Source organism: Pseudophryne corroboree, chromosome 5, assembly GCF_028390025.1.
Source record: "Pseudophryne corroboree isolate aPseCor3 chromosome 5, aPseCor3.hap2, whole genome shotgun sequence".
Lineage (NCBI taxonomy): Eukaryota > Metazoa > Chordata > Amphibia > Anura > Myobatrachidae > Pseudophryne > Pseudophryne corroboree.
Window position 1 is genome coordinate 756,053,076 of NC_086448.1, and position 72,089 is coordinate 756,125,164.

Sequence of the window (72,089 nt, forward strand, 5' to 3'; positions counted from 1 at the left end):
ATCCGCATGCTTCTGTCGGAAAGGGGACCAGTCCCAGCCAATCAGCTCCTAACTACCATGTCACAGGCTGTGTTTGAAAAATGACAGGAGCTGGTTGGCTGGTACTTTATCTCCAGCCACTTTATTTCCATTGAAGGCTTAGTAAATAAACCCCTTATTCTCAAACAAAGGTCCAAACCACTGGAACAAAATGCCACACAATGACTGTAAATCCGCCACCTCTGTCTGGCAACCCAAAAAGTGAGAATTATACAAAAATAATTTTGCATTTAATAAGGAGGCAGATAACATTGATAATTCTCTCATGGAAGTAATGTTATTTTAAGGGGTAAAATTAATGTTGAATGTTATTAAGAGAGCACCATTATTTATTAATAATTTATATTAAGCAATAAAATTTGTTCATTGAATATTTTTATGAATGGGGTAACATTTATCATTTTTTGGCTATATAAGTGATGCCGCGTCATAAAAATATATTTTTAACACAAATTAACAATAATTTAATGTTGCCCCTTTAATATGATTCATTATTATTAATATTGCTCTTTTAATACAACACAAACATTTTACCCCTAATATGTTACTACAATAATATTGCCCCAGAAAACAATTATTAATGTTATCTGCCTCCATATTGAATACATAATGATTGCTCTCTTTATGTGTATTGGCCCTCATTCCGAGTTGTTCGCTCGCTAGCAGATTTTAGCAGCATTGCACACGCTAGGCCGCCACCCTCTGGGAGTGTATCTTAGCATAGCAGAATTGCGAACGAAAGATTAGCAGAATTGTGAATAGAAAATTCTTAGCAGTTTCTGAGTAGCTCAAGACTTACTCCTACACTGCGATCAGCTCAGCCCATTTTGTCCCTGGTTTGACGTCACAAACACGCCCTGCGTTCGGCCAGCTACTCCCCCGTTTCTCCAGACACTCCTGCGTTTTATCCTGGCACGCCTGCGTTTTTCCGCACACTCCCAGAAAACGGTCAGTTTCCGCCCAGAAACACCCACTTTCTGTCAATCACACTCCGATCACTTCAACGATGAAAATTCTTCGTTCGGCCGTGAGTAAATCTACTAAGTTTTGTGCTAAAATACTTAGCGCATTCGCACTGCGTACCATGCGCATGCGCATTTTTGCCTTAATCGCTCTGTTGCGAAAATCGGCAACGAGCGAACAACTCGGAATGACCCCCATTGAGATTACTTGCCTTCTGATTAGCCAGATAGCTCAGATAGTGTATGCTGCTTGATAAATAAATGTGTTTTTATTCTTCACATGTAAAAAAATGGGTATGATGATGTGTTTAGCGATGTGGTATCACACCAGTTTTGCCTTAATAAATCTATGTTTTTCGAACAACCGGGGAAAAGCCACTAAAAGATGTAATTTTTGCAAAACCAAAGCTTAGTGCATTTAGCCCAAAGAAAAGCTGCAATTTTGTCCTAAGTGGGTTGTTTTAGATCTATAACTGATGCCCTAGATTGGATTGTTGTATGTGAAATCTAAATACAGGTATATACTGTATGTGCCACACAATTAAGTATTTCATGTCTGCTCCATTATACCAGTAAATGATAACAAAAAATTGTGGAAATGTTTTAACCACTAACATAGGAAAGTATAGTAAGTTAGTTTTTTTATTTTTGTTTGTGAAACCACCGCCTATGCCGCCAGTGGCGGAACTAGCGAGCGGTGGGCCCAGGTGCGACAAAATGCTTTGGGCCCCCCCTCATCCCGTCCAAGTCCACCCCCTCACCCCTGGAGAGGATCTGGTGAGGGGGACCTGCTCAGGGCCAGGGAACTGGATACCTAGCAACAGTGCCGTAACTAGACATTTTATCGATGTGTGCAAGAAACGGCATCGGAACCCCCCCTATGCAAAACAGGGGCAGTGCACGCCGTAGGCGCGTGCAAAATATATAGGGGCGTGGCTTCATTGGGAAGGGGTGTGTCCACAAAATAATACCAATTCATATAACGGTGCACAGTAGTCTCCATTATTCAAATTACGCTGCACAGTAGCACCACTACACCAGGTAGTGTTAGGTGCCGCGGTCCGCGGCGCCGCTCTGTCTGCTTACGAGCGACGCTCACGGCCGCCGCACCTCCCTCCCTGCCCGCCCGGCGTCTAGCAACGCCAGGACGCCGTGCGTACTGTAGCCGCCGGGTCCCTGGCAACGCTAGGACGCCGGGCGTCCTCAGCCGCTGGGTCCATAGCAACGGGGACGCCATTGGCGGACCGCGTTCCCCGTTGCCAGATAGGATTGATTAGTTGCTCGTGCAGCAGGGCAGTTGCACGGCAACTAGTAATTAGGGTCTGGGGGCTGGTCTTGCTGGCCCTCCTGTCATTGGCCAGCAGGGTCTTTTTATGGGAGCCAGCACACTGCAGCCTCGCCGGTGATAGCTTCCTGTATGCTGTTCCTGCCTTGCAACGTCTGTTCCTGGTCAGCTGTATCTGGTCGATCCTGCTCCCTGTGCTCCTGAGTTCTGAAGCCGGTCCTGGGAATCCTTCCTGTCCAAGTGAACCTGTTGGGGTCATCTGGGGGTTCTCGCTTGTTGGGGTTCTCTCCCGGTTTCGTGAGTAGCGGCTTCTGCCGCATGTTGCGGCCTAGGCGCTTAATCCTTGTTTTACTTTTGTATTGGTGGTTTTTGCGGAGGTTTCCGCTTTTCACTGTCCTCCCCGGAACTTGGCGGTGCCGTGTGGGGGAGTGGACAGTGGTGTCTTTTGTTGTTCTTTTCCTTTGGCGGCGTGCAGCACATATATTTAGTTTTAGGGTAGTTAGTAGCCCCTAGCTTCTATTTGCTTTAGTTAGAGGTCCCCTTGTTATTATCCTGTCTCGGTTCACGCCTTGTCTCACTCTAAGACCTGGGGGCATCGGAGTTGGGCAGACCTAATCCGTCCTTCAAACGCGGCTGCCGTGGGCCCAAGAAACCATAGTCACTCAGGTGTGAACTGACCACACGGGTAAAACAACGGAGGTAGGGTGCTAGGGGCTATTCCCGTACCATCCCTTATTTCAGCGTCACGTCCTGGTGCTCTGGACTCTCTACACAAACATCTCTCCAGTTCTGAGCATCAGGAACGTAACATTATCACCGGCCCAAAAACAAAACAAAAAAAAAAAAAGAATAATATTAAGAGTTATTTGTTTTTGGTGGGCCTTGAAATTCGGCCTCATGAATCCGGCAGTATTAGGACCGAATCCCAGCCAGCTTTTTGGCCAACCAGATTCAGGAACTAACTCAGATGGTTCAGGATCTTACTCTTCGGGTGAGATCGCAGGAAGATCTTTTGCGAGCCTCCCCGAGTATGATTCCAGAACCAAAGATGCACCTTCCTGACCGTTTTTCAGGTAACCGAAAGGATTTTTTTAATTTCAAGGAAGCTTGTAAGCTTTATTTTCGTTTAAGGCCCCGATCCTCTGGTACTGAGTCTCAACGGGTCGGGATTGTGATGTCTTTACTACAAGGCGATCCGCAAACCTGGGCTTTTGGGCTAAAAGCCGATGATGTTGCCTTGCTATCTGTAGATGCCTTTTTTAAGTCTCTAGGCCTTTTGTACGATGACCCTGATAGAGAAGCGTCGGCTGAGAGCCACTTGCGTGCACTTAAGCAAGGGAAAAATCCAGCAGAGGCGTATTGTACCGAGTTTCACCGTTGGTCGAACGACTGTGGCTGGAATGACCCGGCCCTGCGCAGTCAGTTTCGCCTCGGTTTGTCTGAAGTTATTAAAGACAGTCTCCTGCAGTACCCCGCTCCAGAGACTTTAGACAAACTCATGGAGCTTGCTATTAAAATTGATCGTCGTCTCTGGGAGCGGAGGGCTGAAAGAGGAGCTAGTTTCAGGCCTAGTCCATGTGTGTATACTTTCCCTGAGGACGTCGAGGAGCCCATGCAAATGGGTCTCTCCCGGCTGTCCCCAGAGGAAAGAACCAGAAGGCTAAATTCTGGTCTTTGCTTGTATTGTGGTGGCAAGGGACATATCGCATGTAATTGCCCGAATAAGCAGGGAAACGCTCTGACCCAGTGAATTGTGAGGGGGTTCACTTGGGTCTGCAGTTGATCTCCTCTAATGATTCCTTATTAGTTCCTGTAAAAATTTCCTTTGGTAGCCTCAGTTCGTTGGTGTCGGCCTTCGTCGACAGTGGAGCTGCGGGAAATTTCATGGATCTTGGTTGGGCTCAGGCTTTGGGCGTTCCACAGATACCTTTGGATAAATGTATCACCATGCACGGCTTGGATGGTGGTCCGCTTTCTAATGGGGTAATCACATACCGCACACCTCCAGTACAACTGACAGTGGGGGCCCTACATTCGGAGAAAATCGAATTTTACCTTACCCATTGTCCGGCTGTCCCCGTAGTTTTGGGTCACCCCTGGCTTGCCTTTCATAATCCCACCATAGATTGGCGGTCTGGGGAGATTTCCCGATGGGGTCCCTTTTGTGTTAAGGAATGTATTTCCCGTCCAGTCCGGGTTGCGGCAGTCACCCCAGAACTTATTCCTTTGGAATATCAGGACTTTGCCGACGTTTTCTCCAAGGGTAATGCGGATATTCTGCCTCCTCATCGGTCCTATGACTGCGCTATCGACTTAGTTCCCGGTGCCTCTTTGCCTAAGGGGAGACTATATGCCCTGTCTGGGCCGGAAACTACGGCAATGAATGATTATGTACAGGAGAGCCTAAAAAAAGGCTTCATTAGGCCCTCGAAATCTCCTTTGAGTGCGGGGTTCTTTTTTGTTGAGAAAAAAGATGGGTCGCTCAGACCATGTATTGATTATCGGGCTCTGAATAAAATTTCTGTTAAAAACACCTACCCCTTGCCACTGATTTCAGTACTGTTTGATCAGCTCCGGACTGCCGTTATCTTTTCCAAGATCGATCTTAGAGGGGCTTACAATCTCATCCGAATAAAATCTGGGGATGAGTGGAAGACGGCTTTCAGCACACAGTCGGGACATTATGAATACCTGGTGATGCCGTTTGGGCTGTCTAATGCCCCTGCTGTATTTCAAGATCTCATTAACGACGTCCTTCGCGACTTTCTAGGAAAGTTCGTAGTCGTTTATTTAGACGACATTTTGATTTACTCTGAGTCTTTTGAACAACATATTACCCATGTGCGACTGGTCCTTCAGAAGTTACAGGAAAATCATTTATACGCCAAACTGGAGAAATGTGATTTCCACATCACAGAAGTGTCCTTCCTGGGGTATATTATTTCTCCTAAGGGGTTTTTCATGGAACCAAAAAAACTCCAGGCCATCCTAAATTGGGCACAACCCACGAACTTAAAAGCAATTCAGCGCTTTTTAGGGTTTGCAAATTACTATAGGTGTTTTATTCATACCTTCTCAGATTTGGTTGCTCCTATTGTGGCATTGACTAAAAAAGGAGCGGATACTTCCAATTGGTCGCCTGAAGCCAAGTCTGCCTTTCTGGCCTTAAAACAGGCCTTTGTCTCAGCTCCAGTACTCAGACACCCTAACCCGGATCTCCCCTTTATTGTCGAGGTAGATGCCTCAGAGGTTGGAGTGGGAGCTATCCTTTCTCAGGAAGACCCGGAGTCTCAGGAATTACACCCATGTGCCTTTATGTCCAGAAAATTCTCCTCCGCAGAATCCAACTATGATGTTGGTAATCGAGAATTGTTGGCAGTTAAATGGGCTTTTGAGGAGTGGAGGCACTGGCTGGAAGGAGCAAGGCATACCATTACGGTGTTTACTGACCACAAGAACCTGCAGTATATTGAGTCAGCTAAACGGCTTAATGCTCGACAGGCACGTTGGGCGCTGTTTTTTACTCGTTTCAGGTTTTTTATCACCTTCAGGCCCGGTTCCAAGAATACAAAAGCCGATGCCCTGTCACGTTGTTTTCTTCCGGTTCACAATAACCACCCGGCTACTACCCCCATAGTCCCATCGTCTGTCATCCGGGCTGGTCTCACACAGGATTTATTTACACAGCTAGTCCAGCTTCAGCAGCAGGCTCCCAAAGTCACTCCTGCAGATCGTCTCTTCGTCCCTGAATTTCTGAGAGGCACTGTTCTAGCTGAGTTTCATGATAATAAGGTTTCTGGTCATCCGGGTATCACTAAGACCTTGGAGTTAATCTCTCGCTCAGTGTGGTGGCCTAATCTTTCTAAAGATGTAAGGGAATTTGTCCGTTCCTGTCAGGTTTGTGCTCAGTACAAGGTATCTCGATCGTTGCCGGTCGGGCAACTCATGCCTTTAGCCGTTCCTCTCAGGCCATGGTCACATTTATCCATGGATTTCGTGGTGGACCTTCCTCTTTCAGCTGGATTTCGAGTCATTTGGGTGGTAGTAGACCGTTTTAGTAAGATGGCCCACTTCATTGCTCTCCCCCGATTACCCTCTGCTCAAGGGTTGGCAGTTTTATTTCTCCGCCATGTGTTCAGGCTCCATGGTTTACCCAGGGATATTGTCTCTGATCGGGGACCGCAATTCATTGCCCGTTTCTGGAAACGTTTTTGTGCCTCATTAAATATGAAACTCTCTTTAACATCTGGGTATCATCCACAGTCTAACGGACAAACTGAACGTGTTAATCAGTCGTTAAAACAGTATTTACAGCTATATTCGGCCAAACTTCAGAATGATTGTTCTGAATTTCTTCCTTTGGCCGAGTTTGCCTATAATAACTCTTGTCATTCTTCCACCAAGGAGTCTCCATTCTTTTCGGTCTTGGGCTTTCATCCTAGAGCCAATTCTTTTTACCCTCATTTTCCAGTCTCCTCGTTGACCTTAACTTCCCGTCTCAGAATGATTTGGAAAAAGGTGCACTTTGCCCTTAAGAAGGCTGCCTTCCGAGAAAAAAAAATTTCTGATAGGTTCCCACGCCCATGCACTTTTAAGGTGGGAGATAAGGTGTGGTTGTCAACCCGCAACATCAAGCTCCGACAACCCTCGGCTAGACTGGGACCCAAATTTATTGGACCGTTCCTTATCGTTAAGAAGGTCAACCCAGTTGCTTTTCGGCTACGCTTGCCTAAATCACTCAAAATTGGCAATACTTTTCACTGTTCCCTTCTGAAGCAGTATTTTTCTTCCAGGAGATTCCCTCGGAAGACTTCCCAGGGTAGACCTCCGGTGGATGTTCAGGGGCAACAAGAGTTCTTGGTGGAGAAGGTTTTAGATTCCAAAGTTTCTCGGGGCCGGCTTTATTTTTTGGTTCACTGGAAAGGCTATGGCCCGGAAGAAAGGTCTTGGGTCCTGGATAACGATTTACATGCCCCTAAACTTAAGAGATTATTCTTTCAGGAATTTCCTCAGAAACCCGGCTTTAGGGGTGCTTTAACCCCTCCTCCAGGGGGGGGGACTGTTAGGTGCCGCGGTCCGCGGCGCCGCTCGGTCTGCTTCCGAGCAACGCTCACGGCTGCCGCACCTCCCTCCCTGCCCGGCGCCTAGCAATGCCAGGACACCGTGCGTACTGTAGCCGCCGGGTCCCTGGCAACGCTAGGATGCCGGGCATCCTCAGCCGCTGGGTCCATAGCAACGGGGACACCATTGGCGGACCGCATTCCCCGTTGCCAGATAGGATTGATTAGTTGCTCGTGCAGCAGGGCAGTTGCACGGCAACTAGTAATTAGGGTCTGGGGGCTGGTCTTGCTGAACCTCCTGTCATTGGCTAGCAGGGTCTTTTTATGGGAGCCAGCACACTGCAGCCTCGCCGGTGATAGCTTCCTGTATGCTGTTCCTGCCTTGCAACGTCTGTTCCTGGTCAGCTGTATCTGGTCGATCCTGCTCCCTGTGCTCCTGAGTTCTGGAGTTCTGAAGCCGGTCCTGGGAATCCTTCCTGTCCAAGTGAACCTGTTGCGGTCATCTGGGGGTTCTCGCTTGTTGGGGTTCTCTCCCGGTTTCGTGAGTAGCGGCTTCTGCCGCATGTTGCGGCCTAGGCCGCTTAGTCCTTGTTTTACTTTTGTATTGGTGGTTTTTGCGGAGGTTTCCGCTTTTCACTGTCCTCCCTGGAACTCGGCGGTGCCGTGTGGGGGAGTGGACAGTGGTATCTTTTGTTGTTCTTTTCCTTTGGCGGCGTGCCGCACATATATTTAGTTTTAGGGTAGTTAGTAGCCCCTAGCTTCTGTTTGCTTTAGTTAGAGGTCCCCTTGTTATTATCCTGTCTCGGTTCACGCCTTGTCTCACTCTAAGACCTGGGGGCATCGGAGTTGGGCAGACCTAATCCGTCCTTCAAACGCGGCTGCCGTGGGCCCAAGAAACCATAGTCACTCAGGCGTGAACTGACCACATGGGTAAAACAACGGAGGTAGGGTGCTAGGGGCTATTCCCGTGCCATCCCTTATTTCAGCGTCACGTCCTGGTGCTCTGGACTCTCTACACAAACATCCCTTCAGTTCTGAGCATCAGGAACGTAACAGGTAGAGCCCCTTTTACACATTACGGCAGACAGATTCCCCTTTTTACACATTACAGCAGACAGCGTCCCCTTTTTTACACATTACGGCAGACAGCGTCCCCTTTGTACACTTTACAGCAGACAGCGTCCCCTTTTTTACACATAACTGCAGACAGCGTTCCCCCTTTTTACACATTACAGCAGACAGAGTCCCCTTTTTACACATTACGGCAGACAGAGCCCCTTTTTTACACATTACAGCAGACAGTCCACCTTTTTACACATTACAGCAGACAGCGTCCCCTTTTTACACATTACAGCAGACAGCGTCCCCTTTTTACACATTACGGCAGATAGTTCTCCTTTTTACACATTACGGCAGATAGTCCCCCTTTTTACACATTAAGGCAGACAGCGTCCCCTTTTTACATATTACGGCAGACAGCGTCCCCTTTTTACACATTAAGGCAGACAGTCAGAATATATCATGCGACACCACTCAGGACCCTGGCGCCGGTGGGGGCAGTGGGGAGGTAGAAATATTTACCCCCTCCGATGTCTGCATCTTCAGTGGAGGAATGCCGTGGTCAGTCATGTGATCACGACCGCTGGCATTTTGTATGTATCCCTTTGTCTGTATTAGTGTCTAGTGTCTAGTAGCCAGTTTACTTGCTCTTTTTTTTTTTAAATAGAGTAATTTTTATTCAACAGTGTTTTATATATACAGACATTTCAGTGTACACTGGGAAGCATATTGGGGTTACACGTTATTCAAAGCAATATTGTCTCCAAGGATAAACGTATATTTATACTGATACGAATAACAATTCCCATTTTTTCAGTTCCCGTGCAATCTTCCCACCATATACATATTTTCTGAGGTCTGTAACCAGGTCATTTTTCGCATACTTAACATTTTGTATTTCCTCCCTCCCCCCCTCCCAGGACCTGTGTTAAAGGTTACCCCGTCTATCAGGCCCTGAGTATCCCCCAACCCCTCTACCCCGAACAAACCCTTTAACTAACTTAAGCCTAGTTACCTAACATATGCGTGATGTGGTGTGGCGACCAGATATGTATACAGCTATAATGGAGGAAAGGTGAAGGTCCGACTCAGCGCCCCAGGGCCCTAATATCGCTCCACGGCGAAGGTCAGTGCCTCTAAGTCCTAAGGGCAAGGGATGAGTATGTGGAATTAATCCAAGGAGACCATATCTTCTCGTATTTGGTAAGGGCGTTAAATTTCATGTAGACATAACGTTCTTTTATTAGAGTATCGTTTACCAAACCTTTAAAAGCATGTATCGTGGGAGGTCGCGGGGCCATCCACGTCCGCGCGATGCACACCTTTGCAAGGGCGCACATGCTGCGGGCGTATAAGTCTTCCCAGCGGGACCCAGAATCGGGGTCTCCCACCCCCAGAATGCAGAATTTCGGAGTCAGCAAGCTTCTCTGTATCCCCGTATGTTCCAGAATCGACCCGACCCCAGCCCAGAGCACCTGCAGCAGCGGGCATTCCCATGTAAGGTGCCAGAATGTGCCTCCGGCATCCCCGCACTTGGGGCAAGCACCAGCGCTATCTGTCCTAAATCTGGCCAGCCTGCTCGGAGTCATGTATGATCTATGTAGAATAAAAAGCTGTATCTGTTGAAACCGCAGCGATTTGGTGACCTGACTCGGGTTACCCAGGGCGCCCTCCCAGTCCTCCCCGTCCATGGGACCTACGTCACTCTCCCATCTCTCCCTAAGGCTTGAGAGCGGGTCTGCATGTGTCGTTTGAAGGAGATACGAGTAGGTGAAGGAGATCACCTTAACTCGGCCCAGTGAATGTAGAAATGCTTTCATGGGGAAGGGGAAAAGCGTTGGGGAAGAATCTGCGAATTGCGCCTGCAGGGCATGCCTCAGTTGTAAGAATCTATAGAAGTGGGAATTCGGGAGACCAAACTCCTCTTTCAATTGCTGGAATGATTTTAACGTGCCATTGCTGTATAGCTGGGACACCGAAACTATCAAGTACGGAGCCCATACCTCCTCACCCCCCAGGGACCCCAGTTCACTAAGAGATCTGGAGTGCCACAGAGAGGTGTCCGGGTCCGTTCCCTCATACCCAAGTAGGACCTTCAATGCCAACCATATCTTCAGAGCCTGGAAGACAATTGGAGGTGAGAGTCTGGAAGGGTTACCCCCCGCCAAAACCTGTGCCGGGGAAAGACTTGGGTGGTAGCAGCTAAGGAACGCCCGGCCTATTTCATCTTCCTCCCCTCCTCGGAGCCACGTGCCAATGTGTGATAGCTGAGCAGCGTAATAATACAGTTGGAAGTGGGGTAATGCCAGGCCACCGTCCCTTTTTTGTCTGGTAAGGGTGGATAGTTTTATTCTGGATCTTCTATTGGCCCATATCAAGGACGTCAGGACACTATTTAATTTTCTGAAGAACGCTGGGAATATGTAAACGGGGGACTGCAATAGAACATACAAAAGCTTGGGCAACACTACCATTTTAATGAGGCCGACTCTACCCGTCATTGTCAGTGGCAGCTTGCACCAAGCTCTCGATTTGCGCACAACCATCTGTATCACAGGGTCAAGGTTTAAGGGCACGAAGTCCGATGGGTCGTTGGTGACCAGGATCCCAAGGTACTTAAACTGGGCTGTCCAACACAGCGGCAAGGATATTTTCGGAGTCTGGGGGGGGGGGCCTATAACGGGCATGATAAACGACTTGGTCCAGTTTATGCGGAGACCCGAGTACCTACCGAAGGTCTCTATGACCTGCAACACAATGGGCATATCCACCGCGTAGTCTCGAAGGAATAGCAACAGGTCATCCGCATAAAGGGCCAATTTATCAGTGCAGGGACCCGTACTGATTCCCTCAATGTCCGGGTGTGACCTAATCAAACAGGCCAGGGGTTCCATGGCTATGGCAAACAGGGCGGGAGAGAGGGGACATCCCTGTCTGGTGCCTCGCGTCAAAGGGAATGAGGAGGAAATGTATCCATTCACCAGGACCCTGGCGCGTGGATTTTGGTATAACAGTTTGACCCATTGTATAAAGTTAGGGCCAAAGCCCATGCTCCCCATAACTCCCCACAGGTATGGCCACTCAACACTATCAAAAGCCTTGGCCGCGTCCAATGAGACCACGACCTCGTCTGAAGGGAAATCATGAGGAGCCTGCAGAATAGTGTACAGCCTGCGCAAATTAATGGACGTGGATTTCCCTGGCATGAAGCCCGTTTGATCGGGGTGGATTATGGATTCAATTACTGTGTTTATACGGACCGCAAGAATTTTCGCTAGGATCTTAGCGTCTGTGGGAATAAGGGAGATCGGCCTGTATGACTCCAAGAGTTTAGGGTCCTTGCCAGGTTTTGGAAGCATTATTAGAATAGCCTCGGACATTGAGGGAGGGAGGCAGTCAGCGGCGTATATGTTGACATACATGTCTAGTAGTTGAGGTCCAAAAAACTTAATGTACTGTTTGTATAGTTCCGTGGGAATACCGTCACTACCCGGGGATTTGCCACTAGGAGCCGCCTCGATCGCCGACATCACCTCCTCCAGGGTCAGAGGCGCGTCCAGGGCGTCCCTAGCCTCAGGGGAAAGTTTAGAAAGGGGGATATTTGTCAAGTAGAGGTCTAGCTCCTCCCCGGAGCATGTCAGTTGACTGTTGTATACCTCCCTAAAGTAACAGAGGAGTAGCTGTGCAATGTCGGGGGTGTTATCTGTAATGGAGCCGTCAGCGCCGAGCAGCTGCGCTATCGTGGTCCCAGGCCTGTCGTAGTGCACCAGGTGGGCCAGCAGGCTACCTGGTCTGTCCGCCTGCATGTATATATTATTGGCCCTAAACAAGAGGGAGCGTGCATTTTTGTCTGAGAGGTGAGCCAGCCAGGCCCCCTGAGCCATCTGCCATCGGGCCTTCAACGTAGGGGTGCCCTCAGTTAGGTAGCGTGTCTCCAGGTCCCTGCACTCGGTCTCAAGCTGTCTTTCTGTCGCCCTGCGAGCCACCTTGCAGGCAGCAATTTTGCCAATTAAGGTACCTCGCATATATGCCTTGAATGCATCCCATATTACCGGGGCCGGGGCCGTGTCAGCGTTATCCGCGAAAAATCCCTCCCATGCGGGCGCTAATTCTGGACATTCGCCCAGCTGGGCAAGCCAGGATGGATGCAACCTCCAGTATGATTGTCCCTTCTCACAGTCCCCCACCAGTGACAGCACCAGGGGTGAATGATCAGATACCCCTCGTGCCTCGTAATGAGCATCCATCACGCCAGGCACAAGCTCAGGCGAGACCAGGGCCAGGTCGATTCTGGAAAAGGAGCCATGTGTACTCGAATAACAGGAGTATTGCCGAAGGGTAGGATTGCGAGCCCTCCAGACATCTACCCACTGCATACTGTCCAGAAATTCTGCAAATTTAGATTTCGGAGGAATCAAGTCGCCCCCCGCTCCCTGTCTCGAAGGAGTCCCCCATCTGTCCAAAGAGGCATCCAACACAGCGTTGAAGTCTCCCAGGCAGATGACAGGAGTATGGGGGGAGGAGGCAACGAATGAAGCAGCCTTTTGCAGGACATCGTAGGAGAATGGGGGAGGAACATACACAGACAATAGGAAAAAATTTCGTGAAAACAGTTTGCACTCTAAAAATACGTATCTACCATAAGGATCTGTGTTTACCCTGATCATCTCGAACTGTACAGTTCTCCTTATCATTACCGACACCCCTCGGGAATAAGAGGAGTGTGAGGAATGATACGCCCACCCCACCCAAGGCCTGCGGAGCGATAACAGCCTATTCCCCTCCAAGTGAGTTTCACTCAAGCAAATGATATCCGGGCCATATTTCTTGATCATTTTAAATACTAGGGAACGTTTAACTTTATTGTTGATGCCCCGGACATTCCACGCCAGAAATTTCAAGGGAGGCATGTCAGTCTAAGTATCAACAGGGACGCAGCTCTTTTAGCAACCACCCGACCAACCGGTGTTTCGCACCTATAATCATGTCGCCCGCAGGCCCCGAGCCCCAAGCCGGACCCCATAAAACAGTACAGGCCCACCACACCCTCCAGGTAACTAGCATATAGGTTTCTTAAATTCAAAACTAGCAACATAATAATTTCTAAGAGGCCAACGGCGGCCCCCAAACTTCCCCCCACCCCGTATACCTCCCCGAACTGTGGTATACCCATATCCCTAACTAAACTCTAACCTTGGAGTTCCCAAAGCCTACGGCAACACTGTACCAGGTGTACAGATCAATTCAACCCCGATACAAAAAAAGCCTTTTTTGTACGTTAATGTCACTTCTCAGCAAAGTCCAGAACCATTAAGCTAAAGGGAGCTCCCTGGACTTATACTTGCGGAGTGTTGGCCCATATAGGAGGGCGACCCGGTGTCAGTCTGGAGCCAGCTGGCGGTCCCCCGGAGCATACCTGTCCAGCCAGGACGCCGCCTCCCTCGGCGAGCCGAAGAACTTTGTCTCCCCGTCCGCCACCACGCGGAGCCTGGAGGGGAACAGCATCGAGTAGGGCAGATTCAAGTCTCGAAGACGTCTTTTGATGGGAAGGAACTGGGCCCGGTCTTTTTGAACGTCCGCTGCAAAGTCCGGAAATGCCGACACCCTGATTCCATTCCGGAGTAGAGGGCCCTTCACACGGCCCAGGCGCAGGACCGAGTCCCGATCCTTGTAGTGCAGGAACTTTGCAATAAAAGTTCGTGGCGGGGCGCCTGGGGGTAGAGGCCGGAAGGGCACCCGGTGAGCCCGCTCCACTGCGAACTGGGAGGTGAAGGATTCAGCGCCATATGCCTCTTTTAGCCAGGACTCCAGGAAATCTTCAGGATTTGCCCCCTCCTCCTTTTCGGGGAGGCCCACGAATCTCACATTATTTCTGCGGAGTCTGCCCTCCATGTCCAGGAGTTTAGTTTGCATTGTCGCGACTTGCTGTGTGACTGCAGACACCGATCTCTGTAGAGGGCCACTGAGGTCTTCCAAATTGGAGACCCTTGTTTCGGTTTCGCCCACTCTCTCCCGTATTCGCTGGACGTCCTGCCGCATCAATGATAGATCGCACTGTACCTTCTCCATTTTGTCCGACAGACGTTGTTCGCTGGCCGCTATAGCCTCCAGGACCTGCTGGATGGAGGGGGCGGGTGGCTGTGCATTCGCCCCCGAGTCGGCCCCAGCCGAGGGATCCATTCTGGCAGGGGGGGAGGTCTTTGGTGATGGCTGCGTCGACTGGGTTGCAGGCTGTCGTGCAAACTTCTCCAATTTAGCAGCGGCAGCGCTCTGGCCGCCCCTCACCATCGTATCAATGCCCAGCACAGCTCAAAGTCTCGCTATTCAGTGTCAAGAGGTATAGCAGTAGGGCGGTAGATGCAGTATCAGCAGCTGCCGGGCACTGGGAGAGCCAGCTGCCAGGCCAGTGGGAGAAGGGGGGAACCCGGTGGGTGCAGTGGTAGATAGATATAAATGTAAATCCAATATGTGGTGTGTGATGTTCCAAGGGTAAAGGCAGGAGAAGGGCAGCTGGGGTCATTCCAAACTCTTCCAGCCCAGCTCAATTTCACACTCGCTGCGCCCTGCTGTAAGGGGAGAGGGAGGAAGCTGCAATCAAGATGGCCGCCCAGCACCTTTATTATTTCATCCTCTCACCCTGCACCAGCCCTCAGGGAAGCTGACTTATTGCTGTGTGGAGCCCTGGGGGTGCAGGAGTGAGGTGTCTTTGTCCCCAGGAGCCGCCAGCCGCTGTGTCTGCCTCCGGCGCGGGATCGCGCGCACGCGCACACGCGCGCCCGGCGGAGCTCCAAACCTGAGGCCGGGGATTGAATTGCGGCCTAGGCCCGAAGTCTGGGCGGCCGCTGGCGCGGGCGGGAGTGTTCGTTTCGGGCAGCGACTGTGCCTGCTGCCTCCCCAGTGCTGATAGGCAAGAGTGGGGACCAGGGAAGACCGGAGTGTAGAGCCCCAGGATTGAATCAGGATCTTTTTTCCAGGGAGCTCCTCGGTCTTGCTGCCTAGTCCCTTGCTGCCGTGGCCACGCCCCCAGTTTACTTGCTCTTTAAATAACCTCATACAATGGATTTATTTAATTTCTTGGAGAACTTTGACATTTTCTTACTCTTTCTACAACAACATTGTAATGTCAATAAATATGTGTCAGACCCTTTGACACAGATATATAAAATGTGGAGATGTAATTCTCAGCAGGCCCTCATCTTACATATCTACCAAATAGATATCAAAACATTCTCAATTGGATGTGATATGTGAGCTGCTTGTAGACACGTCCAGTGTATTATCTCAGGGAGAACACCTGGCCTTCCACGTTGAGATAGAATCAGCACAAGAGGACGTGAGACAAGTGCTTGTGTCCTTGGAAACCCATGTGGATATTCAGAATGTTTGGCAATGACTACTTCTGTGATCACATCGAGAGTCATTTCCCCCACAGTGTTGTGTTATAACAGGTTTTCTTGTGTATGTCTCTATGGCTTCTACTTTTACTCTCTTGTAGGTAGGAACTTACACGAATAGGGACACTGCTTTAGTGCTTCAGTGTGTAGAACAAGAAAGATTGGAAGTCATGTGTGTCCACTGTGCATTCACTCAGCATGGTACAGCTGTGGGTATGCACCCAGCTCGACCAGTACTGTCCAATTCTCCAGAGTTTTCCCAGCAACCACTTTGCAACACCTCACACATCATGTCGGATTCAGTATGAATGACCGGTGGACGGGATGTCAGTGGTCAGTATACCGACAGCAGCATCCCATCCATCAGAATCCCGACAGCCCCCCATTAAACCCCCTAACCCTCACCTTTTCCCTTCCCTAAAACTCCCTTGTGGGTGCCAAACCCTCACCCTCCCCGGTGGTGCCTAACCCTCCCTTCCATGCTGCCTAACCCTAACTCCCCCCACTGGGTGCCTAACCCTAACCTCCCCGTCTATGTGCCTAACCCTAACCTTTCGTCCCTGGTCCATTGACCCTAACCCCCCTTCTGCTGCCTAAACCTAACTGCCCCCCCCCCCCCCCGCGTGGCAGGACGGCAGCGCGACCCGCTGTCCGAGCGATCGGGATGCCAGTTGTTGGTATTTTGATGCCTGCATTCTGTCTGGCGTCGCTATGTCGACGCCGGGTTTGTGTCCTTCCTTGGGATCCCCGTGTCGGTATATCGACCGCCGGGATCTATGACATGTGCTGTTGTAGTATCATGATAACATTGATACTTTGAGTAAATAAGTGCTTGATGCTTGGGAGCAGAAGATGTTGCTCCCACTGCTTCTTGTTTGCTGCAGTAAGAAGCTGTCTCTGACGGCTCCAGGTCCTTGTGCCTCGGCTGGTTCTGCTTGTGGAGTAGAGAAGGTAACTTATGTGGTTACTGGGGGTCATTCCGAGTTGATCGCTTGCTAGCTGTTTTTAGCAGCCGTGCGAACGCATAGTCACCGCCCACGGAGGAGTGTATTTTTGCTTTGCAAGTGTGCGATCGCATGTGCAGCCGAGCTGTGCAAAAACATTTTGTGCAGTTTCTGAGCAGCTCTCAACTTACTCAGCCGCTGCGATCACTTCAGCCTGTCCGGAGCCGGAACTGACGTCAGACACCCGCACTGCAAACGCTTGGACACTCCTGCATTTTTCCAAACACTCCCTGAATACAGTCAGTTGACACACACAAACACCTTCTTCCTGTCAATCTCCTTGCGATCGACTGTGCGAATGGATTCTTCGTATAATCCATCGCCCAGCAATGATCCGCTTTGTAGCCGTACGACACTCCTGCTCATTGCAGTGCATAGACATGCTCAGTTCTGACCTGATCGCAGCGCAGCAAAAAAAACCTAGCGTGTGATCAGGTCGTAATGACCCCCATAGTTTTTATGCACTTATGCATTTTCTACTTGAGATTACTGTAATTTATAGGGCCTCTAAGCCTGAAGTCACAAAGGGGGTATTTAATTAGTCAAAAAAACAGCACTTAACGCCCGTTTGTAGGTCGAATTCACATTTTACCTATTCAAAGTGCATTCCGATTTTTCGACTTGTTGAAAAATCTGCCTGGGCTTATTTTGATGAATTTGTGTTCATTTTCGACAGTTTTTTTGGTCTGTTTTTGCCCATGCCGATTCGACAAAAAAATAAAAAATAAAAAATGAAAAGGCATGGCGAAAACGGAGAAAAAAAACCTGTCGAAAACTCCCGCTATTGAATACCAAATTAGTGCCAGTTTTTCAACTGTTGGAAAACTCTGCACTAATTGAATATCCCCCATAGCGGCTGAGCATCTCTGTGGCCACACCGACCCTATCCATAGCTGTCATAATAATCACCATTTCAGGTGTAAAAGATCCATCTGAAATGGCTAATTTACATGTACACACAAGTCTGCATTGCACAAGTGGAGGTACAGTACAGCTGAATTGCACATGGCAGTTGGGAGACCCTCCCTCACTCTCTGCTGGGCTAAGCAGAGCAGCAGTGAATAGACGCTCTGTGCATGCGCACAGCTTCTGTTCACTGGGAGAGAGGAACGAGGACATGCCAGCAACTTACAGAGTGCTTGGCATGCCCCCCACAGCCGCGAAAACTGGAGTGTGACCCGCAATTGCGGCACTTCTGCAAGGCCATGCCCACTAACCGTGAGACCACACCTCCTATTTTGGTCACGCACCTTCGCTGCACATCTGTGTCCCTCCTCCCAATTTTCTAAAGTTAGGAGGTATGAGATACTTACATTTAGCTTTATGTCAGCCTCATAGGGGAGAATTGAATTGCAGTCGAATTGTTCACCCGGCCAAATTCCCATGACACCCAGGATCTCGCTCAAAACCATGGGGTGGCAAGCACTTTTAAGCAAACAGGATACAAATTGGGCTGGGTGTGAAGGGTGCAAATCAGGCTGCCGTTGCAGATTTAGAATATTATAGCAGGAAGTTACCACACAAAGTACCATTTTTATTCTACACAGAATTACGAATGGTCTATGCTTAGTGAATGGTCAAACATATACATTTCTAGGCCCCATTGAAATGCTTTCATGATGTTTGAATCCTTGAAACTACTCTATTCTGCTCTATAGTCAATCTTAAATTCACATAGACATGCTCTATAGTTAAAATAATACAACCTATATCATAATAATAATAATAATATATAAGGCTGCCTTTTATGTAAAGTTTCTGTCCCAGGGCAGTGATAAAATCTACTTTAGATGGTGGTAACATTTTTCTTTTTTCTTCTCGGCACCAGTGGCACAGAGTTTAGCCCTGCCTTCCGCCATGCCGATAAATTCCGCCTCCTTTCCCTGGCAGTCCCCAGTGCAGGGCATAGTTGCCTACCCTCCTGCATCCTGCGGGAGGCTGCCGTTTCAGTCATATATCTCCTGCTGAACCTGCTTTGTAGCTCACATCTCCCGGATTCTACAGATTCTGCCAGGGGTGACACTAAGGCATTTCTTTGCAAGAACAGTGATTTACAGTAGCTGCTCAGGAGTAACTGCTGACGACACTCATTGTCCACCTTTGTGTAACCCCTGTCAGGAGAGAGAGACAGCAGCACATGATCGCACTCGGGGAGGGGGGGGGGGGGGGCGCGGTATCCAATTAGAGGTGAAACGAAGGGCCTGATTCAAACCTGATCGCTGTTTTGCGTTTTATCACGGCGGGCGATTATCGATTGACCGCACATGCATATGGATCGTAATGCGCAAAGCCAAACTACGAAAGAATACAGCATCTTTTTTGATCGCTAGGCGTACGCAAGTTGAATGACAGGAAGCGGATGTTGGCCACTTTCTGAGAGCAAATTTGCAAAGGAACGATGAGGTCTGATTCGGGCCCAATATTGTGTGTGAAAAACTGCTGTTTTTCGAACTTTTTTCCAATCTTTCACTGATATTTTTTTAAAGGCTATCCAATTTGGTCACCTGTAAAAAATACATTCTCTTTCAAAAACAGACAGGTTCAGTGAAACCTGTGTGTTTTCGGTAGAAACAGCCCCGTTTTCGCATGAAAACGAGGCTGTTACCAGGGATTTGGTTTTGCCTGCCCAAGGCAGGTGAAACAAAATCCCTGATAAACCGCGTCTCGTGCTGGCTTATCAGGGCTAATTAGATAACCCCCTAGTGGAACAATTAGCAATGGTCAATTGGATTTCCCCCACAGTCTCTTAACTATTCTGGTGTGCACTCATCAATAGTGTGCTGCTGCTAAAGAGCTGTTAGGGAAAGAATATTTGTTAGTAATCTTTCTTTAGTTGAAGAATTCACACAAGGTCAAATTGCGTTTGGGGTTTATTGCATAGGCATCACATTTATCATGCATATTTTGCTAAGTAAGAAGAAAAGAAATATCACAGCAAATATATATTTGCAAACAAATCCCGTACTGCAGACAGCAATGTTAATATAAAATACTTGCAAAACTTCCCAAAATATATTGTTACTAATGGTATATAGAAATATCTTGCAACAAAAAGCATTTAAGCATAGACACGCCCATTTGTGGAACTAGACATGTCCTTTGGTCAGAGTATGACGCGCCCCCTCGGCAGCGCACTGCGTTTTGCGCAGTACAGCCTACTGTAATCTCCCTGACTCCAGTTTTCAAAAGTAGGCAAGTATGGTGCAGGGTCATCCATCGATGATTTCAAAACATCTATGGATCTCTATTGATGGCTTCATACAATCAATGTCACCTATACGGGGCACCATTGATGGTGCCATTGATGTTTAACTCACCGATGCTATCCCTGCATTCATCCACTCCTCTATAGATGTGGGCTGGAGGTAAGATAGAACTAGTCTTTGTGAATCATGTCATCATGTCACCATCCCTCCACCCTAATGCATAAGCATCTTTGCCCTTATATTGTGATGCACATCCAGGTGCATGTACGTGTGTGTGTGTGTGTGTGTGTGTGTGTGTGTGTGTGTGTGTGTGTGTGTGTGTGCGTGTGTGTGTGTGTGTGTGTGTGTGTGAACAAATTATTTAAAAAAAGAAATCTGTAACCTTGAACTTGAATATAAATAACTTACATCCTCCCTGCACCCTGTGTTTTTCTCTTGACAGATCATCTGTGATGTACACCTGTTGTTATGAATGGATAGGTAACCACTAGTAGTCTAGTAGTGGCCGGCTGTGGGCGTGAGCAGGGGACAGTGCTGGGGTGCAGGTAGCGCATGCAGGCAGAGGTGTAACAAGTGTTTTTGGTGCCCAGGGCAAGATGAAAAATGGTGACCCCCCAAAAAAAAAAACAACAACCCAAGAATCTATAAAAGCTTATATAGAAGAAATCTTACATAGGTGCATAAACTAGGACAGGGATAGAGGAGGGGGGCTGTGCTGGGCAATAGGAACAGGAAGCAGAAGCAGTCTCTGTGGTATACATATGAAGGATAGGGGAGGGAGGACTGTGAGGCAAAAGGGGTAAGAGGAAAGGATATTGCCTGTACTACTATAAATATAACACAAAGCATAGGACAGAAATAGCTGGGGGAGGGGGGGGGGGGTTGTGTGGGGCAATATGGGCAGGAAGTAGAGGCAGTCTCAGTCTGTAGACATATAGCTGAGGACAGGAGTGGGAGAACTGTGAAAAGCAATAGGGGCAGATGTAGTGCCTGTAAACATATAACAAAGGGAGGAGAGGAGGGGAGGGAGAAAGAGAGAGGGAGGGAAGAAGGAGGAGGAGAAGAGAGAAGAAGAAAGAGAGGGTGGAGGAGAAGAAGAAAGAGAGGAAAGGGGGAGAAGGAGAAGAGAGAGAGCGGGGAAGATGAGAAGAAGAGAGAGGGAGAGAGGGATGGCGGAGGAGGAGAAGAGGAGAGGAATAAAAAGAGAGAAGGAGGAGGAGGAGAATAAGTGAGTAGGAGAAAGGGAGGGAGGAAGTAGTGAGAAAGAGAAAGGGAAGGAGGAGGAGGAGAAGAAGAAGTGAGAAGGAGAAAGAGGGAGGAGGAGAAGAAGTGAGGAGAAAGGCAGAGGGTTGGAGGGAGGGAGGAGAATTGAGGAGAAAAAAAGGGTGGGAAGAAAGAAGAAGACGTTAGAAGGAGAAAGAGAGAGAAGGAGAGGAGGAGAAGAGAGAGAGAGAGAGAGAGAGGTGGGGATGAGAAGAAGAGAGGGTGGAGGAGAAGAAAAGAGAGAGAGAGAGAGGAGTGGAGGAGGAGAAGAAGACAGAAGGAGAAAGAGGGAGAGAGGATAAAAGAGAGAGAGGGAGAAAGGGGAAGAAGTAGAAAGCAGGAGAAAAGAGCAAGGAAGAAGAAGTGAGAAGGAGACAGAGAAAGAGAGAAGAGGAGAGGAAGAGAGAGGAGGAGAGTAAGAGAGGGTAGTAGAGGAGAGAGAGAGGGGGGAGAAGAAGAGAGGGATGGAGGAGGAAAGGAGAAAGAGGGAGGGAGGAGGAGAAGAAAGAGGGAAAGAGAGCAGGGGAGAAGGAGGAGGAAAAGAGAGAGGAGAGTAAGAGAGGGGATATGAGGAGAAGGAGAAAGAGGGAGGAGGAGGAGAAGAAGTAGAAAGAGGGAAGGAGGGAGGAGGAGAAGAAGGAGAAAGAGGGAAGGAGGAAGGAGGGGAAAAGAAGAAGATGAAAGGGAGGGAGGAGGAGCAGAGAGGGAGAAAAAAGAGGGAGGAAGGAGAAGGAGGGAGGAGGAGAAGACAGACAGGGAGGGAGTAGGAGGAGAAGAAGAGAGAGGAAGAGGGAGGGAGAGAGAGAAGAGAGAGGGAGGAGGAGAAGATGAAAGAGGGCAGGAGAGGTGGGATGAGAGAAGAGAGAAGAGTAGGAGAAGAAAGAAAGGAGGAGAAGGGGGAGAGAGGGGGATAAGAAGAGAGGGGAGAGGAAGAGAGAGGGGAGAAGAAGAGAGGAAGAGAGAGGGGAGAGAAGAAGAAAAAGAGAGGGAGACGGAGGGAGAAGAATGAGAGGGAGGGAGTACTAGGAGAAGAAGAAGAAGAAGAAGAAATAGGGAGAGGGAGGAGAAGAGAGGAATAGGAGAAGGAAGAGAGAGGAGATGAGGAGAAGAAGAGAAAAGAGAGAGGAGAAGAGGAAGAGAGAGGGAGGAGGAGAAGAGAGGAGAAGGAGAGAGATGCAGAAGAAGAGAAAGGAGGAAAAGAGACATACAAAATATATCACATTTATTAATAAATCACACAGTTAGATTAATCAATAAAAATATGAGTATATATACTCAATATAAATATATACAAAAACATATTAGCTGTGGGGTTACCATGGTTGGAGCGGCTGAGTGTATGGAAGCAGTGTCTCTCTCTGATAATAACCGGGAGGGTGCCAATGGAATGTGCACCTGTTGCAGAGATTCTCTGCAGGGTCAGCTGCGTGTGGCTCCCCGAAGCTAAAGGGTGCTATGAATTCCAACCAGCATCCACCAGCTCTGCAGCAGGGAGCTACAAGGGGACATACACAGGGTTAAGGTATGTACAGTGTGTCAGACACTGGGAGTGGAGTTGTACAAGGCTTCATACACACAGGGGTAGAGGTATCAGGTTGCCATACACTGGGGAGGGGGGGCACCAAGGGTAGTGCACACACACAGAAGGGTAGAGGGGTACAGGGTGTCATACACACACAGAGGTAGGGAGATACAGGGTATCACAAACACATGCAGGGATAGGGAGAACAGGGTGTCATGCACACACAGGGGTAGAGGGGTACAGGGTGTCACACAGAGGTACGGAGATACTGGGTGTCACACACAGGGGTAGGGGTACAGGGTATAACTCACACACAGGGGTAGAGGGATACAGGGTGTCACATACACACACGGGTAGGGTACAGGGTGTCACACACACATACAAGTAGGGGGTACAGGATGTCTCTTACACACACACACACACACACACACACACACACACACACACACACGGGTAGGGTGGTACAGGGTGTCACAAACACATGCAGGGATAGGGGGGACAAGGTGTCACGCAGAGGTACGGAGATACCAGGTGTCACACACACAGGGGTAGGGGTAAAGGCTATAACACACAGACACACACACAGGGGTAGGGGGGTACAGGGTGTCACGCACACAGACACACACACAGGGGTACAGGGTGTCACACATACATACAAGTGTAGGCGGTACACGGTGTCACACACACACAGGGGTATGGGGATACAGGGTGTCACAAACACACAGGGGTAGAGGGATACAGGGTGTCACAAACACACAGGGGTAGTGGGGTAAAGGGTGTCACACACACACACACACACACACACACACACGAGTAGGAGGGTACAGGGTGTCACGCACACATGCAAGGATAGTGGGGTACAGGGTGTCTCACACACACACACACACACACACACACACACACACACACACACACACACGTAGGAGGGTACAGGTACGGGGGGTAAAGGGTGTTACAAACACACAAAGTGGTAAGGGAGTACAGGGTGTGTCTCACACACACACACACACACACACACACACACACACACACACACACGGGTAGGGGTGTACAGGGTGTCACAACACACAGAAGTAGGGAGTACAGGGTGTCACAAACACACAAACACACAGGGGTAGTGGGGTACAGGGTGTCACACACACAGGGGTAGGGGGTACAGGGTGTCACGCACACATACATGGATAGGGGGGTACAGGGTGACACAAACACACAGGGGTAGGGGGGTACAGGGTGTCACAAACACACACACACACCCACACACACAGGGGTAGGGGGTACAGGGTTCCTCGGTCATCCACCGATCTATGCTCCAATCCACCTCAGGTGAAGTTCTTTCTGCCACTTCCATGCACAGCCAAAACTCTCCAGGATACGTTCTGTGAGCTTTACTGAGGAAGTTGCATTGCATTGTGATTGTCAAATCAGTTTTATACTTTTTGAATTATATTTTTATGGGTAAACACGCGAATCTGAAATAATTCTGATTATAAGATCTGGATATTCTTCATAGCAGTCCACCAAAATATGGATGTATAACTGCCAGTATCTTTAAAAAGAACTTCAATCAATAGTTTTTATAAGGAACTCCCTAAATAGAGTTCTTAATTATTTTTAAGGCAGCCTGTGGAAATTTCCATCTATAATAAGCCCCCTCCAGGAGCTAATATAGAAGATTTTACTATCCTTATATTTAAGGTTGTGATTTTCTACATTTAAAATCACTTATGACAAGTAAACCTGTCATCTATATTTGTTACCCCTGATGAAGTCGATAAGACGAAACGCGTTGAGTCAGAAGTTTCCTACTTAGTTTGTGAAGATACTACCTTGTGAGCTCAAACCTTAAAAAGGTGAGGGAGCATCTAGAGTTCAAATTAGTCAACAAACGCAGTGGTTGTCTTTTTTACTGACATTTATTTTTATTATCTGTATACTCATTACATGATGAACTATGTAAAAATTGCATTTGTTCAAATGAATGTTATTAAAATAATCTTTTATTAATTGGCCTTGGGCCTCTTGTTTGGGTGACCATTTGGTGAGGGGTGTCCGTTACAGGTTCCCGGTCACAAACTTTCTCCAATATCCAACTTACACCTATGGAAACAACATTGGAAGAATTACCGTAAAGACGTTCCTATATAGCGCACTTGGGAATTTTGTTTATATATTATTATTATTATTATTATTATTATTATATGGCCTAATCTGTCAGTCATTAAAGCAAGACAATATGCAGTGCCGTTTGGAGCATTGGACGAGCGCATGAGGCGCCTGCCATGGCACTTGATGGCTCCTATCCTACTCCCCCTCCTCCCTTCCATTTACTCCGCTAGGGGGGTGGAGTTTTGCGGAATGACGCGGTTGCATTGTGACGTCACAATGCAACCGGGTCATTTTTTGAAACTCAGCCCTTCGAGCTGAGTACTATGATCGGGAGGAGGGGGAGCAGGATAGCAGTGCTGGTGGGCTGGCACCAGCACTGCTACATACCCAGGAAAAACGAGCATTACCCCTGTTAACAAGCATTACCCCTAGCAACGAGCATTACCCACCCCTGGGAACGAGCATGACACACAGATCCAGAGCATGAAACCCCTGGCAACGAGCATTGCACACCCCTGGCAATGAGCATGACACCAAGAGCAAGAAACCCCTGGCAACAAGCATGACACCAAGAGCATGAAACCCCTGGCAACAAGCATGACACCCAGCTAATGAAACCCCTGGCAATGAGCATGACACCCAGTGCATGAAACCCCTGGCAACGAGCATGAAACCCCTGGCAATGAGCAAGTAATTTAAAAGTAATTAGAAGCTTTACTGGAGGGCATAATATGTCATGGGCATTGTGGTGTGTGACATAATATGGTGCAGGGGGGCATTACTATGTGGGACTTAATATGGTGGAATTTTTTTTTTCTTCCTGTGGTGGTAGAAGTCTGTTGGTGCAAAAACTGGGGTGTAAGGTAATCTTTTCCTGCGAGGCCATGCCCATTTCAGTGAGGCCACACCCATTTTAGCGAGGCCATGGCCCCTCACTGGGAGCACTAGGTTATTTTTTTTATGTCTATGGGGGGATGGCGCATTTTTGAATGTCTATGGGGAGCCCCCACATTTTTTACTGATTGCACTGGGAGCCAAATTGTCTAGAAACATCCCTGACAATATGAATGGTGTAATGGTTAGCATTACTGCCTCACAGCACTGGGGTCATGGGTTCGATTCCCTCCCAAAAAATGAACCCTAGTGTGTGTATGCATGTACATGTGTTCAGGGCAGACTAGATGAGACAGGTTGTTCTTATCTGCCATCAAATTCTATGTTTCTATAGTGATCGTTCTCATTTAGCTTCCACCCTGTATTTATCATAAGTATCTCCTTTAAAGTGATTACTGTACATGGCATTAAACATTATCCATGTATCTCCCCAATTATGCAATTGTGATGATGCCAACATAAAAAGTGATAGAAAAAGAAAATAAATCCATGTGCAGTTTCATTTTAAGACAGTTTAACTGTTATTCAGTGTCTAATAATGGAAATATACTACACCAAAAAGATGTCCAAAAATGTTCCTTTGGGTACTAGGTGTCTGACAGCCCTTAGCAAATGTCTTAATCTACTTAGACGTCTGGCAGGTAATATATAAGCTTGAGGACCCGTCTTCAATGAATAATAATGAAACTGTCACTCCAAAAGGTAGTTACTTACTCTAACTTCTTAAACTTAAATTCATGAGTCTCTGTGACAAACATGGTTTAGTTTTAAAGCTGCCCTAGTTTTACTAAGATACCTCTCCTTTAACCGGATTCATCTACTCTGAACTATGAACTGTAAGACCATCACAAGCTGCAGGACATACGTTGACATGGGGCCATGAGTGAAGCTTTACATTATATGATAAACATGCATTTTATAATATCTAGGGGCAGATATACTAAGCCTTGAAGAGTGATAAAGTGGAGAGAGATAAAGTACTAGCCAATTAGCTCCTTCCAACTGCCATGTTACAGGCTGTTTCTGAAAAGAATTATAGCTTAGAGCTGATGGGCTGGTACTTTATCTCTCTCTCCACTTTATCACTCTCCAAGGGTTAGTACATCTGCCCCAGGCGAACTCTGCATTAAACGCAGGACATTAGGGGCCCTACTGTACATGACAGAATATCAGCAAAGCTCTGCTGTGTAATAAACATCAGGGACAAGGATGTAGCTACCATAGGTGCAGGCAGTGCAGCTGCTATGGGGCCCAGAGCTGAAAGGGGCCCACCTTCCCTGCGTTCCCAAAGTTACATGTGTTATATACAGTTTTCGCTATTGGGTAGTACGTAGGGGTCCTTTCATACTTTTTCCTTGGGGCCTGCAATATATCTAGGTATGCCCCTGGACCTGCTTATTGTAGTGTGGTATAAAATGAACTGGAGGGCATTTCAATGTTATATAATATGAACCGGGGCATTGTAAAGAGGCACAATATGAACAGGCAGCACTATATATCATAATGTGAATTGGGGATACTGTGCAGCATAACAGTGGCAAATGCAGGATTTGCATGGGGGGGTTTCCAGAACTGGGTGGAGCCAAGCACGGGGGTGGGGACTGAGGTGACCCAGTATATGCCGGGTCCGTAAAACTAGTGTGTCTGTGTATATATATATATATATATATATATCTATCTACACATATATATATATATACCGTATATACACACACACACACACACACACACACATATATATATATATATATATATATATACATGCATACATATATACATATACACATAGCATATTAAACATGCATACATATATATATATATATATATACATACAGTACACGTATATACGCATGTATATATATCATATGTGTGTGTGTGTTTATATGTATGTATATACATGTGTGTATATATGTAAGCACATGGATATAAATGTACTATAATTAAAATAAAGTAAACTTTTATTAAGCACTTACAAGTGCCACCAGGAAGACAGCAGGCTGCAGAGGACGCTAGACAGCCATTAATAATACTCACGCAGCTAAAAAAAAAAAAAAAAATTTTGGTGGAGGGGGGTTTCTGGGTGCCCGGACCCCCCCCCCCCCCCCCCCCCCCCCCTGGGTGCGCCACTGCATAATGTGTACTGGCAGCTCTGAAATGTGACATAGGGTGAACTTAAGCACTACTGGGATTCATAAAAGAAACTAGGGCACTACTATAGGGCATGACATTAAATAAGGCTCTACTATGGTTCAGAATATGAACTAGGGCACTATTCTAGGACATAAAAGTAACAACTGCTGCAGAGAAGTGTCTACATAGAAGCATTGGGACGGGGGCCCTTCAGAATGTTGCTATGGGGCCCACAAAGTTCTGGCTACGCCCCTGATCAGGGAGGACTACTTGGAATACCTCTCCTCTAGTAGAATAACAATGCATACTGTAATTTAAGTGCATGGTCTGGAACCTTGGTCCTAGGGGAGGTCCCTTGTACACTTGTGGAGCTGATTAACCCTTACAGATCGGGAGAACACTCCTTAACAATTCCTCATGTCTGAAAGAGACAATCATTGGAGAATTGTAGGAAATCAGTATAAAGTACTTAGGGGCTCATTTATCAACGAGTGATAAAACTCGTTGTGTATGATAAATGGTGCTCCAGCCAATCAGTTCCCAACAGTAATTTTTCAAACACATGACAGTTAGGAACTAAACACATGGCAGTTGGGAACTGAAAACATGACAGTTAGGAACTGAACACATGACAGTTGGGAACTGAACACATGACAGCTAGGAACTGAAGGAACTGAACACATGACAGTTGGGAACAGATTGCTAGGAGCATCATTTGTCATATGCAACAAGTTTCATCATTCACAACGAGTTTTATCACTCATTGATAAATGAGCCCCTTGGTATTTAGTTTCCCATGTATGAAAAGATGGTAGGTCACATAACTACATCCCGAAAGATGTATACACTGTAGTTTTAAATTCTAGATCAAATTCTAGATCAAATGTTTCGAGTTCGTTTCAGCATTTCGCATTCCGTAGCACGATCCAATATCACAAGATATCTTTTCCTTCCCATAAATGTGTATACAAGTTTGTTGCAACTCCATGGATACCGCATAAGGCACATATATAGGCAACATTGGGGGTCATTCGCTAGCTTTTTTTGCAGCGCTGTGAACAGATAGTCGCCGCCTATAGGGGAGTGTATGTTTGCTTTGCAAGTGTGCGATCGCATGTGCAGCCGAGCACTACAAAAAAGTTTTGTGCAGTTTCTGAGTAGGGCTGAACTTACTCAGCCGCTGTGATCACTTCAGCCTGTTCTTGCCTGGAATTGATGTCAGACACCCGCCCTGCAAACGCTTCGACACGCCTGCGTTTTTCCAAACACTCCCAGAAAACGGTCAGTTGACACTCACAAACGCCCTCTTCCTGTCAATCTCCTTGCGATCAGCTGTGCGAATGGATTCTTCGTACAATCCATCGCTCAGCAACGATCCGCTTTGTACCCGTACAATGCGCCTGCGCATTGTGGTGCATGCGCATGCGCAGTTCTGACCTGATCGCAGCGCAGCGAAAAATCCTAGCGTGAGATCAGGCCGGAATGACCCCTATTGTGCCCACTCACTAAATGTATCGCCTAGACACAGAGCACTGCACTATATTTGAAACATTGCAGTAAGAAGGTCAAATACCTTAGCTCTACTGGCATTATTAACGCACAAAATGTAGGAGCTGATTGGCTGGTACTTTATCTCTCTGCACTTTATTACTCTCCAAGGCTTAGTACATTCAGCCGCTTTGTGTTGTTACTGGTTTCCAGTTGATACATAGGCTGCACCAATACTGGTGCATGTTTCTGCATTATGTGAAGACAATGAACAAACTTTCATGATTCATTTCAGCATCCATGAGTTTTCCTTTCCCTGAAAGACAATACCGAGATCTCATGAAATAATATTTTGTGGAAGAGTTTTGTGGTGGAAAAGTCTCTCCTGTTAGACAGAAAGTTTTGTGCTAAGCTATTAGTGTGCGCCAATAGCAGAACACGCTACAAATTGCTCAGTTTAACCTATAAAAGCTCTATTCAAATATGTTTTCCCTACTGTTATTCACATTGCATTTAACATCTCATAACCTTCTGTGAGCTAATAGGTTTCAGCAAGATCAATATCTGTTTGATTTCCCAAAAGAAAAAGTGTAGCATTTATGAATAAAAGAACAAACCTCAGAATGGATGGCTCTGCCGGCCTGATTGATTAGAACCACTTAGACACTGGAACAATTTAAAAGAAAAATATTCCCAGTGGATCGCATCAAATTTCTATTTGTGAAGACAGAATTTTTCTACTATTGCAGAAATACAGATAAACCTGACAACTAACAAAATAGTATTCCCCCAATTACCCAGTACAGGGTACCAAAGTATCTTATAAGGGCTAGATGGTAGGTGCATACCTCCAACGAGTCACTGTAATCATGGGCGTAAATTCATCCTAGTTGCCCCCGAGGCAAGTTTGAGTTTGGTTCCCCCTCCGGATTAAAGGCCTCAAGGGCCTGGGCTGAATATGTTTAAGGGCCGGGCTGTTTCTAGACAATTTTGCTTCCAGTGTGAGCAGTAAAAAAATGATCCCCCCCCCCCTTCTCTCCGCCCATAGCCATTAAAAAATACGCCCCCCCCCCCCCCCCCCGGACATAGAAAACACAGATTTTGCGCTCGCCTTTGGCACACATGCGCCCACATGGGTGTGTGGCCTCGCAAAGATGGGCGTGGCCTTGCAGGAAAAGACTAGCTTACACCCCAGTTTTTGCAACAACAGACCTCGGCCACTGCAGGAAAAAAAAATTCCACAATATTAAGCCCCACACAGTAATGCCCATTGCACCATATTATGCCACACACCACAATGCCCCTGATATATTATGTCCTACAGTAAAGCTTCTAATTACTTTTAAATTACCTGCTCGTTGGAGTTTCATGTGCTGGGTGTAATGCTCATTGCCAGGGGTTTCATGCTCTGGGTGTCATGCTCATTGCCAGGGGTTTCATGCCCTGGGTGTCATGCTCGTTGCCAGGGGTTTCATGCCTTGGGTGTCATGCTCGTTGCCAGGGGTTTCATGCCTTGGGTGTCATGCTCATTGCCAGGGGTTTCATGCCCTGGGTGTCATGCTTGTTGCCAGGGGTTTCATGAACTGGGTGCCATGCTCATTGCCAGGGGTTTCTTGCTCTTGGTGTCATGCTCATTGCCAGGGGTGTGTAATGCTCGTTGCCAGGGGTTTCATGCTCTGGCTCTGTGTGTCATGCTCATTCCCAGGGGTGGGTAATGATCATTGTTAGGGGTAATGCTTGTTGTCAAGAGTAAAGCTCGTTGCCGGGGGTGTAGAAGTGCTGGCCCCAGTCCACCAGCACTGCTATCCTGCCCCCCTCCTCCCACCCATATTACTCAGATTGGGGGGTGGAGTTTCATGAAATGATGTCACCACGCAACTGCATCATTCTGCGAAATTTCACCCCTCCTGAGTAGAGTACTATGGGAGGGAGGGGGTGTAGCAGGATAGGAGCCAGAAAGTGTCATGGCAGGCACCCCATACGATTGCACAGCTCACCCACCGGTAGAAACGGCACTTTTCAAGGGCCTGTTATGACGCCCATAGCAACCAATCAGATGCTGTCTATCATTTTCTAAAAGGCAATAGAGAAATGATAGACAGCAACTCATTGGTTGCTATGGGCAACATCACCAATTCTCTGTTTTAGACGCTTTAGTAACTTTACCCCATAGTCTCTGTACACTATTAGCCCCAATGTCTCCCTAAATATGTAAAAGTATAAAAATTGCATCATTTTGTGTGAAAATAGAAATACTATTTAATATATCTGATTTATGGCTGACCGTATGGCCGGCTGGTGTCTGGTCATCATCATACTATCATGAGGATGTGCCTATTTTTATGTGGACGTCATTTGCACCATTGTTAATCTGGCCCTGGCTGCAGTGCAGGTTGATAGAACCATCCTGTTCACTATTGCAGGTGTTAGCAGGGCTCCTGGGACCAGGCCCGGCGCTACCTTCTCAGCAAAGGGATGCAAAGCAGGTAGGCGCCAGGGTTGGAGAGGCGCTCTCCCTGCTTTGCATCCCTGTGCTGCGCCTGGGCCCCCTGCTGCCGGCTGCTGTGCCTGTCACACTGTTTGACAGACAGCGGCGCCAGCAGCATGAAGCTTCCCCCTGCGCCCCCCCTTCCCCCCTGACAGTAGTCCAGTGTCTGTGTGTGTCCAGCGACTGCCCGAAAAAGGAGCGGGGCTTACTGGCGCTGAGGGGCGGAGCTACACGGGACCATGGCCACACTGCAGAGGAAGACAGAAGGCAGAATACAGAGCCGGCCAGCCAGATGGTGAGTTGAGGGAGAGTGAGTGACAAAGTGTGAGTGTGTGTGTGTGTGTGTGTGTGTGTATCTACAGAATGTGTGTATTTGTACTGTATGTGTGTAATGTATGTACAGTATGTGTGTGTATGTAAATGTGTATGTGGTATATGTGTGACTGTGCAGCATAATGTGTGTAAGTGTCACTGGTAGAGGGGGCGTTGCGTGTAAGCGTCACTGGTACAGGGGGCGTTACGTGTGTAAGCGTCACTGGTAGAGGGGGCGTTGCGTGTGTAAGCGTCACTGGTACAGGGGGATGTTACGTGTGTAAGCGTCACTGGTACAGGGGGCTTTACGTATGTAAGCGTCACTGTTGCAGGGGGTGTTACGTGTGTAAGCGTCACTGCTGCAGGGTGAGTTACGTGTGTAAGTGCCACTACTACAGGGGGCGTTGTGTATAAGTGAAACTACCACAGGGTGAGTTACGTGTGTAAGCGGCACTACTACAGGGAGCATTATGTGTAAAAGCATTATGTGCGCTGTCCCTCTGTAAAGTATGGGAGGGCGCAAATTTATAGTTTGCTGGGGGGCGCCGAACACCCTAGCACCAGCCCTGCCTGGGACAGAGACAACTAATTCTGCAGGTTTTACCGCAGAGCTCTGTTGGAAAAGCAACGATCACACTTGGATCCTACTGTTAACCACACAGGTGCTACTGTACATGCAGGTGCCCTTTCAGGACTTGGAACCCGGAGGCCGGCGTCTCCATGAGATGCAGTTAATTTACCGGCTACCGGGATGCCGGCGGTCAATAGACTGTCGCTGGAATCCCGAAAACAGGCGAAATGCCGCTGCTCGGAATTCCGACTAGAGCCCCAATTTCCCACTCGGGTGGTGGTCCCCCGCGAAAGTCGGGACAGTTGGGAGGTATGGTACTGGCAGCTCTAAAATGTGATAGAGTGAACTTAAGCACTACTGCGATTCAAAAGAAACTAGGGCACTACTATGGGGCATAACATTAAATAAGGCTCTACTACAGTTCAGAAAATGAACTAAGGCACTATTATTATAGGGCATACAATTAACAGAGAAGTGTCTTTCTAGAAGCATTGGGATGGGGGCCCCTTCAGAATGTTGCTGTGGGGCCCACAAAGTTCTGGCTACGCCCCTGACTGCGGCTAATATGTACTGTATGTGCAGTAAGAGAACATTGACCGATGTGCATACAATAGCAGATCTGTCATCCACCTGAATGAGCCGCATTGGTAAGAAATGTCTTTCCTTATGCTTGAGTGACAGTTGCCATATCAATTGGAGCAAATTAATATTATCCATAGACACACACAGACATCAGTGGAAGAGTTTCTCATTTGTCCAAATGATCATGTTGCCAATGAATAACTTCTGAATGAAGAATCTATGTGACATTTACTCAGTCAGAAGATCAATATCAGCGTCCATAGCAGTTATTCAGTATAATTGCCTCTAATGTCCCATTATGAGGGCACACACACATAAGCAGGGTTACTGTGTATGTCATTAGAGACTTTCACTGCAGAACTTCACTGACTTTATCACTATACACGTGTACTGTTTCTCTGACAGCACTGGGCACATTTATGAAAACTGGTACAACAGCCAACGACGAAACATTAGCTCTACTGAATGGGACTGAGCCATCCCATAAATAGCAATATCCCAGATCCTGGGTGCAGGTAATAGAGCTGAATTCCATCTGACAGTTCTGTGTGTGAACATTTGCTGTGCAACTGAAATGGCCAGTTGCACAGTGGCTAGCATTGGTGCTCTGGATACCAAGCAGGGATGTACGTTTATTTGGATTCAGTACTGCTGCCCTGGTGGACCCGTAACCTTAAACACACAGTTAAGTAATTACCTGGTGACTTTATTTACTAAGCCTTGGACGGAGATAAAGTACCAGCCAATCAGCTCCTAACAGTCATTTACCTGTAGCATGGCAGTTAGGAGCTGATTGGCTAGTACTTTATCTCTGTCCACTTTATCTCCATCTAAGGCTTAGTAAATATGCCCCTATGATGGGAAAACCTCAGAATGAGAAGTAAAATGTACTGTAGGTTTCTAATTCAGTTAATGTTACAACGGGCTGAAGTTGAGAATCCGAAGGCTAGGCGTTCGTCGAAGGAGTGGCTGTAGAAACAGGGAGGAACTGAGGAGGCCGGATATAGTTACTTTTCATATAACTCAAGGTTCTAGGATGAGTAACTGGAGATCAGAACTCAAGGGTTAGGCTACAATACTCTGGAAGGAACTGAAAGAATGTTCACTGAAGAGACGTGGCCAAAGAACCTAGAATATCGCTGCTAAAGACTGAATGCTGATGAGGCTTGAATGAAGGACACTGAATATTACTATTGAAGAATGAATGCTGTGGTGGTGTGACTGAAGAACACTGGATTTAACTGTAGAAGAATGATTGTTGCAGAGGCGTGACTGAAGAACACTGGATAATAGGATTTTAATTACCTACTGGTAAATCCTTTTCTCGTAGTCCGTAGGGGATACTGGGAATCCATTTAGTACCATGTGGTATACACAGGTCCACTAGGAGCATTGGGCACTTTAAGAATTTGATAGTGTGTGCTGGCTCCTCCCTCTATGCCCCTCCTACCAGACTCAGTCTAGGAAACTGTGCCCAAGGAGACGGATATACTTTGAGAGAAGGATATAGAAAAAAAGAAAGTGGTGAGATTACCAACCAGCACACACAGAACAATGGGAAAGCCATGCTAACCAAACATGAAACCACGAACAGCAACCACTGAACCCAACAACATTACTGAACTAAGTCATAGTGCAGTAAAAACGAAGCACCGGGCAGGCGCCCAATATCCCCTGCGGACTACGAGAATTTTTTTACTGGTAGGTAATTAAAATCCTATTTTCTCTTACGTCCTAGGGGATACTGGAATCCATTTAGTACCATGGGGAAGTACCAAAGCTCCCACACCGGGTGGGGGAGTGCTGAGGTTCCTGCAGAACTGATTGACCAAACTGAAGGTCCTCAGAGGCCAAAGTATCAAACTTGTAAAACTTTGCAAACGTGTTCGAATCCCCACTGAGGTGCCAACCACCGGAACACCTCCGGGTGGAGGCCCCACTCCCCCGGGTGCAGGTTGCATCTGCTGAGGAAGTCTGCTTCCCAGTTATTTACTCCCGGAATGAAGACAGCCAACAACGCCACGGCGTGTTATTCCGCCCAGAGGAGCGTGTTATTCCGCCCAGAGGAGAATTATTGACACCTCTGACATTGCTGCTCTGCTTTTCGTTCCACCCTGTCGGTTTATGTACGTTACCACCGTTACATTGTCAGGACTTGAATGGCCTGATTCCGAGTAGAGATGAGGCCTGCAGAAGGGCATTGTAGATTCCAAGATGTTTATTGGAAAGATGACTTCCTGACTTGACCATCCTCCTTGAAACTGCACCCCCTGGGTGACTGCTCCCCAATTTCTGAGGCTTGTGTCTGTGGTTAGCAGAATCCAATTCTGAATCCCGAAATTCCGACCTTCGACGAGGTGAGAAGTCTGTAGCCACCACAGAAGGGAGATTCTGGCTCTTGGCGACAGACAGATCCTTTGGTGCATGTGAAGATGCGATCTGGGCCATTTGTCCAACAGATCCAGCTGGAAGGGCCTTGCATGAAACCTTCTGCAATGAAGCGCCTCGTAAGAGGCCACCATTTTTCCCAGAAGGTGAATGCACAGATGCACTGAGATCCGGGTTGGCTTCAGGACAGCCCAAACCATCGACTGTATTAGCCTTCTCCAAGGGAAGGAACACTCTCTGAGACTCGGTGTCCAGTATCATTTCCAGGAAAGGAATCCTCTGCGTCGGTTCCAGGTGAGATTTCGGTAAGTTCAGAATCCACCCGTGATCCAGGAGTAGTCTGGTTGAGAGGCCAATGCTGTCCAACAACCGCTCCCTGAACGGTGCTTTTATCCGAAGATCGTCCAGGTACAGAATTATGGCCCTCATTCTGAGTTGTTCGCTAGCTGCTTTTGTTTGCAGCGCGGCGTTTAGTTGAAAAAGCGGCACTTCTGCGCATGCGCGTCGTTCTTTCACACAAAACTATGCAGTTTCATACAAGGTCTAGCGACGCTTTTCAATCGCACTGCTGATCGGTGAGTGATTGACAGGAAGTGGGTGTTTCTGGGCGGAAACTGAGCGTTTTCGGGGAGTGTGTGTAAAAACGCAGGCATGCCCGATAAAAACGCAGAGAAAAAAAAAAGGCTGGGGAAACAGGGGAGTGGCTGGCCGAACGCAGGGCGTGTTTGTGACATCAAATCAGGAACTAAACAGTCTGAAGTGATCGCTAGCTAGGAGTAAGTTTCGAGATGCTCAGAAACTGCACAAACTTTTTTTGGAGCAGTTCTGCGATCCTTTCGTTCGCACTTCTGCTAAGCTAAGATACACTCCTTGAGGGCGGCGGCCTAGCGTTTGCACTACTGCTAAAAGCAGCTAGTGAGGGATCAACTTGGAATGAGGGCCTATGTTCACTCCCTGTCTGTGGAGTAGAAACATCATCTCTGCCATCACTTTGGTGAACACCCTCGGTGCAGTGGAGAGACCAAATGGCAGGGCCTGCAACTGGTAGTGACAGTCCTGCAATGCAAACCGTAGATAAGCCTGATAAGGTGGCCAGATCGGAATGTGAAGGTACGCATCCTTGATATCTAGAGACACTAGGAATTTCCCTTCCTCCAGACCTGAAATCCACTCTCTCAGAGACTCCATCTTGAATTTGAACACTCGTAAGTACGGGTTCAACGACTTGAGGTTCAAAATCACTCTTACCAAACCGTCCGGATTCGGTACTACAAACAAGTTTGAATAATACCTCTTGTTTTGCAGATGAGGTGGAACTGGAACAATGACTTGAGTCTGTACCAGTTTTTGAATGGCGTCCTGTAAGGTTATACTTGCCTCTTGCGAAACTTGTAAGCCTGATTTGAAGAATCTGTGAGGTGGGAGCTCCTGAAACTCCAGTCTGTAGCCCTGGGAAATAAGATCTATGACCCAGGGATCCTGGCACGAAACTGTGACTGAAAAATGTTAGTCAGGCTCCCACCCGCCAGTCTTCCAGGCATCGTGGTTCACCGTCATGCTGAAGGCTTTGAGCAAGCAGAACTGGAGCTCTGTTCCTGAGAACCGGCAATTGCTGATTTGCTTGGTTTACCTCTAGCGCCTCCGGTGGCTGTAGAAGAACCTCTGGTTTTGCCCTTAAACTTGGCAGTCCGAAAGGACTGTAGATTAGGTCCTGAGTAGGCTTTCCTGGCTGGGGGAGCTGCAGAAGGAATAGATGTGGATTTATCCGCAGTAGGTTTGGAGATCCTGCAGTCTGCGTCAGCAGTCCACTGGCGTAGCCAGTGCCAGATTAATGTCCACATGGGCCTGGAGCTGAAATTTATGAAGGGCCTATTAATTGTTGCTGCCGCAGAGCCGGGTGGGGGGATAGACAGGGTATATGTCATCCCGAGCCCTCCACTCTCAGGGGCCCTCCCCGTGCCTGCCGCAAACCACCGACCGATTACAGGTATTTTTTTACATTTTTTATTATTATTATGAAAAGAAGTTCAGCTGTCGGAGTGCCCTGCCCCCATGTGTTCAATGGTTTCCTCCAACTCTCCCACCATGCACCTTGAAGCGGAGTACCCAATACGGCCAGCACACAGCAGCGGGCACTGATTTACATTTGCATTAAAACTGATTTACATTTGCATTAAAGGAGACCACATAGAAGGAGCAGCAATGGATGGCTACGCTCTCCTTCCGCATAAGTGAGCACAACCATCACATAACAGGAGAACCATTACAGCCCCAACGGTGGGCATCCATCTGCACTATCCGATGGCGACAAGTGCAGCTATGCGATGTCTCTATAGAGCAGAAGATGACTTCAAACGTAGACTTTATCAGCCACAATTTGAATTAAAAGGAAGATTGTGGAGTAGTTTCTTAAAAGCATTATGCTTATTAGTTGCTTCTCATTAGATATAATACACTGCTCAAAAAAATAAAGGGAACACTAAAATAACACATCCTAGATCTGAATGAATGAAATATTCTTATTAAATACTTTGTTCTTTACATAGTTGAATGTGCTAACAACAAAATCACACAAAAATTATCAATGGAAATCAAATTTATTAACCCATGGAGGTCTGGATTTGGAGTCACACTCAAAATGAAAGTGGAAAAACACACTACAGGCTGATCCAACTTTGATGTAATGTCCTTAAAACAAGTCAAAATGAGGCTCAGTAGTGTGTGTGGCCTCCACGTGCCTGTATGACCTCCCTACAACGCCTGGGCATGCTCCTGATGAGGTGGCGGATGGTCTCCTGAGGGATCTCCTCCCAGACCTGGACTAAAGCATCCGCCAACTCCTGGACAGTCTGTGGTGCAACGTGGCGTTGGTGGATGGAGCGAGACATGATGTCCCAGATGTGCTCAATTGGATTCAGGTCTGGGGAACGGGCGGGCCAGTCCATAGCATCAATGCCTTCGTCTTGCAGGAACTGCTGACACACTCCAGCCACATGAGGTCTAGCATTGTCTTGCATTAGGAGGAACCCAGGGCCAACCGCACCAGCATATGGTCTCACAAGGGGTCTGAGGATCTCATCTCGGTACCTAATGGCAGTCAGGCTACCTGTGGCGAGCACATGGACGGCTGTGCGGCCCCCCCAAAGAAATGCCACACCACACCATTACTGACCCACTGCCAAACCGGTCATGCTGGAGGATGTTGCAGGCAGCAGAACGTTCTCCTTGGCGTCTCCAGACTCCGTCACGTCTGTCACATGTGCTCAGTGAGAACCTGCTTTCATCTGTGAAGAGCACAGGGCGCCAGTGGCGAATTTGCCAATCTTGGTGTTCTCTGGTAAATGCCAAACGTCCTGCACGGTGTTGGGCTGTAAGCACAACCCCCACCTGTGGACGTCGGGCCCTCATACCACCCTCATGGAGTCTGTTTCTGATCGTTTGAGTAGACACATGCACATTTGTGGCTTGCTGGAGGTCATTTTGCAGGGCTCTGGCAGTGCTCCTCCTGTTCCTCCTTGCACAAAGGCGGAGGTAGCGGTCCTGCTGCTGGGTTGTTGCCCTCCTACGGCCTCCTCCACATCTCCTGATGTACTGGCGTGTCTCCTGGTAGCGCCTCCATGCTCTGGACACTACGCTGACAGACACAGCAAACCTTCTTGCCACAGCTCGCATTGATGTGCCATCCTGGATGAGCTGCACTACCTGAGCCACCTGTGTGGGTTGTAGACTCCGTCTCATGCTACCACTAGAGTGAAAGCACCGCCAGCTTTCAAAAGTGACCAAAACATCAGCCAGAAAGCATAGGAGCTGAGACGTGGTCTGTGGTCACCACCTACAGAACAACTCCTTTATTGGGGGAGTCTTGCTAATTGCCTATAATTTCCACCTGTTGTCTATTGCATTTGCACAACAGCATGTGAAATTGATTGTCAATCAGTGTTGCTTCCTAAGTGGACAGTTTGATTTCACAGAAGTGTGATTGACTTGGAGTTACATTGTGTGATAACCTCACCACACTTCCCCGTGCTCACTGAGACCACTGAACTAGATACAATAGACCCCCTTGTGTGGGCAGAAGGTCCCTTCGACACAGGCCTGATATCTTGTACCCCCTACAAGGCCACACTGAAACCTGATGTACACCCCGTTTACCAGAAACAATATCCATTGTCTAAAGAAAAAATGGATGGTCTAAAGCCCATGGTAGAGCAATTCTTAAAGCAAGGCATTCTCAAACATGTAGTATCCCCATACTGCACACCAGTTAACCCTGTAGCTAAATCAGATGGGACTATAAGGTTTGTACAAGATCTTAGGGCAATTAATCAGCTAATTGTTCCCATTGCACCTATTGTACCTGATGTAAACTCACTCATCTCAGCCATCCCTGTACACGCTGCATTTTTCTCAGTAATTGATTTAAAAAATGCATTTTTCAGCATACCAGTGGACCCTCAGACACAATTACTTTTTGCTTTTTCTTTTGAGGGCAAGCAGTTCCCTGGCACCCCCCCTATGGTTCTGTCCTGCTACAGTATGCAGATGATCTGCTTCTCTGTAGTCAAACGGAGGAGGCCTGCCGAGAGGATGGTATATCACTGTTAAACTGGCTCTGTGAATGTGTCTAAAACAAAAATGCAATGGTGTAAAAAGCATGTCGATTATTTGGGTTTTGTACTCACAGAGGGAGAAAGGAAAATCAGTCCACAACGCATTCAGTCTGTATTGGGCCTGGTCACCCCAACTACTCAGAAGGAAATGCTATCCTTTCTGGGCATGAATTATTGCAGACAGTGGATATCTGATTGTTCCTACTATGACAATATCTTGAGACAAGCCACTCTCAATGACAAACCTAAACAGATTCAATGGTCACAAGAAATGTTAACTGCATATGAAAGTCTAAAATGTATGTTGGTAAAAAGTCCGGCACTGGGCCTCCCAAACTATGTACTGCCGTTTCATTTATATGCAAGGGACAACTGTAAAACCATGGCGGGGGTACTGACTCAATTTCATGGAGGCAAGCTGCGCCCCATGGCATTCTTTTCCAAAGTAATGCCTGTGTCGGTCCAAGGTATGCCTGCCTGTCTTCGGGCACTAGCGGCCTGTGCAATGGTAGCTGAGATGGCAACTACACTCACCCTAGGACACACCACTGTACTTCACACAACCCATGATGTTTTGGCCATTCTTAAAGGATTACATACACAACACATGTCTGCCCAACGCCTTAGTGGCTATGAAGTACAATTGCTGGGAAATCCCTCCCTCACCATCAAGTATGCTAATACAACTTCAGGTCCTGCCCCTATTCTAAACGCTCTTCTTGGTCTCAAAGGTCCCCAAGATGACTTGCCCGACGACCATGACTGCTGTCTGACCATAGAGACTGAGACATCTCCCAGACTGGACATGTCCCCCATACCTGTTCCTGGCTCTGACCATGTTTCTGTTGACGGCTCTTGTGCTAGACCAAATGACTCCACATACCAAGCCATGGCCGTCATGACCCCACCCATGATAGATGATCAGTATCTATTTACTGAACTCCAAGTTTCTGCCTCCCCCAAAGATTTAGCTGATTGGTTGTTTCCAATAATGCAGAAGAATCCTAAAACAGGATTAATCTGCAAAGAGGGGAAACCATGTATACCTCAAGCAAGCCCTCCCTATCATACTAGTACAGGAAGGAGACTTAGAGCTCATAAGGGAAGAATACGTCAGGTCCCTCATAACAAAACTAGATGAGATTGAACATAAGGTTGCTTGTAAAAATCCTTCTAACCCACAGGAACCAGCACATCCTTTCCAGGTCGGAGACAAGGTCATTGTGAAAGTGCTCCCCAGGAACAAAGGTCCAGGAGATTTTGCCTATGGTCCAGAGACAGAAGTTGTAGCAGTGACCAGAACAGCTGTCCTTACTGAGGAGGGGCCCACCTGGATCCATGCATCCCGAGTAAAGAAGATACCCAGCCCAAACCGCGAAGCAAGTCCAGGAGAGGTACTAACGGGGGCAGACAGCCCTGACCTCCAACGAGGAGAGGTACTAACGGGGGCAGACAGCCCTGACCTCCAACCAAGATGACCTCACACATGGAGAAGATGATTGTGAACCACGGACCCCGCTGGGCATGTGTTATCCTAACCCTCATCACAGTCCTAACACTTCCCTGTAGAACTGAGGTTGACATCTCACAAAAGGAAGGGGTGACCACCTTATGGTATAACTCCTCCAACACACACGTAGCCACCTATGTCTTAGATTACTTTATGCTCTCCAAGCTTGCTGAAGCAAAACACTCTATACACAAAAAAAGAAAATCAGGAATATCTGAGACAGTTTATATTTGTGTTACTGATTCATGGTGGGGATACAACTGTGATTCCTGGGGATCTGTGGGGTGGAACACAGGAATTGACTGGGGGTACAGACCATCAGATGCCTTAAATAGATGGAGCCAACCTGGTGGAATACCTCTACTCTCTAGAATGTCTATCTTTAAGATGGACGAGGGCCCAAGTGCATATAGGTTCAGATTAAACATAGAACGCCCCAGCAGAGCAGATAATGGTACCTATGTAGTTGGAATATGGTGGGGAACAGGGTACTATAGCGAAAGGCAAAGCTTTCATTTATGGGACATGTTTAACAATCCAGCGTATCAGTCTAAGGCTATCCCCCAAGGTAAACCCCTAAGGCCTCATATAGCTACCTTCAAGGATATGATAGCCATTAACAATCCCACCTTTGAAGACATCCTAGCTATTGAAACTGGTTTCTCTGACATCAATTTCTGGTTAGAATGGATGAAATATAGCGCCAATAAACATAATAAAAGTAACTGCTATGTTTGTGGCAGATCTAGGCCTCACCTAGGCACAGTGCCCCTTAATATACCCCTAGAGCAGGAAAGTTGTTTTTTCAGCCTTTACAACGGCACCAAAACCAATGACAGTCAATGTGAAATGTGGAAAAAGGAATATCCTATCCTATCAAAAGACCCCAATCCAGGTAATACCATAACCATATATCCAGGGAATTACACCTGTTATGTCTCTAACACTTCCAGCGCCAGGGACTTGAAAACCTTCCCCCCAGGTTACTGTACATCTAAAAGGACTACTGTCCTGGTGAATCAAACCAAATCCTTAGGTGACATCTACTATATCTGTGGGGATATGAAATTAAGAACAAAATTAGATACTACTTGGCAAGGAGAATGTGCCCTGGCTAAGGTGATCATGCCCCTCCATATCATCCCAGGAGAGGAGCAGCCTCCCTCTCCCGTTGTAACCCCCAGGAGAAGAAAGAGGGAAAGCCCAGGGGGCAGTTTTGATCCACATGTATATATAGATACTATTGGGGTACCTATGGGTGTACCAAATGAGTTTAAAGCCAGGGACCAAGTGGCAGCTGGGTTTGAATCGTTAATACCCATAATTACTGTGAATAAAAATGTTGCTTGGATTAATTACATTTATTATAATCAGCAGAGATTTATAAATGACACAAAGGATGCTCTTAAAGGCATAGCTGAACAATTGGTAGCCACTTCCCAAATGACATTCCAAAACCGCATGGCCCTTGATATGCTACTAGCAGAGAAAGGGGGCACCTGTGTCTATATTGGGAAGGTAGAAGGATGTTGTACCTACATACCTGACAATACTGGCCCTAATGGCAAAGTCACCTTGGCCATAAACAAACTGGAAAACTTATCCACTGAACTTAAAAGAAATTCTGGTATTGACAACCCCTGGAGCCAATACTTTGGCTGGTTTGAAAATTGGAAACAAGCCCTCGTCCAGTTAGGAATCTTCATACTAATTGCCTTGATTCTCATCTGTGTTGTTGTATACTGCGTAATACCCTGTTGCAGAAAGCTCACTTCCAAAGGTATCGACAACGCACTTATGTACGAAGACATCACCACTTTACGTGATGATTCCCCTAAGGCCTACGCCCAATACTTAACCACTTATCGATTAAAGAAATCCCATTGTAAGAATCACATAATATAAATTTGTGATTCTAAGAGGGGATTGAAGGGTTAAAGGGTCTATGTTCTTCTCTTGCTGTATTGCTACAAAGACAAGAATGTCTCAATGTTTTCTATTGTTGTTATGACCTTGCAAAGTTATCCCACACTGATACTATGCCTTAGCTTCGACACGTACTCCTGTCCGTGTACGGAAGCCCCTATATGGACATAGAGCTCATGATGTCCTCATGCTGTATGATATCCTGCATGTAATGTCGTATGCTACTTCTATTTATCCAATCATATGCTTGCACATATTGTATACACCCATGTTTCTTATCTATATAGTACGCTGTAATTTTTACAATAAACAGAGTGATTCTTAACTACAGCTGCGTGCTTACTCTTTGTGTTAAGAGTTACTCTCACGGGTACCTAAGGGGTCATCAAATCGAGGTGGTTCAGAGATATAATCCTTACAGTCATTGAAGGGTTAAAGGGTCTATGTTCTTCTCTTGCTGTATTGCTACAAAGACAAGAATGTCTCGATGTTTTCTATTGTGGTTATGACCTTGCAAAGTTATCCCACACTGATACTATGCCTTAGCTTCGACACGTACTCCTGTCCGTGTACGGAAGCCCCTATATGGACATAGAGCTCATGATGTCCTCATGCTGTATGATATCCTGCATGTAATGTCGTATGCTACTTTTATTTATCCAATCATATGCTTGCACATATTGTATACACCCATGTTTCTTATCTATATAGTACGCTGTAATTTTTACAATAAACAGAGTGATTCTTAACTACAGCTGCGTGTTTACTCTTTGTGTTAAGAGTTACTCTCCGGGTACCTAAGGGGTCATCACATCGAGGTGGTTCAGAGATATAATCCTTACAGTCTGAGGGCTCAGTCCGGGATCCAGCCGATCGTCCCCTGATCGGTAAGATAGAGAATTTTGTTGTCTGTCTTGTCCGCTAAGGGATTGCGACCATCTACTGGATCTGAACTCACTCCGTGTTCCGGGAACACGTGACAAGGTAATATTTAAGTCCGGGACTTAATGTTACGTAGTTTTATGTAAAGGATTTTTTTTAAGGCGTCATAAACAGGTATCAGGGATACCATAGAAGGACCAGGGGTCCACGTATTTAAGGCGTCATAAAAACAGGTATCAGGGATACCATAGAAGGACCAGGGGTCCATATAATCTTTAAAGGCACAGGTATCCGGGATACCATAGATGGACCAGGGGTCCAAATAACAACGCCTCCTCGATTTGATCACCTAAATATTTGTATGTCTGTCTTATAAGTACTCATATTGTAATTTTTCTATTAAGGACACTCAGTGAACGGGTGGTAAGTGCACGGACGCTGAGTGTCAGAGGACATTGTTGTTTACAGTGATTTTAAGTACATTTGAAAGTTGATTTGTAACAAATAACATTGTCCACGATTGCAGAGATATTAATTGTACGGGTGGTAAGTGTACGTACACTTGGTGTCACATATTGTTGTACTGTTGTTGTTTTCTGTTCCCGGTAGTTTGTGTAGGAAATATGCACTCCCACATGTTACCAATGATCTATGATCAGATCAGCTGAATGCATACATAGACTATTGTTCCCCTTCCCTGTTATTTGTGAATTCTTTTAGAAATATATTGCGTGGGTGGTAAGTGTACACGCACTATATGACACTGTGTTTGGAACAATCTATGTTTTTTTTTTATTTTATGATAAAAATTGTTATTAATTCAGTTTAGACACGTTAGTTACTTATTGGTAATATGGGATCAGATCAGAGTAAAGAGACTGAATACCCCCCTCCCCTCCCGGGAGAGACCTGCAAGGAATATGTTGCTCGTGTCTCCCTACAAATTACTACCTTGTTAACCCCTGGCTAGACAATTTAGTGGGATGAACTGAGTGAACATCTGGACGCAGTGTTTAAAACCCGCTCGTCCCTAGCAGTAGCTTGCAAACAGAAACCTAGTGAGAATGTGACTGAATTCTGGAAGAGATTTAAAAAAAATGCTGGTCAGAGGAAGCAGGTCTCACCCTAGTAAATACTGACAGCTTACTTATTTCCACATTTATAAACAACCTGCTGCCTTCTGTGACCTTGACAGTAAAACAAAGTGTTTCCAGTTGGACCTCAGACAACATTGAGGAATTCAGTAAACATTTATATGAGAAGGAAGCAGCAGGCTGTTTTGACATTAAAAAAAACTACTCCTAATGTACCAACCCACAGTTACCAAAACCCCCGGAGGCAGCCTAGGAACTCCCACCCCCAGCGGGACATCCCACAGAATAGAGGTCCCCCTGTACCCCCAAACAAGCGATATACATCCTGCTTTAACTGTGGCAAGGATGGACACTGGGCTAGGGACTGCCCCTACCCCCTTAACAAACCTAGGCAGCCATCAACTGAATCTGCCCCCCCTTAGCAACGTTCCCAGGGACCCCCCAAGGTTCCAGATTGACTGGTAGGGACAGCCCCGCTGACGGGGCCCGGAGGAGGGTGTCCCGACTTTCATGCAGCTCACAGAACACTGGAAGGAACCCCCAATGATCAATCTAGGTGTCAATGGAACAAGTGTCCCATTCCTGATTGACAGCGGGGCCACCACCAGTGTTCTGTGCAGGGACCAGTACCATGGGCCCCTGAGAAAGTCCGCTCCTTCAATGAGAATCAATGGGATACCCACAAAAGCTTACTCCACTGTACCTATCCCTATTGACACACCACGGGGACATTACATAGGGACTCACTCATTCACTGTCATACCTGACTGTCCAGTTAACTTGCTGGGAGGAGACCTCCTTACTGAACTACAGATAACCATCACCCCTACTGGTGGGGGTATGTACATAACCTCACCACACTTCCCCGTGCTCACTGAGACCACTGAACTAGATACAATAGACCCCCTTGTGTGGGCAGAAGGTCCCTTCGACACAGGACTGATATCTTGTACCCCCTACAAGGCCACACTGAAACCTGATGTACACCCCGTTTACCAGAAACAATATCCATTGTCTAAAGAAAAAATGGATGGTCTAAAGCCCATGGTAGAGCAATTCTTAAAGCAAGGCATTCTCAAACATGTAGTATCCCCATACTGCACACCAGTTAACCCTGTAGCTAAATCAGATGGGACTATAAGGTTTGTACAAGATCTTAGGGCAATTAATCAGCTAATTGTTCCCATTGCACCTATTGTACCTGATGTAAACTCACTCATCTCAGCCATCCCTGTACACGCTGCATTTTTCTCAGTAATTGATTTAAAAAATGCATTTTTCAGCATACCAGTGGACCCTCAGACACAATTACTTTTTGCTTTTTCTTTTGAGGGCAAGCAGTTCCCTGGCACCCCCCCTATGGTTCTGTCCTGCTACAGTATGCAGATGATCTGCTTCTCTGTAGTCAAACGGAGGAGGCCTGCCGAGAGGATGGTATATCACTGTTAAACTGGCTCTGTGAATGTGTCTAAAACAAAAATGCAATGGTGTAAAAAGCATGTCGATTATTTGGGTTTTGTACTCACAGAGGGAGAAAGGAAAATCAGTCCACAACGCATTCAGTCTGTATTGGGCCTGGTCACCCCAACTACTCAGAAGGAAATGCTATCCTTTCTGGGCATGAATTATTGCAGACAGTGGATATCTGATTGTTCCTACTATGACAATATCTTGAGACAAGCCACTCTCAATGACAAACCTAAACAGATTCAATGGTCACAAGAAATGTTAACTGCATATGAAAGTCTAAAATGTATGTTGGTAAAAAGTCCGGCACTGGGCCTCCCAAACTATGTACTGCCGTTTCATTTATATGCAAGGGACAACTGTAAAACCATGGCGGGGGTACTGACTCAATTTCATGGAGGCAAGCTGCGCCCCATGGCATTCTTTTCCAAAGTAATGCCTGTGTCGGTCCAAGGTATGCCTGCCTGTCTTCGGGCACTAGCGGCCTGTGCAATGGTAGCTGAGATGGCAACTACACTCACCCTAGGACACACCACTGTACTTCACACAACCCATGATGTTTTGGCCATTCTTAAAGGATTACATACACAACACATGTCTGCCCAACGCCTTAGTGGCTATGAAGTACAATTGCTGGGAAATCCCTCCCTCACCATCAAGTATGCTAATACAACTTCAGGTCCTGCCCCTATTCTAAACGCTCTTCTTGGTCTCAAAGGTCCCCAAGATGACTTGCCCGACGACCATGACTGCTGTCTGACCATAGAGACTGAGACATCTCCCAGACTGGACATGTCCCCCATACCTGTTCCTGGCTCTGACCATGTTTCTGTTGACGGCTCTTGTGCTAGACCAAATGACTCCACATACCAAGCCATGGCCGTCATGACCCCACCCATGATAGATGATCAGTATCTATTTACTGAACTCCAAGTTTCTGCCTCCCCCAAAGATTTAGCTGATTGGTTGTTTCCAATAATGCAGAAGAATCCTAAAACAGGATTAATCTGCAAAGAGGGGAAACCATGTATACCTCAAGCAAGCCCTCCCTATCATACTAGTACAGGAAGGAGACTTAGAGCTCATAAGGGAAGAATACGTCAGGTCCCTCATAACAAAACTAGATGAGATTGAACATAAGGTTGCTTGTAAAAATCCTTCTAACCCACAGGAACCAGCACATCCTTTCCAGGTCGGAGACAAGGTCATTGTGAAAGTGCTCCCCAGGAACAAAGGTCCAGGAGATTTTGCCTATGGTCCAGAGACAGAAGTTGTAGCAGTGACCAGAACAGCTGTCCTTACTGAGGAGGGGCCCACCTGGATCCATGCATCCCGAGTAAAGAAGATACCCAGCCCAAACCGCGAAGCAAGTCCAGGAGAGGTACTAACGGGGGCAGACAGCCCTGACCTCCAACGAGGAGAGGTACTAACGGGGGCAGACAGCCCTGACCTCCAACCAAGATGACCTCACACATGGAGAAGATGATTGTGAACCACGGACCCCGCTGGGCATGTGTTATCCTAACCCTCATCACAGTCCTAACACTTCCCTGTAGAACTGAGGTTGACATCTCACAAAAGGAAGGGGTGACCACCTTATGGTATAACTCCTCCAACACACACGTAGCCACCTATGTCTTAGATTACTTTATGCTCTCCAAGCTTGCTGAAGCAAAACACTCTATACACAAAAAAAGAAAATCAGGAATATCTGAGACAGTTTATATTTGTGTTACTGATTCATGGTGGGGATACAACTGTGATTCCTGGGGATCTGTGGGGTGGAACACAGGAATTGACTGGGGGTACAGACCATCAGATGCCTTAAATAGATGGAGCCAACCTGGTGGAATACCTCTACTCTCTAGAATGTCTATCTTTAAGATGGACGAGGGCCCAAGTGCATATAGGTTCAGATTAAACATAGAACGCCCCAGCAGAGCAGATAATGGTACCTATGTAGTTGGAATATGGTGGGGAACAGGGTACTATAGCGAAAGGCAAAGCTTTCATTTATGGGACATGTTTAACAATCCAGCGTATCAGTCTAAGGCTATCCCCCAAGGTAAACCCCTAAGGCCTCATATAGCTACCTTCAAGGATATGATAGCCATTAACAATCCCACCTTTGAAGACATCCTAGCTATTGAAACTGGTTTCTCTGACATCAATTTCTGGTTAGAATGGATGAAATATAGCGCCAATAAACATAATAAAAGTAACTGCTATGTTTGTGGCAGATCTAGGCCTCACCTAGGCACAGTGCCCCTTAATATACCCCTAGAGCAGGAAAGTTGTTTTTTCAGCCTTTACAACGGCACCAAAACCAATGACAGTCAATGTGAAATGTGGAAAAAGGAATATCCTATCCTATCAAAAGACCCCAATCCAGGTAATACCATAACCATATATCCAGGGAATTACACCTGTTATGTCTCTAACACTTCCAGCGCCAGGGACTTGAAAACCTTCCCCCCAGGTTACTGTACATCTAAAAGGACTACTGTCCTGGTGAATCAAACCAAATCCTTAGGTGACATCTACTATATCTGTGGGGATATGAAATTAAGAACAAAATTAGATACTACTTGGCAAGGAGAATGTGCCCTGGCTAAGGTGATCATGCCCCTCCATATCATCCCAGGAGAGGAGCAGCCTCCCTCTCCCGTTGTAACCCCCAGGAGAAGAAAGAGGGAAAGCCCAGGGGGCAGTTTTGATCCACATGTATATATAGATACTATTGGGGTACCTATGGGTGTACCAAATGAGTTTAAAGCCAGGGACCAAGTGGCAGCTGGGTTTGAATCGTTAATACCCATAATTACTGTGAATAAAAATGTTGCTTGGATTAATTACATTTATTATAATCAGCAGAGATTTATAAATGACACAAAGGATGCTCTTAAAGGCATAGCTGAACAATTGGTAGCCACTTCCCAAATGACATTCCAAAACCGCATGGCCCTTGATATGCTACTAGCAGAGAAAGGGGGCACCTGTGTCTATATTGGGAAGGTAGAAGGATGTTGTACCTACATACCTGACAATACTGGCCCTAATGGCAAAGTCACCTTGGCCATAAACAAACTGGAAAACTTATCCATTGAACTTAAAAGAAATTCTGGTATTGACAACCCCTGGAGCCAATACTTTGGCTGGTTTGAAAATTGGAAACAAGCCCTCGTCCAGTTAGGAATCTTCATACTAATTGCCTTGATTCTCATCTGTGTTGTTGTATACTGCGTAATACCCTGTTGCAGAAAGCTCACTTCCAAAGGTATCGACAACGCACTTATGTACGAAGACATCACCACTTTACGTGATGATTCCCCTAAGGCCTACGCCCAATACTTAACCACTTATCGATTAAAGAAATCCCATTGTAAGAATCACATAATATAAATTTGTGATTCTAAGAGGGGATTGAAGGGTTAAAGGGTCTATGTTCTTCTCTTGCTGTATTGCTACAAAGACAAGAATGTCTCAATGTTTTCTATTGTTGTTATGACCTTGCAAAGTTATCCCACACTGATACTATGCCTTAGCTTCGACACGTACTCCTGTCCGTGTACGGAAGCCCCTATATGGACATAGAGCTCATGATGTCCTCATGCTGTATGATATCCTGCATGTAATGTCGTATGCTACTTCTATTTATCCAATCATATGCTTGCACATATTGTATACACCCATGTTTCTTATCTATATAGTACGCTGTAATTTTTACAATAAACAGAGTGATTCTTAACTACAGCTGCGTGCTTACTCTTTGTGTTAAGAGTTACTCTCACGGGTACCTAAGGGGTCATCAAATCGAGGTGGTTCAGAGATATAATCCTTACAGTCATTGAAGGGTTAAAGGGTCTATGTTCTTCTCTTGCTGTATTGCTACAAAGACAAGAATGTCTCGATGTTTTCTATTGTGGTTATGACCTTGCAAAGTTATCCCACACTGATACTATGCCTTAGCTTCGACACGTACTCCTGTCCGTGTACGGAAGCCCCTATATGGACATAGAGCTCATGATGTCCTCATGCTGTATGATATCCTGCATGTAATGTCGTATGCTACTTTTATTTATCCAATCATATGCTTGCACATATTGTATACACCCATGTTTCTTATCTATATAGTACGCTGTAATTTTTACAATAAACAGAGTGATTCTTAACTACAGCTGCGTGTTTACTCTTTGTGTTAAGAGTTACTCTCCGGGTACCTAAGGGGTCATCACATCGAGGTGGTTCAGAGATATAATCCTTACAGTCTGAGGGCTCAGTCCGGGATCCAGCCGATCGTCCCCTGATCGGTAAGATAGAGAATTTTGTTGTCTGTCTTGTCCGCTAAGGGATTGCGACCATCTACTGGATCTGAACTCACTCCGTGTTCCGGGAACACGTGACAAGGTAATATTTAAGTCCGGGACTTCATGTTACGTAGTTTTATGTAAAGGATTTTTTTTAAGGCGTCATAAACAGGTATCAGGGATACCATAGAAGGACCAGGGGTCCACGTATTTAAGGCGTCATAAAAACAGGTATCAGGGATACCATAGAAGGACCAGGGGTCCATATAATCTTTAAAGGCACAGGTATCCGGGATACCATAGATGGACCAGGGGTCCAAATAACAACGCCTCCTCGATTTGATCACCTAAATATTTGTATGTCTGTCTTATAAGTACTCATATTGTAATTTTTCTATTAAGGACACTCAGTGAACGGGTGGTAAGTGCACGGACGCTGAGTGTCAGAGGACATTGTTGTTTACAGTGATTTTAAGTACATTTGAAAGTTGATTTGTAACAAATAACATTGTCCACGATTGCAGAGATATTAATTGTACGGGTGGTAAGTGTACGTACACTTGGTGTCACATATTGTTGTACTGTTGTTGTTTTCTGTTCCCGGTAGTTTGTGTAGGAAATATGCACTCCCACATGTTACCAATGATCTATGATCAGATCAGCTGAATGCATACATAGACTATTGTTCCCCTTCCCTGTTATTTGTGAATTCTTTTAGAAATATATTGCGTGGGTGGTAAGTGTACACGCACTATATGACACTGTGTTTGGAACAATCTATGTTTTTTTTTTTATTTTATGATAAAAATTGTTATTAATTCAGTTTAGACACGTTAGTTACTTATTGGTAATATGGGATCAGATCAGAGTAAAGAGACTGAATACCCCCCTCCCCTCCCGGGAGAGACCTGCAAGGAATATGTTGCTCGTGTCTCCCTACAAATTACTACCTTGTTAACCCCTGGCTAGACAATTTAGTGGGATGAACTGAGTGAACATCTGGACGCAGTGTTTAAAACCCGCTCGTCCCTAGCAGTAGCTTGCAAACAGAAACCTAGTGAGAATGTGACTGAATTCTGGAAGAGATTTAAAAAAAATGCTGGTCAGAGGAAGCAGGTCTCACCCTAGTAAATACTGACAGCTTACTTATTTCCACATTTATAAACAACCTGCTGCCTTCTGTGACCTTGACAGTAAAACAAAGTGTTTCCAGTTGGACCTCAGACAACATTGAGGAATTCAGTAAACATTTATATGAGAAGGAAGCAGCAGGCTGTTTTGACATTAAAAAAAACTACTCCTAATGTACCAACCCACAGTTACCAAAACCCCCGGAGGCAGCCTAGGAACTCCCACCCCCAGCGGGACATCCCACAGAATAGAGGTCCCCCTGTACCCCCAAACAAGCGATATACATCCTGCTTTAACTGTGGCAAGGATGGACACTGGGCTAGGGACTGCCCCTACCCCCTTAACAAACCTAGGCAGCCATCAACTGAATCTGCCCCCCCTTAGCAACGTTCCCAGGGACCCCCCAAGGTTCCAGATTGACTGGTAGGGACAGCCCCGCTGACGGGGCCCGGAGGAGGGTGTCCCGACTTTCATGCAGCTCACAGAACACTGGAAGGAACCCCCAATGATCAATCTAGGTGTCAATGGAACAAGTGTCCCATTCCTGATTGACAGCGGGGCCACCACCAGTGTTCTGTGCAGGGACCAGTACCATGGGCCCCTGAGAAAGTCCGCTCCTTCAATGAGAATCAATGGGATACCCACAAAAGCTTACTCCACTGTACCTATCCCTATTGACACACCACGGGGACATTACATAGGGACTCACTCATGCACTGTCATACCTGACTGTCCAGTTAACTTGCTGGGAGGAGACCTCCTTACTGAACTACAGATAACCATCACCCCTACTGGTGGGGGTATGTACATAACCTCACCACACTTCCCCGTGCTCACTGAGACCACTGAACTAGATACAATAGACCCCCTTGTGTGGGCAGAAGGTCCCTTCGACACAGGACTGATATCTTGTACCCCCTACAAGGCCACACTGAAACCTGATGTACACCCCGTTTACCAGAAACAATATCCATTGTCTAAAGAAAAAATGGATGGTCTAAAGCCCATGGTAGAGCAATTCTTAAAGCAAGGCATTCTCAAACATGTAGTATCCCCATACTGCACACCAGTTAACCCTGTAGCTAAATCAGATGGGACTATAAGGTTTGTACAAGATCTTAGGGCAATTAATCAGCTAATTGTTCCCATTGCACCTATTGTACCTGATGTAAACTCACTCATCTCAGCCATCCCTGTACACGCTGCATTTTTCTCAGTAATTGATTTAAAAAATGCATTTTTCAGCATACCAGTGGACCCTCAGACACAATTACTTTTTGCTTTTTCTTTTGAGGGCAAGCAGTTCCCTGGCACCCCCCCTATGGTTCTGTCCTGCTACAGTATGCAGATGATCTGCTTCTCTGTAGTCAAACGGAGGAGGCCTGCCGAGAGGATGGTATATCACTGTTAAACTGGCTCTGTGAATGTGTCTAAAACAAAAATGCAATGGTGTAAAAAGCATGTCGATTATTTGGGTTTTGTACTCACAGAGGGAGAAAGGAAAATCAGTCCACAACGCATTCAGTCTGTATTGGGCCTGGTCACCCCAACTACTCAGAAGGAAATGCTATCCTTTCTGGGCATGAATTATTGCAGACAGTGGATATCTGATTGTTCCTACTATGACAATATCTTGAGACAAGCCACTCTCAATGACAAACCTAAACAGATTCAATGGTCACAAGAAATGTTAACTGCATATGAAAGTCTAAAATGTATGTTGGTAAAAAGTCCGGCACTGGGCCTCCCAAACTATGTACTGCCGTTTCATTTATATGCAAGGGACAACTGTAAAACCATGGCGGGGGTACTGACTCAATTTCATGGAGGCAAGCTGCGCCCCGTGGCATTCTTTTCCAAAGTAATGCCTGTGTCGGTCCAAGGTATGCCTGCCTGTCTTCGGGCACTAGCGGCCTGTGCAATGGTAGCTGAAATGGCAACTACACTCACCCTAGGACACACCACTGTACTTCACACAACCCATGATGTTTTGGCCATTCTTAAAGGATTACATACACAACACATGTCTGCCCAACGCCTTAGTGGCTATGAAGTACAATTGCTGGGAAATCCCTCCCTCACCATCAAGTATGCTAATACAACTTCAGGTCCTGCCCCTATTCTAAACGCTCTTCTTGGTCTCAAAGGTCCCCAAGATGACTTGCCCGACGACCATGACTGCTGTCTGACCATAGAGACTGAGACATCTCCCAGACTGGACATGTCCCCCATACCTGTTCCTGGCTCTGACCATGTTTCTGTTGACGGCTCTTGTGCTAGACCAAATGACTCCACATACCAAGCCATGGCCGTCATAACCCCACCCATGATAGATGATCAGTATCTATTTACTGAACTCCAAGTTTCTGCCTCCCCCAAAGATTTAGCTGATTGGTTGTTTCCAATAATGCAGAAGAATCCTAAAACAGGATTAATCTGCAAAGAGGGGAAACCATGTATACCTCAAGCAAGCCCTCCCTATCATACTAGTACAGGAAGGAGACTTAGAGCTCATAAGGGAAGAATACGTCAGGTCCCTCATAACAAAACTAGATGAGATTGAACATAAGGTTGCTTGTAAAAATCCTTCTAACCCACAGGAACCAGCACATCCTTTCCAGGTCGGAGACAAGGTCATTGTGAAAGTGCTCCCCAGGAACAAAGGTCCAGGAGATTTTGCCTATGGTCCAGAGACAGAAGTTGTAGCAGTGACCAGAACAGCTGTCCTTACTGAGGAGGGGCCCACCTGGATCCATGCATCCCGAGTAAAGAAGATACCCAGCCCAAACCGCGAAGCAAGTCCAGGAGAGGTACTAACGGGGGCAGACAGCCCTGACCTCCAACGAGGAGAGGTACTAACGGGGGCAGACAGCCCTGACCTCCAACCAAGATGACCTCACACATGGAGAAGATGATTGTGAACCACGGACCCCGCTGGGCATGTGTTATCCTAACCCTCATCACAGTCCTAACACTTCCCTGTAGAACTGAGGTTGACATCTCACAAAAGGAAGGGGTGACCACCTTATGGTATAACTCCTCCAACACACACGTAGCCACCTATGTCTTAGATTACTTTATGTTCTCCAAGCTTGCTGAAGCAAAACACTCTATACACAAAAAAAGAAAATCAGGAATATCTGAGACAGTTTATATTTGTGTTACTGATTCATGATGGGGATACAACTGTGATTCCTGGGGATCTGTGGGGTGGAACACAGGAATTGACTGGGGGTACAGACCATCAGATGCCTTAAATAGATGGAGCCAACCTGGTGGAATACCTCTACTCTCTAGAATGTCTATCTTTAAGATGGACGAGGGCCCAAGTGCATATAGGTTCAGATTAAACATAGAACGCCCCAGCAGAGCAGATAATGGTACCTATGTAGTTGGAATATGGTGGGGAACAGGATACTATAGCGAAAGGCAAAGCTTTCCTTTATGGGACATGTTTAACAATCCAGCGTATCAGTCTAAGGCTATCCCCCAAGGTAAACCCCTAAGGCCTCATATAGCTACCTTCAAGGATATGATAGCCATTAACAATCCCACCTTTGAAGACATCCTAGCTATTGAAACTGGTTTCTCTGACATCAATTTCTGGTTAGAATGGATGAAATATAGCGCCAATAAACATAATAAAAGTAACTGCTATGTTTGTGGCAGATCTAGGCCTCACCTAGGCACAGTGCCCCTTAATATACCCCTAGAGCAGGAAAGTTGTTTTTTCAGCCTTTACAACGGCACCAAAACCAATGACAGTCAATGTGAAATGTGGAAAAAGGAATATCCTATCCTATCAAAAGACCCCAATCCAGGTAATACCATAACCATATATCCAGGGAATTACACCTGTTATGTCTCTAACACTTCCAGCGCCAGGGACTTGAAAACCTTCCCCCCAGGTTACTGTACATCTAAAAGGACTACTGTCCTGGTGAATCAAACCAAATCCTTAGGTGACATCTACTATATCTGTGGGGATATGAAATTAAGAACAAAATTAGATACTACTTGGCAAGGAGAATGTGCCCTGGCTAAGGTGATCATGCCCCTCCATATCATCCCAGGAGAGGAGCAGCCTCCCTCTCCCGTTGTAACCCCCAGGAGAAGAAAGAGGGAAAGCCCAGGGGGCAGTTTTGATCCACATGTATATATAGATACTATTGGGGTACCTAGGGGTGTACCAAATGAGTTTAAAGCCAGGGACCAAGTGGCAGCTGGGTTTGAATCGTTAATACCCATAATTACTGTGAATAAAAATGTTGCTTGGATTAATTACATTTATTATAATCAGCAGAGATTTATAAATGACACAAAGGATGCTCTTAAAGGCATAGCTGAACAATTGGTAGCCACTTCCCAAATGACATTCCAAAACCGCATGGCCCTTGATATGCTACTAGCAGAGAAAGGGGGCACCTGTGTCTATATTGGGAAGGTAGAAGGATGTTGTACCTACATACCTGACAATACTGGCCCTAATGGCAAAGTCACCTTGGCCATAAACAAACTGGAAAACTTATCCATTGAACTTAAAAGAAATTCTGGTATTGACAACCCCTGGAGCCAATACTTTGGCTGGTTTGAAAATTGGAAACAAGCCCTCGTTCAGTTAGGAATCTTCATACTAATTGCCTTTATTCTCATCTGTGTTGTTGTATACTGCGTAATACCCTGTTGCAGAAAGCTCACTTCCAAAGGTATCGACAACGCACTTATGTACGAAGACATCACCACTTTACGTGATGATTCCCCTAAGGCCTACGCCCAATACTTAGCCACTTATCGATTAAAGAAATCCCATTGTAAGAATCACATAATATAAATTTGTGATTCTAAGAGGGGATTGAAGGGTTAAAGGGTCTATGTTCTTCTCTTGCTGTATTGCTACAAAGACAAGAATGTCTCGATGTTTTCTATTGTGGTTATGACCTTGCAAAGTTATCCCACACTGATACTATGCCTTAGCTTCGACACGTACTCCTGTCCGTGTACGGAAGCCCCTATATGGACATAGAGCTCATGATGTCCTCATGCTGTATGATATCCTGCATGTAATGTCGTATGCTACTTTTATTTATCCAATCATATGCTTGCACATATTGTATACACCCATGTTTCTTATCTATATAGTACGCTGTAATTTTTACAATAAACAGAGTGATTCTTAACTACAGCTGCGTGTTTACTCTTTGTGTTAAGAGTTACTCTCCGGGTACCTAAGGGGTCATCACATCGGTTATTTTTTTGAGCAGTGTATATTACTCGGGGGAACAGTCAATCTGTTGCCAGGGATTTAAGACTCAATTTCGATAAATTTTGTCCTCCTGATGTATTCAACTGTGATCGCATCGCCGAACAAGGGACGCCCCCTGCCTCAGCAGCCATGTTCCCCGTCACAGTGGCTGCGCGTGACATCACACAGCTGAGCCGAACCTGCCCGTTTCTGATGCAACACTCCCAGCCTCCACGCGAACGTCTCTGCCTGTCAGTCAGGCAGAGTCGTTCGCATCAATGCAATGCGAATGCATAGCCATGTCCATGCACGTGCAGAACAAATGCTGTGCATGTGCGCTGGCCCAAACAATTGTCAATATGTGATCGTATCTTTAAATAAAATATATTTAAGATGATAAAAACTATCTCAATAAAGTCTTTACACTATATATATATATATATATATATATATACACACACATATACATATACTATTTTAAACTGAGATGCGCTAACAGAACAGGTAATGTGGTGGAGCAAGTACTAGTACTATACTAGTTAAATTGGCCACCGTATATCACAGAGAGCATCAGTGACCATCAGAGCCGTAACTAGACATTTTGGTGCCCTGAGCCAGAAAGATCATTGGTGCTCCCCTCCATATTTCATATAGGGATGTGACCTTGTGGGGAAGAAGCGTGGTCAGAGAATAGTACCAATTCACATTACAAAGTAGTGTCCGTAATTCACATTACACTGCACAATAGAGCCTTGTATTCATACTATTCCACATGGTATAGCCTGTCTTCATTTAAATAAGATGGTGGGGAAAACACAGCACATTTAAAACAGGTACAAACAAGGACAGACTTGAAAACAAATGGTAGGGAGAGAATACAGTAGTGGTACTCGTGACCAGTGCAAGGGAAATTTATTGGAATGGTCAGTGCTGTTGTTATAATGTGAGGGCATAAGGGAAGATCTGTAACCAACAGCTAAAACATAGGGGGTGTTTCAGACCTGATCAGGTAGTAACTGCGCATGGATATACACCGCAATGCGCACGCGCGTCGGACAGCAACAACGGGCATCGCAGGTCAGAGATGGGATGGTGCAAAAAATCCATTCGCACGAGCGTTCGCAAGGTGATTGACAGGAGGAAGCCGTTTGTGGGTGGCAACTGACCATTTACTGGGAGTGTCAGGGAAAACGCAGGCATGTCCAAGCGTTTTCAGGGCCGGTGTGTGACGTCAGCTCCGTCACGATCAGCCTGTTCTCATCGCACTGTAGGAGCAAGTCCTGGGCTGCGCAGAGACTGCACAAAGTGGATTTTTGCAGCTCGGCATACACATGGAATCGCACACTTAGACAGCGAATTTACACTCCTCCTGGAGGTGGCGACTATCTGATTGCAGGACAGCAAAATTAGCAGCCCAGCGAAGAGGTCTGAATCACCCCCAGCCCCATAACGTATAAGCACTATGGACATTTGTTTGCATTGTATTGAATATATATATATATATATATATATATATATATATAAAACCCAGCAAAACTGTAAAACAGCAATAGGCCAATAATGTCACAGAATAAGCATATATACTGTAACTTTCAATAATGATTTCTGGTGAAAACACAAAGGTGGCAGTGTGAGGAAGTCAGGCCTGCTTAGTGTGCTGTGCTGTCCTGGGCATAGTGAGTGCGAGTGATACACTCATAGCTGCGCTGCCAGCCCTTACCCCTAGTCATTATACAGCTCAGTGCTCCTTTGTACCTGGATGGAAACAGCAGCTGCAGAACACCTGCATTCACTATTTGGCAGCATATTCAATGTCTGCAAGGACACGAGTTGCGGCTGAATCTGCATGACTTCAGTTGACCCACCCAGGGAGGGGACACACACGAGTCGACGGCATAATGTCCAGTGGGCGGAGCTTTGCGCGATCCGGGGGCGGGGCTTCGTGCAACAGGGGGCTAAGGGCTGAAACACACTACACGGCTTTTGCCGGCCGGGAAAAAGCCGGACGGCTTTTTCCCGTGCCGGCATTGTAGTTAACAGTGTGAGGGCTAGGGTGCCTTCACACTGCACGGCCCCGGCCCGGCTGCCGGGTTGCAGCCGGGTCTCACCACTGGAAGGTCCGGCGGCCGGGCGGCCGCCGGGCCGTCTTTGCAGCCAGTAAACCGTGTGTGTGAAGGGGAGCTTTCACACACAACGGTTTTTTCTGAAGCCGTGTCTGATGCTGCGCACAGCATCACACACGGCTAAAAGCCGTCCTGTGTGACAGACACTGCCGGTTTCTCCCGGATGGCAAAAAGCCGGACAAAGTTTGTCCGGCTTTTTGCCATCCGGGAAAAACCGGAGTGTGTGTTACAGCCCTAAGGCTAAGCAGTGGAAGCTGGAAGGACCAGGAAGGAAGTAGACCTTATGGTCAAGTCCAGAGACACAGATTCGGATGGCAAATGAGAGGATCTTTTGGCAATCGGGGACACAGCTGCAGATTGACAAAGGGGCGGAGCTTATCGACGTCTGGGGGTGGAGCTTATTTCGAACCTGGGTATGATGAGCTTCGCCCGACAGCATGGAAGGGACGGAGGCGGCTATTTTGCACAGCTGCTGGCAGCTTGGGTGGGGTTAGGCAGAGCTTTGCCTGGCCCTGACAGGACTCGAGTGGGAGAGTGCTATTGGTGATGACAGGAGAAAAGTTTTTTTTTCTGTCATCACTATCTGAGCTGCAGGAAACTCTCTGGGCCTATTTTCAATGGGGGGCTTGGAGCTGCAGCTCCATCCGCCCCATTGTTAATCCGGCCCTGGGCGTAGCCATAAGCATCTGCGTGCTGAAACTGCCATAGCAGTGGTGTATGCATTAAGCAAGCCTATTTCTTTCATGGCTTCCACTATAAAGTTCGCAGAGTCCTGTATATGTTGCAGGAGTAAAATAATCTCCCCCTGAGGCAAGGTATCTAACCCCTCAATGAGGTTTTCCGACCATTTGGCAATAGCCTTAGTAATCCACTCAGATGCTATAGTGTGTCTCTGGGCCACCCCAGCAGCTGTATACAAGGATTTGAGTGTAGTTTCAATTCTACGATCAGCCGTGTCTTTTAGGGAGGCTGCCCCCGGGACAGGCAATACAATTTTTCGTGACAGCCTGGATACTGATGCATCCACTATCGGTGGATTTTCCCATTTTTTCCTATCCTCAGGAGGAAAAGATGATAGGAAATTTCAAATCCCTAAAAGGTTGCTATAAGGATTAACCCACGGTTCTTCAAACAGGGTATTTAGTTTCTTTGACACAGGAAACGTGGCTGAGGATTTCTTTTTTATATTAAAATAAGATTCCTCAGTCTCCTCTGTCACCTTATCAGGGATATGCAGAACTTCTGAACTTCTATGAGAGCCTCTATTCCCTGTGACAGAGTAGCCTCCCCACCTCCCCCTCCTCCATGTCTGACCCTTCATCATCAGAGTCAGACTGCATGATATGGACCAAAGTACGTTTTTGCGGACAAATGGCAGGGGACTGAGACGCTGGTTTGGGTACTGAGTCTCTTCATAAACTCAGTCATTGATTATCTTAAGTATTGCATCTCTTTCTCATTGCGGGACAATTTAGTAGAAATATTGGAAATCCTTCCCTTAATGGAATCCAGCCAAGCTGGCTCTGCCCCGCTAGCCTGGGAAGGTACACTGCACTGAGTACACAGTAGTGAACCCCCTGGAGAAGAGGAACACTGTGCCTTACATGAAACACACTCTTTGTCTGACATACTGTGACAGTACACAGACACAGGAAAAGGTTAAATGCACAATTAACCCACAAAGAGCCCTTCCAGGGAGACACAGAGATAGTATGGAGCCAGCACACGGCGCCCTTACTGCTAATGCCAAGCTTAGCTGGGTCGCAGACTAAGTACCAAGATTAGGGACTCAGCACACTAATAATTGCTCCCCCCCTGCTATGACCCCTCGGTACCGCTGAGGTAATCTGGAGTATCTCCGGAGGAGCTACATGTCCTTGTCAGTCAGCATCTGTGTCATACTTACCTACTCTCCCGGAAGCTGCGGGAGGCTCCCGTTTTTTGGGGTAGCCCCCCGCACCCCCGGAAGAGTGGGCAGGTCTCCCGCATCCTGCTCGCACCCTAGTGATGCGAGCAGGATGGAGAGATAACCTCCCGCATTCGCGGGTCCGTCGGGTGGAGAAGGGGTTAAAATTACGCAAATCGCATTATTTTAGCCCCGCCCCCTTCCCGCGGACCCGCGAATCGCGGCATTTCCCGATGTGGGGGGCGGGGCTTAGTGATGACACAGTCCGGCCCCGCCCCCCGAAGACACCTGCAGCGTCTCCTCTCCGGGCTTCTCCCGGAGAGGAGACTTACAATGTAGGTAAGTATGGTCTGTGTCCACTGCAGAGGGAAAATGGCACTGGTGAGCTGCTGGATCCGCTCATAGTGAAGCCCCGCCCCCTCAATGGCGTGCAGTCTTCCCACTATTTTTTATACTGGCTGAGGTCATTTTGTGTTTAGAATGGAGTCAGACCCCTTTTAAGTTTGTAATGCCAGTCTGGGTACTGTGTACACATATAGTGTACTGAGACTCAGTTCGGCCCCTCAGAAGCTGTCTGCACTGTGTACTGAGTCTGGAGACCCAGCCGCCCCATGTAGAAGCCGTGCGTCTATGTACCCTCATGCCACCATAATGGCCGGCGACACGCTAACCGGAACGCCGGCTTAGTACTCACCACTCTTCTTACTTCTGGTTCTGTTAGAGGTGGCGGCGTGCTGTGGGAATGTACACTCGCCGTGGTGGGGCTTGCGAATAGTTCCCTCAGGAACTAGGTCCTGTCAGCGGAGAACGGGCCCATTAACCCTTCAAGAGGTTGACCCCTCCCCCCCAAGTCCTACGAAGCAGGCAGGCTGGTGCCATCCAGTCCGGCCTGAAAATAACAAACAGATAAAATAAATGCAGAAAACTTTTCAGGAGCTTCCAGCGACATGACCGGCTCCTCCAGGCACATTTTCTAAACTGAGTCTGGTAGGAGGGGCATAGAGGGAGAGGCCAGCGCAAACTATCAAATTCTTAAAGTGCCCAAGGCTCCTAGGGGACCCGTCTATACCCCATGGTACTAAATGGATCCCCAGTATCCCCTAGTACATAAGAGAAATAACTGTTGAAGAATGAATGCTGCAGAGGCGTGACTGAAGAACACTGGATATAACTGTTAAAGAATGAATGCTGCAGAGACGTGACTAAAGAGCACTGGGTATAACTTTTGAAGAATGAATGCTGCGGAGGCGTGAGTGAAGAACACTGGATATTGCTGCTTCGAACACTGTGGAATGGATGCTGAATAGACATGGCTAGGAGGCCCTGCGGATGACCCGGGAGCCCCTCTACAGTCGCAGGGCACCCGGGGTGCAGCCTGGAGGGCGGACAGCTGCGGACTGCGAAACTGAGAAGCCACCGTCAAAGGTGCAGGGGAAGGTGACAAACAGGCTTGCACAGCGGAGTTGGAAACCCTTTGGATTATGTGAAACCACAGGGAATTCCTGAGGGAGCACAGAACTGGAGCTTCTGCTCAAGGCAGTAACATAAAGCACTGGCAGCTTGCAAGAATGGACTGACCCCTTTTGTAAGAGGAAGCTGCCTCCCATTGGACTGAACACTCCACAGAGCACAGTGAGTGGACGCAGAGAACTTTGGTCTTCAACATGGTGGCTCCCGGTGCTGCAGACACACAGGAGCAAGCCCTCTTATCCACCAGGTTCCCTGTCACCCACACTCCGGCAGCCACACTGTCACCGCCGCTACCCCCACTGTGCAGCACCGCCGGCATACATTACGGCTGATATTGTATGTGTAGACACAATATTGCATGCGATGCGCGCTCCCGCGGGTCTTATCCTGCATCGCACGTCGGGCCTGTATGCAGGTCTGACGTGCGATATTGCTTACGAACGCCATGCTGCCGAATACAGCACGGCCCCACTCCTTCCCTCCGTGGCAGCCGATATCGGCAAGGGTGTATGCACTTGCCGGTCGGGACCCCACCACAGACAATGTTGCATCGTATGCACATCGTTCTGATGTGTACACAGCCCTAGCCTGAAATAATGACAGGCAGGTGTCATGTACATATAAAAGTAATATTCACATGACTGCCAGGACCCAAAGTTTCCCAACAGCACATTGCCCAGAGCATCACACTGCCTCCGCCGGCATGCCTTCTTCCCATAGTGTATCCTGGTACCAACTCTGTCCCAGGTAAATGACACACACGCACCCGGCCGTCCACATGATGTAAAAATAAGATTTTAAATCTACTGGTAAATCTTTCTCTCGTAGTCCGTAGAGGATGCTGGGGACTCCGTAAGGTCCATGGGGATAGACGGGCTCCGCAGGAGACATGGGCACTCCAAGAAAGACTTTAGATCTGGGTGTGCACTGGCTCCTCCCTCCACGCCCCTCCTCCAGACCTCAGCTAGAGAAACTGTGCCCAGAGGAGACGGACAGTACGAGGAAAGGATTTTTGTTAATCCAAGGGCAAGATTCATACCAGCCACACCAATCACACCGTATAACTTGTGATATACTACCCAGTTAAAAATATGACAACAACATAGCATCAGTCGAAGACCGATGAAAACTATAATATAACCCTTATGTAAGCAATAACTATATACAAGTCTTGCAGAAGTAGTCCACACTTGGAACGGGCGCCCAGCATCCTCTACGGACTACGAGAAAAAGATTTACCGGTAGGTTTAAAATCTTACTTTCTCTTACGTCCTAGAGGATGCTGGGGACTCCGTAAGGACCATGGGGACCATACCAAAGCTCCCAAACGGGCGGGAGAGTGCGGATGACTCTGCAGCACCGATTGAGCAAACAGGAGGTCCTCCTCAGCCAGGGTATCAAACTTATAGAACTTTGCAAAGGTGTTTGAACCCGACCAAGTAGCAGCTCGGCATAGTTGCAGTGCCGAGACTCCTCGGCAGCCGCCCAAGATGAGCCCACCTTCCTAGTGGAATGGGCCTTAACCGATTTTGGTAACGGCAATCCAGCCGTCGAATGCGCCTGCTGAATCGTGTTACAAATCCAGCGAGCAATAGTCTGCTTTGAAGCAGGGGCGCCAACCTTGTTGGCCGCATATAGGACAAATAGTGCTTCTGTTTTTCTGACTCTAGCCGTTCTGGCCACGTACATTTTTAAAGCCCTGACTACATCAAGGGACTCGGAATCCTCCAAGTCTCGCGTAGCCACAGGCACCACAATAGGTTGGTTCATATAAAAAGATGACACCACCTTAGGCAAGAATTGAGGACGGGTCCGCAATTCCGCTCTATCCATTTGGAACACTAGATAGGGGCTTTTATGAGACAAAGCCGCCAATTCCAACACTCGCCTAGCCGAAGCCAAGGCTAACAACATGACCACTTTCCAAGTGAGATATTTCAACTCCACCGTTTTAAGTGGTTCAAACCAGTGGGACTTAAGGAAACTCAACACCACGTTAAGGTCCCAAGGTGCCACCGGAGGTACAAAAGGAGGCTGAATATGCAGCACTCCCTTCACAAACGTCTGTACTTCTGGAAGAGAAGCCAATTCTTTTTGAAAGAAAATGGATAAGGCCGAAATCTGAACCTTAATGGAGCCTAATTTTGGGCCCATATTCACTCCAGTTTGTAGGAAGTGAAGGAAACGGCCCAGATGGAATTCTTCCGTAGGAGTATTCCTGGCCTCACACCAAGAAACATATTTTCGCCATATACGGTGATAATGTTTAGCTGTCACGTCCTTCCTAGCCTTTATCAGCGTAGGAATGACCTCATCCAGAATAGCCTTTTCCGCTAGGATCCGGCGTTCAACCGCCATGCCATCAAACGCAGCCGCGGTAAGTCTTGGAACAGACAAGGCCCCTGTGGCAACAGGTCCTGTCTTAGAGGAAGAGGCCACGGATCTTATGTGAGCATTTCCTGCAGATCCGGATACCAGGTCCTTCGTGGCCAATCTGGAACAATGAGGATTGTTCTCACTCCTCTTTTTCTTACTATTCTCAACACCTTGGGTATGAGAGGAAGAGGAGGAAATACATAGACCGACTGGAACACCCACGGTGTCACTAGGGCGTCTACAGCTACTGCCTGAGGGTCTCTTGACCTGGCGCAATACCTCTGTAGCTTTTTGTTGAGGCGGGACGCCATCATGTCTATCTGGGGCAGTCCCCACCGACTTGCAATCTGTGCGAAGACTTCCTGATGAAGTCCCCACTCTCCTGGATGCAGGTCGTGTCTGCTGAGGAAGTCTGCTTCCCAGTTGTCCACTCCCGGAATGAACACTGCTGACAGTGCGCTTACATGATTCTCCGCCCAGCGAAGAATTCTGGTGGCTTCCGCCATTGCCGCTCTGTTCCTTGTGCCGCCTTGGCTGTTTACATGAGCTACTGCGGTGACGTTGTCTGACTGGATCAGAACTGGTTGGTCGCGAAGTAAGGTCTCCGCTTGCCGTAGGGCGTTGTATATGGCCCTTAGTTCCAGGATGTTGATGTGAAGACAAGTCTCCTGACTTGACCAAAGACCTTGGAAATTTCTTCCCTGTGTGACTGCTCCCCAACCTCGGAGGCTCGCATCCGTGGTCACAGGATCCAGTCCTGAATGCCGAACCTGCGGCCCTCTAGAAGGTGAGCACTCTGCAGCCACCACAGGAGAGATACCCTGGCCCTGGGGGATAGGGTGATCAACTGATGAATCTGTAGATGTGACCCAGACCACTTGTCCAGTAGGTCCCATTGGAAGATCCTCGCATGGAACCTGCCGAAGGGAATGGCCTCGTATTATGCCACCATCTTTCCCAGGACTCGAGTGCAGTGATGCACTGACACCTGTTTTGGTTTCAGTAGGTTCCTGACCAGAGTCATGAGTTCCTGGGCCTTTTCTATCGGAAGATAAACCCTTTTCTGGCCCGTATCCAGAATCATGCCCAAGAAAGTCAGACGAGTCGTAGGAACCAACTGCAACTTGGGGATATTGAAAATCCAGCCGTGTTGCTGTAACACCTTCAGTGAAAGTGGTACGCTGTTCAGCAACTGCTCTCTTGATCTCGCTTTTATGAGGAGATCGTCCAAGTACGGGATAATTGTGACACCTTGCTTTCGCAGGAGCACCATCATTTCCGCCAAAACCTTGGTGAAAATTCTCGGGGCCGTGGAGAGACCAAACGGCAACGTCTGAAATTGGTAATGACAATCCTGTACCGCAAACTTAGGTACGCCTGATGAGGTGGATAAATGGGAACATGAAGGTATGCATCCTTTATGTCCAGAGATACCATAAAATCCCCCCTTCCAGGCTGGCGATGACCGCTCTTAGCGATTCCATCTTGAACTTGAACCTTTTCAAGTATAGGTTCAGGGATTTTAAATTTAATATGGGTCTGACCGAACCGTCCGGTTTCGGGACTACAAACAGGGTCGAGTAATATCCCCTTCCTTGTTGAAGCAGGGGAACCTTGACCACCACCTGTTGAAGATACAATTTGTGAATTGCATTTAACACTGTCTCCCTTTCTGGGGGAGAAGCTGGTAGGGCCGATTTGAAAAACCGGCGAGGGGGCACCTCTTCGAATTCCAGCTTGTAACCCTGGGAGACAATTTCTATCGCCCAGGGATCCACCTGTGAGTGAACCCAGATGTGGCTGAAAAGTCGAAGACGTGCCCCCACTGGGGCGGACTCCCTCAGTGGAGCCCCAGCGTCATGTGGTGGATTTTGTAGAGGCCGGGGAGGACTTCTGGTCCTGGGAACTAGCTGTGTTGTGCAGCTTTTTTCCTCTGCCCTTACCTCTGGCAAGAAAGGACGCACCTCGTACTTTCTTGTTTCTTTGTGATCGAAAGGACTGCATTTGATAATGTGGCGCTTTCTTAGGCTGTGAGGGAATATAAGGCAAAAAATTTGATTTACCAGCTGTAGCTGTGGAGACCAGGTCCGAGAGACCTTCTCCAAAGAATTCCTCACCCTTGTAAGGTAATACCTCTTTGAGTCGGCATCACCTGTCCATTGCCGGGTCCATAGGACTCGTCTAGCAGAAATCGACATAGCGTTGATTCTAGAACCCAGTAGACTAATGTCTCTTTGAGCATCTCTCATATATAGGACAGCATCTTTTATATGCCCTAGGGTCAATAATATGGTATCCTTATCTAGGGTCTCAATTTCCGCTGATAAGGTATCTGTCCATGCTGCTACCGCGCTACAAACCCAGGCCGACGCAATCGCCAGTCTGAGTAAGGTACCAGAATGTGTGTAAATGGACTTCAAGGTAACCTCCTGCTTGCGGTCCGCAGGATCCTTGAGGGTAGCCGTATCTTGGGATGGTAGCGCTACCTTTTTGGATAAGCGTGTCAATGCTTTATCCACCCTAGGGGAGGAATCCCACCGTATCCTGTCCGTTGGCGGGAAAGGATACGCTATAAGAATCCTTTTGGGAATCTGCAGTTTTTTGTCTGGAGATTCCCAAGCTTTTTCACATAATTCGATCAACTCATGTGAGGGGGGGAAGGTTACCTCAGGTTTCTTTCCCTTATACATGTGTACCCTCGTGTCAGGGACAGGGGGTTCCTCTGTGATATGCAAAACATCTTTTATTGCAATAATCATATATCGAATACATTTAGCCAATTTTGGCTGCAACTTTGCATCATCGTAGTCGACACTGGAGTCAGAATCCGTGTCGGTATCTGTGTCAACAATTTGGGATAGTGGGCGCTTTTGAGACCCCGAAGGTCCCTGCGACATAGGGGCAGGCATGGGTTGAGTCCCTGACTGTACCCTAGCTTCAGCTTTGTCTAATCTTTTGTGCAATAAATTAACATTAGCACTTAAAACATTCCACATATCCATCCAGTCAGGTGTCGGCGTTGTCGACAGAGACACCTCATTCATTTTTACCTCCTCCTCCTGAAAGCCTTCTACCTCAGACATGTCGACACACGCGTACCGACACACCACACACTCAGGGAATCCTCTTATCTGAAGACAGTTCCCCCACAAAGCCCTTTGGAGAGACAGAGATAGAGTATGCCAGCACACACCCCAGCGCTATATGACGCAGGAAAAAACACTATACAATTATATGTTTACCCAGTAGCGCTGTTGGAATTTATAAATGCGCCAATTATGTGCCCCCCCTCTTCTTCAAAATCCTCTTTCACCGTGGATTAAGCAGGGGAGAGTCCGGGGAGCTTCCTCTCAGCGCTGTGCTGTGGAGAAAATGGCGCTGGTGAGTGCTGAGGGAGAAGCCCCGCCCCCTCGGCGGCGGGCTTCTGTCCCGCTCAAATATACTGAAACTGGCGGGGGCTCTTTTATATATATATATATATATATATATATATATATATATATATATATATATACAGTGGTCAGCTGTATATATATTATTTTTGCCAGAAAAGAGGTTTATATGCTGCCCAGGGCGCCCCCCCTGCGCCCTGCACCCTTACAGTGACTGCCGTGTGTGAGGTGTATGGGAGCAATGGCGCACAGCTTCACCGCTGTGCGTTACCTCAGTGAAGATCATGAAGTCTTCTGCCGCCTCTGAAGTCTTCTTTTCGTCTCATGCTCACCCGGCTTCTATCTTCCGGCTCTGTGAGGAGGACGGGGGCGCGGCTCCGGGACGAACTCCAGGGTGAGACCTGTGTTCGGACTCCCTCTGGAGCTAATGGTGTCCAGTAGCCTAAGAAGCAGAGCCTTGAAACTCACAGAAGTAGGTCTGCTTCTCTCCCCTCAGTCCCTCGATGTAGGAAGTCTGTTGCCAGCAGGCTCCCTGAAAATAAAAAACCTAACAAATATACTTTCTGTCAGAAAGCTCAGGAGAGCTCCCTGTAATGCACCCAGTCTCTTCTGGGCAGAGTAGTAAACTGAGGTCTGGAGGAGGGGCGTGGAGGGAGGAGCCAGTGCACACCCAGATCTAAAGTCTTTCTTGGAGTGCCCATGTCTCCTGCGGAGCCCGTCTATCCCCATGGTCCTTACGGAGTCCCCAGCATCCTCTAGGACGTAAGAGAAATAAACGTTATTCATCAGATCATGCCACCTTCTTCCACTGCTCCATGGTCCTATTGTAGAAACTCTCGGCAGTGGACATGGCTCAGCATGGGCACGCTGACTTTTTTTTAGCAATTTGTGCTACAGTCTCTCTTCTGTTGGATCGGATCAGACAGGCTAGCCTTCGCTCCCCACATGGATCAATGAGCCTTGGGTGTGTCAGGCTCCGGAGCCTTACCTCCGGCGGGTGTTCCCGGGGGTTGCCGTCCCACTGGTTGGTGCCGCTGCAGGGAGCTGCTGGCGGCAAGTCCTCCTGGACTGATGTGCGGCTGCCGAGGGCCGGGGGTCTGGGGAGCCGGGCGCTGCGGTGGGCATCGCTGCAGTAAGGTCCTCTAGGGTGACACAGTATAGTGTGTCAGAATCAGAAGCTGGCTAAAGCTGTGTGCTAATAGCTGAGTATGGGGGTCATTCAGAGTTGATCGCTAGCTGCATTTGTTCGCAGCGATCAGGCTAAAAAATGGCAGTTCTGCGCATGCAGCGCAATGCTTACACACAACGTACGGGCACAACGACCGATGTAGTTTTGCACAGGGTCTAGCGATGCATTTGTCGCACTGCTTGCCGCAGAGTGATTGACATGAAATGGGCGTTTCTGGGTGGCAACTGACCGCTTTCAGGGAGTGTGCGGAAAAACGCAGGCGTGCCAGGGAAAATGCAGGCGTGGCTGGGCGGGTTTGTGACGTCAAATCCGGAACTGAATAGTCTGAAGTGATCGCAAGCGCTGAGTAGGTTTTGAGCTACTCTCTACACAAAAAACTTTTGTAGCTGCTCTGCGATACAACCGTTCGCACTTCTGTTAAGCTAAAATACACTCCCAGTGGGCGGCGGCATAGCGTTTGCACGGCTGCTAAAAACTGCTAGCGAGTGATCAACTCGGAATGACCCCCTATGTCTCCTGTGCTGGGGGCAACCATGTTGGAGACCAGAGCATTACCAATTATGGGGGTAATTCAGAGTTGATCGCAGCAGCAAATTTGTTAGCAGTTGGGCAAAACCATGTGCACTGCAGGGGGGCAGATATAACATTTGCAGAGAGAGTTAGATTTGGGTGGGTTATTTTGTTTCTGTGCAGGGTAAATACTGGCTGCTTTATTTTTACACTGCAGTTTAGATTTCAGTTTGAACACACCCCTCCCACATCTAACTCTCTCTGCACATGTTACATCTGGCCCCCCTGCAGCGCACATGGTTTTGCCCAACTGCTAACAAATTTGCTGCTGCGATCAACTCTGAATTAGGCCCTAAGTTCCCATTCTGTGTCCAGCCAATCCTGCGTGTTCTCCCCTTACAAAAGGGGGCTGGCCACAGGGAGATCGCCAGTGCTTCAAGTTACCTCCTTGTGAAAGGTTCTCCAGCTCTGTGCTCCCAGGTTACTTCTGGTACCCTGGTCCTGGTTGCTCTCATGTATCGGTTACCTAAATGCTGCTACAGTCCTGCTAAGTCCGTCGCCAATCGTAGAAGCGCTCACGGGGTCCCAGGTCGTAGAGGAGCTCCAGGTGCTAACAGCAGTTCTCGCAGACGTCTTCATTTCTTCAAAGTCCAAGTTCTTCAGCCTCGTCTTTCAATCACAAATTACAAGTCTTCATTTCTTCAAAGTCCAAGTTCTTCAGCCTCGTCTTTTAATCACAGTCTTCAGTTCTTCTTTACCGGAGTTCTTCAGCTTCACTCTTCAAGTAATTTAGCCATAAACTCTAATTCTTCCAGTTTCGTCAATTTCTCCAAAATTCATGTACAGCCTGTTATTCATTAAAATTACAGTTACCTTCCGACGGAGTCCTCCTTTTCCTTTACGCCCTCCGGCCAACGTTAACAATTAGTTTGGCTTCCACCCCATGAGGAGGAATTACATTCAGTCACTTCGTTTACTCTCCTCACAGGTAGCTGTCCCTTCAGCCAAAGCTCGGTTGTCGGAACCCAAACTTATGCCGAGCGTGACAGGGTGCCCTTGACCCTGTTGCTGGTTTACCGGTTGTCCTTCCTTGGATAACTTTAGGTAGATTCCAGTGCTGCAAGTTTGGCAGTACGGGGCGGTTCTGCATACCAGTAAGACATTCCCAGCCAGTACGCAGTACCGCCGGGCCTCCACCTTG

The 72,089-nt window shown here is 47.3% G+C and overlaps 1 protein-coding gene across 1 annotated transcript; it reads left to right on the forward strand.

Moving 5' to 3' along the window:
- Nucleotides 1–22,727: 22,727 nt before the first annotated feature.
- Nucleotides 22,728–44,643, forward strand: LOC134928443 (uncharacterized). Its single transcript, XM_063924175.1, has 2 exons — nucleotides 22,728–22,794; nucleotides 41,548–44,643. Exon 2 carries the CDS (start codon nucleotides 41,838–41,840, stop codon nucleotides 43,776–43,778), a length of 1,941 nt encoding a protein of 646 aa, XP_063780245.1. The 5' UTR covers nucleotides 22,728–22,794; nucleotides 41,548–41,837; the 3' UTR covers nucleotides 43,779–44,643.
- The last annotated feature ends 27,446 nt before the right edge of the window (nucleotides 44,644–72,089 follow it).

What these genes read in the sequence shown, in the direction of transcription:
- LOC134928443 (XM_063924175.1), top strand. Translation starts at nt 41,838, where the DNA reads ATGACCTCACACATGGAGAAGATGATTGTGAACCACGGACCCCGCTGG.